The sequence below is a fragment of the Elephas maximus genome, chromosome X (genome assembly GCF_024166365.1).
Source record: "Elephas maximus indicus isolate mEleMax1 chromosome X, mEleMax1 primary haplotype, whole genome shotgun sequence".
NCBI classification, from domain to species: Eukaryota; Metazoa; Chordata; class Mammalia; order Proboscidea; family Elephantidae; genus Elephas; species Elephas maximus.
In genome coordinates, this window is record NC_064846.1 from 111,905,775 (window position 1) to 111,977,863 (window position 72,089).

The window sequence follows — 72,089 nt, forward strand, 5'->3', positions numbered from 1 at the left end:
CCTTCTCTGCACCCTTCCCCCATGGCACTTGCACCAGCCTTCCCATTCCTTGCCTGGGATTGCCTACTGTTCAGTCTGCACCACTCTCCTCAGGCAGCTCTCCCCTGGGGTTCCTGGGATTCCACTGTATGCTACACCTGAGCCCCACTCTTTCCCAGGTCTGCCCAGTCCTAGTGCACGTTCCACCTACCTTGTCACTCTGTTCCAGGGCCAGTCTCTTAATTTCTCCAACTTGGTATGTCTTCTCCATGCTGCCCCCTCCTTGTGCTCTCTGCTTAGAGGTGCCCCTTGTCTCTGTGTCAAGATGGCTGTGATGAGCCGGGCTGCCAAATCAGGTTTGCATGATCTCTCAAACTGTTTTCCCACCATGTGTATTTTACCTTCCTTTTGATTCTTCTTTCCTCTTGTTCTCCAACTCTTCAGTTGCTGTCCGGGGTTCCAAGATCTTTGGTTTCATCACTTCTTAGTTTTCTATTTCTGACATTGCTGCAGAAGTAATGTGTGACCACCTATGCCGGCATCTTTCCTCTTTCTCCATAGGGTTCTTAATGGCTGATTTTTCAGAAGTAGATCTTTCTTACAGGCCTTTCTTCCAAGGTGCTTCTGGTGTATCTGAACCGCCAACCCTTTGATTAGCAGCCAAGAGTATTAACTGTTTGCACCACTCAGGGACTCCATTAATGTCCTTACAATGGCTTAAAGGGCCCTACACAGTCTCCTCTCTCCCTACCCTCAACCATTAACCACCTTAATCTCCTACTCCTTTTACCACTCTTGGCTCCAGTCCAGCCACATTGACTTTGCTGCTGTTCCCTTAATACTTCAAGAACCCTTGCACCTCAGGGACTTTGTACTTTTTATTTTATTTGACTGGAATGCTTTTTCCCCAGATTTATACATGACCCTAGTGGCGTAGTGGTTAAGTGCTATGGCAGTTCGAATCCGCCAGGTGCTCCTTGGAAACTCTATGGGGCAGTTCCACTCCGTCCTATAGGGTCGCTATGAGTCGGAATTGACTCGATGGCAGTGGGTTTGGGTTTTTGGGTTTTTATACATGACTCACACTTTTTATTCAGGTCTTTGTTCACATGTCACCACATCATAGAGGTTAATACAGAAAGAAATCCCTGTATTAGTTTCCTATTGCTGTTGTAACAAATTACCACAAATTTAGTGGCTAAAACAACACAGATTTATTATTTTACAGTTCTGGAGGTCAAAAGCCTGGTATGAGTTTTACTAGGATAAAATCAAGGGATTTGCAGGGCTGTTTCTTTCTAGAGTGGCTGTAGGGGAGAATTCATTTCCTTGCCTTTTTCAGCCTTCTAGTGGCTGCCCACTTAATGCCCTCTTTCTACATCTTCAAAGCCAGCAACAATGAATTGAGTTTTTCTCACATCAAATCACTTTGACACAGACTCTCCTGCCTCCTCCTTCCACATTTAAAAGACCCTTATGATTACATTGGGCTACCTGAATAATCCAGGATAATCTCTTATTAGCAACCTTAATTCCCCCTTGCCATTCAACATAACACATTCACAAGTTCCAGGGATTAGGATGTAAACATCTTTGGGGGGCCCTTATTCTTTCTACTGCAACCACTCGCCCATCACTGTGTTAATTTTCATCACACTTATCTCTCCTCATATAGTATGTATCTATTCAATTGGTTGGAAACCCTGAAGGTGTAGTGCTTAAGAGCAATGGCTGCTAACCAAAAGGTCGGCAGTTCACGTCTACCAGGCACTCCTTGGAAACCCTACGGGGCGGTTCTACTCTGTCCTATAGGGTCACTATGAGTTGGAATCGACTCAACGGCAACGGGGTTTTTTTTTTTTTTGGTATTCAATTGCTTATTTTCTGTTTCCTCTCAATAGAATATAAGACCATGGGAGCTGGGGCTTTATTTTGTTCATTCCTGTATCCTGAGCTTTGAAAACTGTCTGGCACATAACAGATATTTAAAAACATCTTTTGAATAAATCGTGGCCAGAAATTTTGTTAGTGAGGGCTACAGGGAGGCCCTGATCACCTTTCTGCTTCATAAGGAAATACCAGGAATTTATCTAAGTGGGAAATCATAAGCTGCCCTTTGCAAAAAAGCATTGCTGTGGGAGGCCTAGAGAAGTTTATCCCTCCTATTTTTAAAAGGTCCCAGAGAAGTAGAGGACATAACTGATCACAGTAGCCCAATTCCAGGGTGCCAAAATACAGAAAAATTGCTCAGTAAGGGGTCTTTCTCACATTGAATCACTCTGACATTGACTCCTGGCTCCGTCTTCCATATTTAAAGGCTTCCTACTCTGTGTGGCAAATCCTCAGTGATAACACAAGTAAGAAGGGTTCACAAGTGTCTGGTTTACTACTTCCATAGTAGCCAACACCAGGGTAGTCTCACAGCCAGGCACCATGCCTGGGGTACTTCAAACTCTCCCTGGATAGGCCCTTAAATTCACAAAGGCCATATAACTTCAGGGTTAAGCCCACAAGCTCTAGAGTTACACTGCCTGAGTTCCAATTCCAGCTTCACCACTACTACATAACTATGGGCAAGTTTCTTATCCTCTTTGGGCCAAATTTTCCCATCTGAAAAATGGGGATAGTCATAGTATTTACCTTATAGGGTTTCTGTGAAGGTTAAATGAGATGATCTTTATAAAGTACTTAAAACCTAACACTCAACTAAAGGTAGCACCGTTTTCATTTGGCAACCCACCTCCTCTAGCTTTCATGATACCCTGTTAACAGATAAAGCTGATTGAAACCAGAAAAAGCTAGGTCACTATACAAATCATTACCCACACTCTTCTCATGCTAGCAATGGCTTCCATTCAGCAACACATTACTTATGAAATATAAGCTTCCCAGTCATTGCTTTTGTCTAAAATAGTGTTTCTCAAACTTTCAGACTATTTTAAGGATCAGTGCTCTAAAACATATTTATCTTGGTATAATACCTTCAACTTATCCTTGCTAACCTGTGGAACATCCGTTTTCCCACTCCTGCTCCCACATCTACATTTTCTCTTTTCCTTATAGCAGTTGTTTTCAAAGTGTGGCTCCTAGATCAGCAGGATCAGCATCAGTATCACCTAGGAACATGATAAAATGCAAATTCATGGGTCCCACTCAAGACCTACTGAATCTGAAACTCTGGGGTGGGGGGCAACAATCTGTTTTATTGTTCTTGCTTTAATCTGTTTTAACAAGCCCTCTCCACGTGGTTTGATGCAAGCTAAAGTTTGAGAACTACTGCCTCAAAGTATTGTTTGAGAACTGGTTTGTTCAGGTTTGAATCCCTACTGACAACGTACATTTCTAACATAGTCCCAGGTGATGCTAATACTGCTGGTTAGGCACCAATTTTGAAAACCACTAGTATATCTCGATGGCAGTGGGTGTTTTTTTTAGTCTATCTGGGGCAGAAATGCAAATTCTCAGCAGGAGTTCAAACCAGATGGAATGGGATCAAAGCCCTGGTCTATCCTACTGACACAGTTAACAAGGCCTATAAAAGCCATCATTTCATTGTTTGACTAATCCATTAATTTTCACATCTCTGATTTTGATTCCTTCTCTCCACCTGTTTCTGTGTGCATGCCTTCAAATACGTAATTGTCCACCTGTGTTTACTTCAGTTGCTAAGTGGCCCCATATTTGGACACATATCTATCTCAAAAAAAAAAAAATGGTCACCAGCGAAGACTGCCTGGTCATCATCATAAGAAGGATTAGGTCAAATCATAAGCTTACTTTTCTAACCTTTCATACATTCTGTAAGTAGTCCAAGTTATGACTAAAATCTTAGTGAGGGCTGAACCAAGGACAAATAGGGTGGGGGTATAACTTTATGGTTTTTCCATGCTCATCTAATTTTTTTTCATCTAATTTAATGTTTATATCTGTATCTAGATATTCACTTTTTTCCCCCTAAGAAAACCATGGTGCCACCAGGGCGTCTAACTTTCGAGTAAAAGCCCCTTCTAAATGCTATCCCAGACACTGAGGATAATGAGAACATGCCAAATCATGATTCGTATTACATTAGTCACAGAACACACACCTGTTCATTAGCTCTTTTCATTTCCCTAGATGCTGATAGGATAACAAATCTGGAACATCTACTTAAAAACTCTCCTTCTACAGAAGAATTATGGCTGCTAACCAAAAGGTGAGCAGTTCACATCCACCAGGTGCTCCTTCGAAACCCTATGGGGCAGTTCTACTCTGTCCTATAGGGTTACTATGAATTGGAATCAACTCGACAGCAATGGGTTTGATTTTGGTTTTTAGGTTAATGAAATTACTCTTGTGAGGTTAAGACTTGAGATTTTTAATCTACATATATACATTGGGCTACCCAAAATTCATGTTCTTTGCTGCTCAATGAAAACAAACTTTGTTTACGCCTCAACTGGGGATAATAAAATAAGGTAGGGAAAGGTGAGGGACTGGTGGTTTGGATAAAGTTTCTTTATGACATGGAGACGAGCAAAATTAGATGGGTCACTATGAGTCGGAATCAACTTGACAACGGTGGGTTTTTTGTTTTGTTTTGTTTTACTGTGCTGTAGATTCCCTAAATGTTTTTATGTTGTTATCCTATGTATGGAAACTAGAAATGTTAGGGCTTTGAGTAATTCTGGTTAGTGTTGTCAAGCTCCATTTCTTCCAGTTCTTAATGCTTCATCTTTTCCTTAGGGGATGAAGTCAAACACAAGCACCAGATTTAAAAAGGTTTTAATACTGCTTGACTAGCATAATAAAGGCACATCTCATTAGGTGTTATGGAATATATAAAATTAACTGATTACTCCTGGACCTCAAAGAAAGACTTTCTTTTCATAAATCTTACCTATTTTCCTTCCATTTTTTATTCATTCCTTCTCCAGTTGCATCCTGGAATAGGCTTTCAACACACTTCAGGCCTGAATTACTACTAGAGCCTCCCTGACTACCATCACTCAGCCCAGATAGTCTAGCTTGATTTTCTTTCAAAATTGCTTTCATATAACTTCCCTACTCAAAAGCTTACTGTGGTTTCCTATTTCCTGTCATATTACATCTAAATTCAATTTTATTTTGTACTATTTCCCAACCAGCAGGTTTCCTTTACGTAAGTTAACTGTGAAATTTGTTTGCTTTTTCTATGGCAGAGTTGAAACAAGGACAAGAAAACAGACACTGAAATCCCTAACAGCAAAAGTTTATTTACAATTGAAGTTAAGGAATATTTTTAATGCATGCTGAAAAAACATTAATGTTCCAAACTTGTAGGTTATTATCTGATAACAAATACAAGACAATACTGGGAAAGGCTTTGGCATATGTAACTACTGGAATCAGGTTATCGGAACACTTAGACTATTAGAACCTTGCTATCAAAACACTTTATGTTATACCAACTCCATGGACAGCTCACCTAACTCCTCACAGGCTATCTGAGTAAATATCATCAAGGTTAAATGTTAAGACTGGATCTAAGGGAAGAAATACAGAAATGGCAAGTATCACATTTCAGAACCTAAATATATGAAAACAACACTAACATCAATTAAAGAAACAGCATTTCTACTTTTTTTTCTCCTGAAAAAACATTTGGCAATGTTTAGTGCATAAGAAGACACTGCTTTGGTCCATCCACTCTTTCCAGCTTTTCAAAGTGTTTCCTGGCATTTCGGATGTTGATCAGAGTAGCTGCAGAAGCTGAGAGTGGGGATGGGGAAGATATCCAACAGAGTAAGTATGGGTAGCCAAAGGAATATCTGAACAGTAAAAATAAATAAAAAGAGAGCCAAATCTCTGAACATATATCACAGAGAACATGCAGGAATAGGAGGTCCCAAGTTACCAAGGTTTAACTTTTCTGAATAAATAGATTTGCTTATAAGTTTTGATTAAATGTAAAATTTCCAAAATAAAGTGGGACATATTGTTTAGGCTTGGGGCTAATAGTACAAAACCCATTATCTTATGTTGTACTTTAATATTAACCTAAGGTAGGAAAAGCCAGTGGATCAGAGATAATTTAAACTTCTGGGAACATCCTGGAAATACTGCCAGAACCTTTATTTCAGTGGCTGTGATGAGCAAGGCTGCTACGGTATGGAGGTACCAGATGCCTCCTTTCCTGCCCATAAAACAAATATGGGAGTATGGTACTTTATATGCAACAACATATAAAATGGCTCAGCAGTTAATAGGCTACCTCTTAAACTTACTAGTCTTTTAAAAATCTTTACCTTATGGAGCATAAATCATGAATTTAGACTCTTTGTTCTTTAAAATTCCTAGATTTAGTAACTCGCTTTTTGAAGTTTCAATGAAGAAAAACATAGTATTCTAGAAGCTAAAGATAATTGTTTTCAAGCTTCAAAACGTTAAGTCTATTAAAAAAACCTATTTACCACTAGTACTAAAATAGGTTTTAAGTAACTAATAAGATACTACCTGTAGAGCAATTAGTTTAAATAATATGTAGACCTGAACCTACATCAGCTAAGATTAAACTTACGAATGGAGGGATCAGACATCACGACCATCACATAAGTGTTGGATGTAAAGATGTCAATGAAAGCAGCAAAGTTGGAGTTCCTGACTTCCATGCTCTGGAAAGAAGCAGCTAGCTTGCTATAGGAGACAGGAGAAAAGTAGTTAAAGAATGTAAAATCATAACAACAAAAGAAGTTCTTATCTTTTATGTTGAAGATTTTTACAGCATTGTACCTCAACTCACCACTTTGATAAGATGGTTAATCACTAACCCCATTCTGCTTTCCAGGCAAACTCTAATACTGAATTGAAATGCTTTGAAAAGTGACTAGGTCAGAAAGTGGATTAGGACTTGATATTGATTGTGAAATGAAAGTGGGTGTAGACCTAGATCCATGTTAAAAATTTGTAAAAAAGTTGAATTTTCCCTATCATTGACATTAATACCTATAATATGCTTTCAATGTCACACTTAAATTCAAGAAGTGATCCTTTCTCTTTGAAAGGAAACAAGAAAATTATATTTGCTTGTCATTTGCTAGCACAATGTTAGCACAGAAGAAATAGCAAATGACAAATATAATTTTCTTGTTTGTCATTATATTTTGTTTGTGATGTATTTGCCTGTCATTTGCTATTTCTTCTTAAAAACGTTATCACGAAATCAAAATACTTGTAAATTAAAAATACATCCACACTGTCTTTTTTATTTACCTATGTGTAAATTTTTTTTTTATGTGTAGTATAGGGTCGGAAACGCTGGTGGTGTAGTGGTTAAGAGCTACAGCTGCTAACCAAAAAGGTCAGCAGTTCGAATCCACAGGGTACTCCTTAGAAACCCCATAGGGCAGTTTTACTCTGTATGAGTCGGAATGGACTTGAGGGCAACAGCAGGTTTGGTCTGGTTTGGTTTAGTATAGGGTCGCTATGAGTTGGAATCAACTCGATGGCAATGGGTTTGTTTTGTTTTGTTTTTTTATTTTGTTTTGCTATGTGGTTACCATTACATACTCTATTTATTCACATGCATTCAAGTTACCGTCTAGTGTCCTTTTATAGACTCCTTTTAGTATTTCTAAATACCAGCACATCTTCTAGCAAAGAATTCACTCAGTTTTGCTTTGCCCCAACTGTCACCACCACCTTGGGCAGTTTAAATGTTAAACAATTGCTGTTGATTGTTTTCAACAAGTGCTTGGGGCAGGGGGTGGGGAGGGGTAGGGGGAGACTGTTCACAGTGAATGAACAGTCAAATAAAGATAATCCCTCCAAGTGGAGTTTCCAGAGAATTGCCAAATAGGTCAGACAGTGACAGTTCTCTGGGATGGGACTTTTTTTTTTCAAACCCCATTCTGCACCCTCCAGTGGGTGATAGGATGCTAATTTTCATGGTGACCATGATTGTGAGATTCTTGGTTTTCAAGGCTACTGCAGAGCTGGGAAGAAGGGGATAGAAATACAGAAAGTTAAAAAGTTAAAATACCACAAAGCTCACTGTTCTTACCAAAATTCAGCTGTATTTCTTGAATAAACCTCCTCAGATTGTTGAAAACCTCTGATTAATTTCAAGAGTTCTATAAAAATTGATTTTGACAATTTTCGCCAGTGTTTCTCATTGCTTTTATGGAGGAGCAGATTTTTCAAGGTCTTTATCGGCCATTCCCACTGACACTGCCTGCCATCTCTTTTGATCTTACAATAGCCTTATATAGACACAGATAGGCCATAATTACTATCATTATTATTTCCATTCTTTTACAGATGAATAAAGTAGGTATGTTAGTTTTATACTGCTTCCATAAAAAAATTACTGCAAACTTAGTGATTTAACAGAAAAAAGGTGAAGCCGTCTGCACCTGTAAAGATTACAGCCTTGGAAACCCTATGGGGCAGTTTTACTCCATCCTATAGGGTCTCTATGAGTGTGAATCAACTCGACAGCAAGAGATTTTTAGGTCTGTGCTGGTTTAAATAATACAAATTTATTATCTTATAGTTCTACAGGTCAGATGCCTAACATGGGTTTCATCACGCTATAATGTCAAGATGTTGGCAGGGCTGCCTTCCCTTCTGGAGTTTCTAGGAAAGAATCCATCTCCTTGATCATTTAAATTATTGGCAGAACTCACTTCCTTATGGTTGTAGAATGAAGTTCCTGGTGTCCTTGCTGGCTTTCTGCTGAGAGCTATTCCCAGTTTTCTAAAGGTTACCCACATTCTTTGTCTTGTGACCCCTTTTCTCCATCTTGAAAGTCAGCAATGGCAGGTCAAGTCCCTCTCACATCTTAAATTTCCCCGCCTCTTCTTCCATCTTTGAATGCTCTGACCTGCCTTTCTGCCTTCCTCTTCTGCCCATGTGATTAGATTGGACCTACCCAGATAATTCAGATTAATTTCTCTATTTTAAGGTTTGTAACCTTAATGCCACCTGCAAATTTCTTTTTACACGTAACATACCACCGGTTCCAGGGATTAGGGCGTGGACATTAGTCTATCTACCACACTAGAGCTTAGAGAACTTTTGTAGCAAAGTTAGCAAGTGGCGTAGCTGGAGCTAAACTGCAGGTCTTCTGACTCCCTGTTCAGTGCTCATTTCACCACCCTGCTGGTGTATACTATTGAAATTAAGGTGGTATTAATCTGAACTAGATTGTTACGAATTAAGATGATTAATTATGGTCTCCAGGGCAACCACTTGGAAATCCAACCAGCCAAACTGCCTCTATGACCCCCTTGGTGACATTCTGGCCAACCTGCTACTTCTGAGACTAGAATCATAGAATGTTATGACCTGAATGGTCTTCTGAGCCTAGCCCCATCACTTCACAGGTGAGGAAAATAAGGCCCAAGAACGTTATGATCCCACTCTCAGTTCCCAGAAAACCCAGAACCACAACTGAGCCTCTCCTGACTTCCAGCTCATATGATTTTACCATTATACTTTTTTCAGTTAAACATATATCCTCACAAGTTACATCATCTATTGAAAGTAGCCTCATAATACTCATCAACTATTAACAGCTATGAAAAACATGGCCCACAAAACTTATATTATCCCTGTACAATGCCTTTCTAACTTCTCATAAATTAATATGACAAACTTTTTTCTTATAACTACTCTAAGCCTCCGTATGAACACAGATTTTTATATAGATCCCACCCCACAAAAGAATCAAAGAAGAAAAACGTTATATATTTTTTTCTGTGTGCTGATTTTTCTTAAATCTCACCCAGAACAGGGTTTCCCTTTATGATTACTAAAATTGGTATCTCAAGTTATTTATAACCAGCCAGACAGAGAGAGACTGTTCATAGCCCTTCTCCACACCCCACCCAGAGTCAATCCTATAGATTTTGTAGGCTCTGATGATGGAGAGTGGGGAGGGCCACTTAACTGAGGCTACTCTGTTTAGATTTTTCCTGGCCAGAGGATATTAGAGCTATGTTACAGTCTATTCCCAGTAACCTGAAAACACAGAACAGAGGTATATGGAATTTAATTGCCATTTCTACCGGACTTCAAATTTACGTGATTGTTCACACCATATTAACCTTGATGTTGTTATGCTCTAGGCCACTAATAAAATCTGCATTTATACAGCAGGCTGGCACTGGTGGCAGCCTAGTCTCCCATTCCTAACCTGTTCAGTCCCAACCCTGCCCATGCTACCTCTGTCTGTCCCTCAAATATCAGCTGGGGCTCATTTATGATTCGTTATCTTCTATCTCATTACTTGTCAATCGCCTAGCTTATACCTCACAAAAATTGGTCAGACTTTTTACATTCTGCTTACATCCCAGAAGATTCCCCTGAAATCAGGATCTACAAACTTGAGGCCTGATGACTTTCCTATAAGAGACCTCAAAATTTCTCTGTATCTTTGCTCAGTCTCTCCTTTTTTTCTTTAAATCTTCTTCCTGTTTAAGGCTAACACTTCCACATATAGACTCACTTCATTCTATTCCATTTCTCTTTTCCACTAATTGTTCTTTTTTTTCCATTAATCTTTGCCTTGCCCCTGGCCTCTCCCCTTTTGCCCTCAAACCTGTTCAATTCTCCCCAATGAAAAAATAAATAAATGAACAAAGCACTCCCTTCTCTCCTGCCTTCTATAAGATAGTTTCTCAAGGAAAACAAAATTCGTTAGCACAAATATGCCAGAAAGTCTCAAAGTATTCTAACTCATGAAGAGAGTAAATGTATACCTATTGTCTGGGCATCAAAGTTTTACCAAGATAAGAATTTTGATTATTAAATTTTTACAAAATTATGATGCGCAGTCATTTCTTCTTATATTTATAATGCTATGGTTCAAATTTTATTTAACCAAAGCTGAGACAACATAGACTTTTTTCTATACTCTCTATTCTGTACCACAGATTCTGCTGTCTATTCCTGAATCACTAACTCACTATTTTAATTACCGTGGTTTTATATACTAAATTTTGTTATTTGGTAGGACAAATTTTTCTTTTTCAAAACTTTTTGAATACTCTGTTTCTTTCCCTTCAAGCAGTATCAAACAATCTCAAAAGGTTACTCTGCTTTTTTTTAAACACTTCTTCTGTATCAGTTGATTTTGCATTAAAGGGAAAGGACTTGCACCTCAGTCAACTGTAGGCTTCCTTAGAGATTAGTTTTCTTTTTGTTTAAAGGAACTATTCTGAATGTAGAAGTGCAGTCAACTACAGTTACTTGAGCTTCTCAAAAACAACATTTTTTCCAGAGATAAATAGATCACACTTATAAGATCTCTTACCTGCAGCTCAGCTTGAATTGCTTAATAATGTTGCTGATTTTCTCAAATCTGTGGGCATCACGCTGCTCTTTACACTGATAGTGAGAAATCACCTATGAAAAAGGATATCACTCTTTGAATCCATGCAATATAGTTATATCACCCTCTACTCCTACTCATGAACCTTGCTGGATGGAATACACAGGAATTAAAATGGCTACATCTGTGGAAAGAGATGATGGAGAAGCTCAATGTCATTAGTCAGAACAAGTCCAAGGGCCAAAGGCCGAATAGACAATCAACTGCTCCTATGCAAGTTGAAGCTGAAGAAAATTAAACAAGTCAATTAAAAGACAGAAAAGAACGAAAAGATAAGAACGAATGTCAGAAGAGACTCTGAAACTTGCTCCTAAACATACAGTAGCTAAGGGAACTGAAGAAATGATGAAGTAAAAGAGCTGAGTAGAAGATTTCAAAGAGTGGCTAGAGAAGACAAAGTAAAGTATTATAATGAATTGTGCAAAGAAGGGGAGTTAGAAAACCAAAAGGGAAGAATTACACTAGGTGAAATAAGAAAAACTTCAAGCCTCGATTTGCAAATTGGAAGGAATCTATGGGCAAAAACTGAATGACATAGGAAGCATCAAAAGAAGATAGAAGGGATACAGAGTCACTCTACCAAAAAGAATTGGTCGATGTTCAACCATTTCAGGAGGCAGCATATGATCAAGAATCGATGGTACTGAAGGAAGAAGTCCAAGCTGCACTGAAGACATTGGCAAAAAACAAGGCTCCAGGCATTGATGGAACACCAACTGAGATGCTTCAACCAACAGATGCAACCCTGGAAGTGCTCACTCATCTATGCCAAGAAATTTGGGCAACCAACTGGAAGAGATCCATATTCGTGCCTATACCAAAGAAAGGTGTTCCAGTGCAATGTGGAAATTGTTGAACAATATCATTAATATCACAGGAAAGCAAAATTTTGCTGAAGATAATTAAAAAATGATTGCAGCCATACATCAACTGGGAACTGCCAGATATTCAAACCAGATTCAGAAGAGGATGTGGAACAACGGTTATCATTGCTGATGTCAGATGGATCTTGGCTGAAAGCAGAGAATACCAGAAAGATGTTACCTGTGTTTACGCAAATTGACTGTGTGGATCATAACAAATTATGGATAACATTGCAAAGAATAATTGTGGTCATAAGAAACTGTACATAAACCAGCAGTCATTTAAACAGAACAAGAAGACACTGTGTGGTTTAAAATTGGAAAAGGTGCATGCTAGGGTTCTATCCTTTCACGATACCTATACAATCTGTATGCTGAGCAAATAATCCAAGAAGCTGGACTATATGAAGAAGAATGTGGCATCGGATTGGAGGGCAACTCATTAAAAACCTGCGTTATGCAGGAGAAACAATCTTCCTTACCCAAAGTGAAGAGGATTTGAAGCACTTACTGATGAAGATCAAAGACTATAGCCTTCAGTATGAATTACACCTCAACATAAAGAAAACAAAAATCCTCACGACTGGACCAATAAGCAACATCATGATAAACAGAGAAAATATTGAAGTTGTAAACGATTTCGTTTTACTTGGATCCACAATCAATGCCTATGGAAGCAGCAGTCAAGAAATCAAAAAATGTATTGCATTTGGTAAATCTGCCGCATAAGACCTGTTTAAAATCTTAAAAAGCAAAGATGTCACTTTGATGACTAGGTGTGCCTGACCCAAGCCATGGTGTTTTCAATCACCTCATACGCATGCAAAAAGTGGGCAATGAATAAGGAAGACCAAAGAATTGATGTCTTTGAATTATGGTGCTGGCGAAGAATATTGAATACACCAGGGCCTGCTAGAAGAACGAACAAATCTGTCTTGAAAGAAGTACAGCCAGAATGTTTTTAGAAGTGAGGATGGTGAGACTTCATCTTACGTACTTTGGACGTGTTATCAGGAGGGACCAGTGCCTGGAGAAGGACATCATACTTGGTAAAGTAGAAGGTTAGTGAAAAAGAGGAAGAACCTCAATGAGATGGACTGACACAGTGGCTGCTGCAATGGGGTCAAACATAGCGACAATTGTGAGGATGGCACCGGACTGATGTTTTATTCTGTTATACATAGGGTCACTATGAGTCGGAACTAACTCAACGGCACCTAACAACACTCCTCACAGAAGACATCTGTCAGTCTATCACCCTGATTTTCAGTGTAGACTTGGCACCTGGCTTACTATCTCTTCTCCTTTGTCCCATACCCTGCCAACATTTTTGGGGGGTTTCTATACCGCTATGAATGACGCATTCAATACCATTTGATTATAATTTTATTACAACTTTTAAGTATTACCTATTTTGATATACTACTGTTCTTTCTTATTTTAATCACTGTTTATCTTATTTCAGGATTTCTCAAGATGTTCTTTGATAAAAAAGTACAAATCAAAAAGGAAAAATAAATCATTCTTAGTTGTTCTTGAGGTGTACTTAATGTATTTAATTTTAATGAAAGTGATAACTAAGTAGCTTTTGGTATTATCTTTAAAAAGCTGAACAGGGGAACCTAACCCCTGAGAATTTACTGTTGAATGTGTTCATGAACCTGTTGATGATGGACACCCACATCAGCTAAAAATACTTCCCCTAACACTCTCAGATTTTAATAAACCCACTCAAATATTACCTACAAATGGAATATACAGATGTAATGCTTCTAGTAGGAAGTAAAACTGAATCATCAGCCAGAAGAAAATTATAAGTGAAATTCCCTGAAACAATACGAAACTTTGAAAACATAATTCCAATATCAATGACAGAACAGGTACCCCTTGCTTGATTTCATCTCCCTCAGTGAAAATGGTTAGTTACACCTAAACTTGGTCTTCAAGAGAAACAAAGGCAACCTGTTACTGTTAGTGAGGAATTAGGGTTAACCTCTACGACCATGTGTGTGGTGGATATGGCAGGGGAATACTAGTGAAGTAGGATTCTGTCAAGCCATCTACATCAAGACAGACAGAATATTTTATTTGCTTGTTGCTAACCAGACCAGCAGGAAAAACAGGCTCAGGGTAGCGCAATTCCAGGCGAGTGAACCCTGTCAATGGGCTGAGGCAGAGCGACACTCTAGTTAAGACTCCTTGTCTCAGTTGTGTCAGCTAGCAAGAATGATGGCTTGGATGGCACAAGGAAGGGGAAAAAAAAACTACACTCTGGATTCTTTGCACTTTGTTACTATAATAGTGAAAGGAACCAACGTTTAATAGTTTACCAAATATATGCCAAGCCTTGTGCTAGCATATATTTATGCTAGCATAATGTTACTTTGTCCCATTTAAATCTACATACACAAAAAATCCTATGATACAAATACTATTATTTCTTTCTTATAGAAGGGGAAACAAGCTCAAGGAGATTAAGAAATGTGTCTAAAGTTACCAAGTATTGGTAGAGCTCAGATAAAATTACTGTGAGCTGCTCTTACTACATTTACTAAGCTAATTTGGCAATTACTCATACAATGTTTTGTGAAATTTCAAATTAGTTTCTATTACTGTTATTTAAAACTTTTATTTATAAATATAACATCAGCCTTTGTATTCTCCCCTTAGGGCCATGTACACAGTAGGCTCTAATACAGTTGCTAAGTTCAATTTATAAGAAAAATAAAGATACCAATGTGCCTTTTTCCCCTTCCACTTCTCCTTCTGAACTGTTAACTATTGTTACTGAGTTGACCATTATATCTCTTCCATGTTAAAAGTTTTCAACTCAGTCCTTTGGAGAAAAGGGTGGGATGAGTTTCCTCAAATGGAAAATATTCCTCATGTCATAATGAGAGTCAAAAGGAAAGAGGAATCCTTTAACAAAAATGAATAATTATTAGCAGAAATAATATAAACTCCATAATAAGGTATACCTGTAAAAATCGAATTTTTACTAAGTAAAAAAAAAAATTTTTTTTTAACTGAAGAACTACACATCGATGTAAGCACTGTACTTCTTTCAAAGACACAATGTGCTTCTTTCAAAGACACAATGTACTTCTTTCAGGTCACTTGTGAATACTACTTTAAAATAAGGCTGTGCTTGCTAAAGTAATGACAACAGGAATAAAAGTTCTTCTTGAAAGTAGCAGCACACTGTTCTTTGTTGCTGAATAGAAGGTACAGTGTGAAATACATCTGCAGAGCAGACAGTTCTCACCAGAAAAGTAGCTCTCTCAAACAGAAGCACTTCATCAGCCTCGATAATTTCAGCAAAATTCCTTAGGTTCATTTCCAGCTGCTGAACATTGGGAATCAGCTGATAAACAATGCTGGACCAAGCCTAACAGAACAGAAGCACAGAGTAATGTTACTAATAGGTAGCCAGTCCTGGACCTTTGCAAATAAATACACTATAACATACGGACAGCAAAATAGGATGATAATCCAGTCCCAAACAAATACTAAAAGCAACTATGATGTAACACGAACGAAATCAGAAATTGAAGTTAATATTTGATTTTTATTCTTCAGTTGGATTTTTTTTTGAAGTTCAAACACTTCGTAAAACGCTGGAGAAACTGCTTTCCAATGATAATTAAAAGTAAATGAGTAATTTAATTCCATAATGTTGCCATAGGAAAAAAATTGATAAATCTGATCTGTCGTGCTAAAATCCTTCTAATCCAGCCATTCCACAAATACTTAAGTCTAATAGTGTAGAACACTCTAAAGGATCAGGACCTAATAATGCTATATTTAACATATATCCAAGAATCAATTCTGTGAAAATACCAAAGCCACATGTATAAATGCTCCTCTCCTGAATGGGATAATATACCACTTAAAGAGAAATTAGTGGCATTATCATCCCAGAAGTTTTATTGTCAGCTATAAAAATAATTGATTCAATTGAATTAAAAATGTTCCACCATGTGTTTGCCTAAAAGTGACTTCATCTAGAGGACTACGACTAACATAAAGCATTGAAATTAACCACGCCCTCCCTCTATTCTCTTAAGGTTCTTTTATTTGTATTCCATTATGATACTTCCTTCAATCTCACTCCAATTTGTCTGGTTAGGTGTATGTATGCTGTTCTTCTTTCCCCTATTACAGGGCAGGAACCTGGTCTTAGTTATTTGTGTATCCAATAGCATCAAGTAGATATGCAATGAGCGCTTGTTGAATAAAATTTAATATAAAAATTTAAGTCAGATGTATGCAACATTGATGTAAGATATAGTAGTGTCATGTGTCTATGTTCCAATTAGTTTTATCACTTAGGCATGGGGTTCAGGTTCCTAGTTCCCAGGTCGGTGTTAATGTCACTGCTGAATTTACCTTGGAGAAGGCACCAAAGCTAACCACAGCAGAGACATTGTCACTCACAGCAGTGTTGTGATTAGCCAACTGTCTTTGGTCGTGTTATGTATTGCCATCCTTCACACCGCAGTTGGTTCTTATCAGTGCGTCATGTCCATCCTTATTCACGGTTACCTGTTCTATGGGAATAAGGCTTTGAGAGAAATTCGGCCCATATTAATCTAGAAAAGTATTTCCTAGACAGGTATCTCAAAATGATCTGTTATTAAAGAGTGAGGCTGGATCAACATAATATTGGGGGAAAAATGAATTAGATATTAAAAAGTATCAGTAGCTATTTCAATGTCCACTGGGGTTTTTCTTCTTGGCAACTCAAATTTCTATGCTTCTGGTTGTAGATACTTGTCAGGTGCAGTTGATACTGAGGCTGTAGCTACCAGTGACAGATAAGGATGCTTTCCTACCCAGGGTCAGACCTGTCAATGGATACCAGAACCAGTGTGAAGGAGGAACCAAAAGGAGTCAGTGGTAGAAAGGGGGGAAGCCAGAAAAGGAGTCTATGTGCCAATAGGGTAATTTCAGCTTCAGGAATAACACAGCTAATATTGTAACCTCCACAACTACTGAAAACAGTGTGGTATCCATTTCAGAAGTGAGAACAATCCATTTGGTTGAAAGAATACTGGTCTCCAATTTGGCATGGAAGTTGAAGCTACCATATTGTAGATATAATATGCCTCAATCTAAGGATACTATTCTCCAATCTCTCCCTGAGATATTTTTCTTTTATTGTTACCCTTGCTCCAAACTTAGGTAGACTAGCTTATATTCTGTAGAGGTACCTGAATACTGGATACAGCTTCAATAACACTGAGACTGAAATGGGTCAAAAAAGATAACCAGTAAGTGAAACCTCTGCTGTCACAAAGATCAGTATAAAATTAATCATGACCAAACTGGCTAATTCAGTGTGATTTAGCAGCTACGCCTACCTAATCTTAGATAAAAACAGAATCTCTTAACGTTAAGTTTGACAGTCTTCGAACAATTTATTGTGGACTATTTCTCTTGTGGTTCAATAAATCTAGATGGCTTTGAAGTTGTTTAAATTTTTTTAAGTTTTGTTAATATTCTTCTAGCTTTTTATTCATGCTGTTAAAATGAGGGAATGCAGGGAAACATACACACCTTATAGAGAGTTTCATCCCAGATAGATGTTCGGAAACAAGAACATTCCAGTGGACGAGACAAACGTCTGAGGTCTTCTTCTCGTTCTTTAAAAATCTGAATTAAAAAGTCCAACACATACTGATCAGCATATAACAGTTCTCCTCTTTACTTGTAAAATCAAAGATATAATTATTTCAGCAGATTTTAATTGGGATCTTTTGTACCTTCTTAAGAGAAATTCTGAGATGCACATTATTTCACAGACTAGGATGGCAGAAATCATTTCATGTCAAGTCTAAAACTGCAACAGTCTAGCTACTAGAATTCTTCAGGCCTAAGCTGCTTGTGCTGAATATTGAGAAGCACTGTGTTGGAAAATAAAATTTACCATTTAAAGAAGTTTTGATAAAATAAACCTTACACCCCAAACCACCAAATCTAGGTCATTTTTTTCCTTTGCATGCCTTTTTTTAATTGTAAAAATACAGAGGTGGGACCAAGATGGCTGACTAGGCAGGAGCTTCCGCTTATCCCTCTTGCAACAAAGACTTGAAAAAACAAGTGAATTGATTACGTACAGGACAATCTACGAACCCTGACCATCAAACACAGAACTATGGAGTTGACCTGAGTGACAGGGGAGCAAAAAGCCACACGTTGAAGCAGTGATTGGTTCTGGAGCCAGTGTGCCACACCGCAGCCTTGAGCACTCGTGGTTCCCTGGTGCCAGAGGGGTGGGGCTGATTGTGGCTTACTGAGACAGGGCAAACACGGACACAGGCCTAAACCTTGGGACCAACCTTGGAGGGGACCCAGCCAGTGTACACAGGCTGCACACCGACGCAGCTGACAGGCAAATGAAAAACCAAGAGGAAGCGGCAACTGGTTTTGTAGCCTGAAGCGCAACATCCCTGACAGGAAACCTTGGCACTCGGCTTTGGACTAAGCATGGAGGAGCTGATTAATGCTTCCTGAGACAGCGCAAGCACGGGACACAGCCCTAAACATCTGGGGCAGTCTCAGCGGAGAACCAGCCAGTGCACACAAGATACACACCCCTCTGGAATCTCAGAAAAAACAGTCCTCACCAAAAAAGATAAGTAACTTTCTCTATCTTGCCTGCTACCCTCTACTATCAGATCCCTCCACTCCCTGACCCAGCCGACTTCATTAACATTGGAATTCCCTGGGCCAGAGAGTGAGGCGCACTGCTGTTTTTTTTTCTTCTTTCTTTTCTAACCCATTGTCCTGGCTTGAGAAAAGCAACATTTAACAAAGGAAAAATCCTTCCCTGACTTCCCTAAACTGGAATAACAATACAGAACCAGCTCCATCCAGGCATAAGCGACCCACAGTCTTTGGCTTTCATCCCTACAGGGAACCAGGTGGCTATTATAGCGCAGAGGTAATTCTGATAGAGATCTGACTGTAAGTGTTTTAGCTGACCAGTGGAAAGGCAAGTTTTGGAGGTCAGGTACCACTCTACCTATTAAATAGAGCCCTCAGTGAACCCCACCAGGGAACTGAGGGCTAATGCTCCACCCACACCATCTAGCCACCTGCTAAAGGGAACTGAGGATAGTGACGCCTACCATTCTAGAGAGGTACAAGCATTGGGTACCTAAGGTACGGGTGCAGAGTCCACCCACCAGAGCGCTCTACCTCACTGACACTTGGGGGAAGGCTGTCAGCATCCTGCCCTCCTCAGAGTGTGACCCCTGCTACTAGAAACTTGCTCATACAACCATCACCACTACTCCTCTAAGTTAATAGGTGAGAGCCTACACCACACACTAGGTGACCCGCTATCAGGATACCTGAGTTGATTCTATTCAGTAGTGAATGGACTCATAGGCTTATATACCTGGTAACAGCTCAGACCAGCTGGTAACAGGACATAAGTGATTCAAAACCTACAGCAATCAATTTAGCACAATTTAGTAGCCCATCTGGGTGTATTGTAACGAAACAAAACAAGAATATAAGACTCAGTGAGCAAATATAAAAGAAAACATTACAATATCTTATAGATAGCTCCGAGACAGCAGTCAATATCAAATCACATAAAGCAGCAGACCATGATTGCTTCTACAAACTCCCAAATCAAAGAATCAAAATCATTCCCAGGTGTAGATACTTTCCTGGAATTGCCAGATGTAGAGTATAAAAAACTAATATACAGAATGTTTCAACACATCAGGCATGACCTCATAAATGAAATAAGGCGATTTACAGAAAAAGCCAAAGAACACACAGATAAAGCAGTTGAGGAAATCAAAAAGATTATTCAAGAAAATCGTGAAAAAATTAATAAACTGTAAGAATCCATAGGGAGATATCATTCAGAAATCCAAAAGATTAACAATAAAATTACAGAATTAGACAACTCAATACTAAGTCAGAGGAGCAGAATTGAGGAATTAGAATGCAGAGTGGGGGAGCTGCAGGATAAGGCAATTGACACCAAAATAGTTGAAGAAAAATGAGATAAAAGAATTAAAAAAAATGAAGAAACCCTAAGAATCATGTGGGCCTCTATCAAGAAGAATAACTTGCATGTGATTGGAGTTCCAGAACAGGGAAGGATAACAGAAAATACAGAGAGAATAGCTGAAGATCTGTTGGCAGAAAACTTCCTTGGCATCATGAAAGATATCTATCCAAGATGCTCACTGAACCCCATACAAGATAGAGACCAAAAGAAAATCACCAAGATATATTATCATCAAACTTGCCAAAACCAAAGATAAAGAGAAAATTTTAAAAGCAGACAAGGATAAACAAAAAGTCACCTACAAAGGACAATCAATAAGAATAAGTTCGGACTACTCGGCAGAAACCATGCAGGCAAGAAGGCAATGGGATGACATAAACAGAGCACTGAAAGAGAAAAACTGTCAGCCAAGAATCATATATCTAGCAAAACTCTCTCTCAAATATGAAGGTGAAATTAAGACATTTACAGATAAACACAAGCTTAGAGAATTTGCAAAAACAAACCAAAACTGCAAGAATTACTAAAGGAAATTCTTTGGTCAGAAAATCAATAGTATCAGATACCAACACAACACAAGGTCACAGAACAAAACATCCTGATATCAACTCAGATAGGGAAATCACAAAAACAAAATAAGATTTTTTTTTAAATTACTCAAAACAGGGAATAATTGATGTCATTATGTAAAACATTACAATAATCAAAAAAGAGGGACTAAATACAGGAGGCATAGATGTTACATATGGAGAGGAAACCAAGGCGATATAGGGCAAATTAAGTTAGGTTTTTACTTAGTCAAATAGGGATAAATATTAAGGTAACCACAAAGAGGTCTAACAATTCCATACATCAAAATAAAAACTAAGATAAACATAATGACTCAGCAAAAATAAATTCAACTACTATGAAAAGGAGGAACACACATTCTACAAAGAAAAACTTCTCAGCACAAAAAAGTAAGAGGAAAAATGAAATTGTCAACAAAATGCAAAAAAAAAAGGCATCAAAATGACAGCACTAAACTCATAAAACTCATACTTATCTATAATTACGCTGAATCTAAATGGACTAAATTTACCAAAAAAGAGACACACAGTTGCAGACTGAATAAAAAAACATGATCCATCTATATGCTGCCTACAAGAGACACCCCTTAGACTTAGAGACACAAATAAACTAAAACTCAATGGATGGAAAAAAATATATCAAGCAAAAAACAATCAAAAAAGAGCAGGAGTGGCAATATTAATTTCTGACAAAATAAACTTTAAATCCACCACAAAGGATAAAGAAGGACACCACATAATGATTAAAGGGACAATTTACGAGGAAGATATAACCATATTAAATATTTATGCACCCAATCATAGGGCTGCAAGATTCATAAAACAAACTTTAACAGAATTGAAAAGTGAGACAGACACCTCCACAATTATAGTAGAAGACTTCAACACACCACTTTTGGTGAAGGATAGGACATCCAGTAAGAAGCTCAAGAGAGACACGGAAGAAATAATTGCTACAATCAACCAACTTGACCTCATAGACTTATACAGAACACTCCACCCAACAGCTGCAAAGTATACTTTCTTTTCTAGTGCACATGGAACATTCTCTAGAATAGATCACATATTAGGTCATAAAACAAGACTTTGCAGAATCCAAAACATAGAAATATTACAAAGCATCCTCTCAGATCATAAGGCCATAAAAGTAGAAATCAATAACAGAAAAACCAGGGAAAAGAAACCAAATACTTGGAAACTGAATAATACCCTGCACAAAAAAGACTGGGTTATAGAAGACATTAGGAGGGAATAAAGAAATTCATAGAATTCAAAGAGACTGAAAACACTTCCTATCAAAACCTCTGGGACACAGCAAAAGCAGTGCTCAGAGGTCAATTTATATCATTAAGTGCACACATACATAAAGAAGAAAGAGCCAAAATCAAAGAACTGTCCCTACAACTTGAACAAATATAGAGCAACAAAAGAAACTGTCAGGTACCAGAAGAATAATAAAAATTAGAGCAGAATAAAATGAATTAGAGAACAGAAAAACAATTGAAAGAGTTAACAAGGCCAAAAGCTGGTTCTTTGAAAAAATTAACAAAATTGATAAACCATTGGCCAGACTGAAGAAATACAGGAAAAGAAACAAATAACCTGAATTAGAAATCAGATGGGCCACATCACAACAGACTCAACTGAAATTAAAAGAATCATATCAGATTACTATGAAAAATTGTACTCTAAGAAATTGGAAAACCTAGAAGAAATGGATGAATTCCTAGAAACATACTACCTACATAAACTAACACAAACAGAAGTAGAACAACTAAATAGACCCAAAACAAAAAAAAGAGATTGAAAAGGTAATAAAAAAACTCCCAACAAAAAAAGCCCTGGCCCTGACGGCTTCACTGCCGAGTTCTACCAAACTTTCAGAGAAGAGTTAACGCCACTACTATTGAAGGTATTTCAAAGCATAGAAAAGGACGGAATAATACCTAACTCATTCTATGAAGCCAGCATAACCCTGAGAAACCACAAAAAAAGAAAATTACAGAGCTATACCCCTCATGAACATAGATGCAAAAATCCTCAACAAAATTCTAGCCAATAGAATTCAACAACATATCAAAAAAATAATCTACTATGACAAAGTGGGATTTATACCAGGTATGCAAGGATGGTTCAACATTACAAAAACAATGAATGTAATCCAGCACATAAATAAAACAAAAGATAAGAACCACATGATTTTATCAATTGATGCAGAAAAGGCAACTGACAAAGTCCAACACCCATTCATGATAAAAACTCTCAGCAAAATAGGAATAGAAGGAAAATTCCTCAACATAATAAAGGGCATTTATACAAAGCCAACAGCCAACATCATCCTAAATGGACAGAGCCTGAAAGCATTTCCCTTGGGAACCGGAACATGACAATGATGCCCTTTAGCACCGCTCTTATTCAACATTGTGCTGGATGTCCTAACCACAGCAATTAGGCTAGACAAAGAAATAAAGCGCATCCAGATTGGCAAGAAAGAAGTAAAATTACCTCTATTTGCAGGTAACATGATGTTATACACAGAAAACCTTAAGGGATCCTCAAGAAAACTACTGAAACTAATAGAAGTGTTCAGCAGAGTATCAGGTTACAAGATAAACACACAAAAATCAGTTGGATTCCTCTACACCAACAAAAAGGACATCGAAGAGGAAATTGCCAAACCAATACCATTCACAGTGGCCCCCGAGAAGATAAAATACTTAGGAATAAACCTTACCAAAGATATAAAAGACCTATAAAAGGAAAACTACAAGGTACTACTGCAAGAAACCAAAAGGGACCTACATAAGTGGAAAAACATACCTTACTCATGGATAGGAAGACTTTACATTGTAAAAATGTCTATTCTACCAAAAAAAATTTTTTTTTAGCCATCTATATATACAATGTGCTTCTGATCCAAATTCCAACGACTTTTTTTTAATGAGATGGACAAACAAATCACCAACTTAATATGAAATGGAAAGAAGCCCTGGATAAGTAAAGCATTACTTAAAAAGAACAACAAAGTGGGAAGACTCACTGTACCTGATTTTAGAACATATTATACCACCAAAGTAGTCAGAACAGCCTGGTACTGGTACAGCAGACACATAGACCCATGGAACAGAATTGAGAATCCAGATATAAATCCATCCACGTATGAGCAGGTGATATTTGACAAAGCCCAGTGTCAGTTAATTGGGGAAAAGATAATCTTTTAAACAAATGGTGCTGGCATAACTGGATATCCACCTGCAAAAAAATGAAACAGGACCCATACCTCACACCATGCACAAAAACTAACTCCAAGTGGATCAAAGACCTAAACATAAAGACTAAAACGATAAAGATGATGGAAGAAAAAATAGGGACAATGTTAGGAGCCCTAATACATGGCATAAACAGAATATAAAACATTATTAAAAATGATGAAGAGAAACCAGATAACTGGGAGGTCCTAAAAATCAAACACCTATGCTCATCTAAAGACTTCACCAAAAGAGTAAAAAGACCACCTACAGACTGGGAAAAAATTTTCACCTACGACATCTCTGACCAGCGCTGATCTCTAAAATCTACATGATTCTGCTAAAACTCAACCACAAAAAGACACACAACCCAATTAAAAAATGGGCAAAGGATATGAACAGCCACTTCACTAAAGAAGACATTCAGGTGGCTAACAGATACATGAGGAAATGCTCTTGATCATTAGCCATTAGAGAAACGCAAATTAAAAATATGATGAGATTCCATCTCACTCCAACAAGGCTGGCATTAATCCAAAAAACACAAAATAATAAATGTTAGAGAGGCTGTGGAGAGATTGGAACACTTATACACTGCTGGTGGGAATCTAAAATGGTACAACCACTTTGGAAATCGATATGGCACTTCCTTAAAAAGCTAGAAATAGAAGTACCACACAATCCAGCAATCCCACTCCTTGGAATATAGCCTAGAGAAATAAGAGCCTTTACACGAACAGATATACGCACACCCATGTTTATTGCAGCACTGTTTACAAAAGCAAAAACATGGAAGCAACCAAGGTGCCCATCAATGGATGAATGAATAAATTAATTATGGTATGTTCACACAATGGAATACTATGCATCGATAAAGAACAGTGAGGAATCTGTGAAACATTCCACACCATGGAGGAACCTGGAAGGCATTACGCTGAGTGAAATTAGTCGGTTGCAAAAGGACAAATAGTGTATAAGACCACTATTATAAGATCTCGAGAAATAGTTTAATCTGAGAAGAACACACTCTTTTGTGGTTACGAGAAGGGGGAGGGAGAGAGGGTGAGAGGGTGAGAGAGGGGTATTTACTAAATAGATAGTAGACAAGAACTACTTTGGGTGACGGGAAGGTCAACACTCAACACAGTGGAGGTCAGCACAACTGGACTAAACCATAGCAAAGAAGTTTCCTGAATGAACTGAATGCTTCGAAGGTCAGTGAAGCAGGGGCAGGGGCTTGGGGACCATGGTTTCAGGGGACATCTATGTCAACTGGCATAATAAAATCTATTAAGAAAACATTCTGCATCCCACTTTGAAGAGTGGCATCTGGGGTCTTTAATGCTAGCAAGCGGCCATCTAAGATGCATCGATGAGTCTCAACCCACCTGGATCAAAGAGAATGAAGAACACCAAGAGCACAAGATAATAATGAGCCCAAGAGACAGAAAGGGCTACGTGAACCAGAGACTACATCATTCTGAGACCAGAAGAACGAGATGGTGCCCGGCCGCAACCGATGACTTCCCTGACAGGGAACACAACAGAGAACCCCTGAAGGAGTAGGAGAGCAGCAGGATGCAGACCCCAAATTCTCATTAAAAAAAACCAGACTTAATGGTCTGACTGAGACTTGAAGGACCCGGTGATCATGGCCCCTAGACCTTCTGTTGGCGCACTACAGGAACCATTTCCAAAGCCAGCTCGTCTGACGTGGATTGGACTGGACAACGGGTTGGAGAGGGAGGCTGCTGAGGTGTGAGGTACTTGGTTCGGGTGGACACTTGAGAGAATGTTGGCATCTCCTGCCTGGAGGGGAGATGCGAGGGTACAGGGGCTTAGAAGCTGGCAAAATGGTCATGAAAAGAGAGGGTGGAAGGAGGGAGCGGGCTGTCTCATGGGGGGGAAGTAATTGGGAGTATGTAGCAAGTTGTGCAAGGGTTTTTGTGTGAGAGACTGACTTGATTTTTAAACTTTCACTTAAAGCACAATAAAATTGAAAACATATATAACAACATCTGACAATTCAACATTTTTTGTCACGTGTACAATTCAGTGACATCAGTTACATCAATCATGTGTGGAACCATCACCAATATCCACTGCCAAATTTTCCATCACAAATCTGGGTTATTTTAAGATAGCTATACTTGCACCAGAAACCCTGGTGGCGTACTGGTTAAGTACTATGGCTGCTAACCATTAGGTCGGCAGTTCGAATCTGCCAGGTGCTCCTTGGAAACTCGATGGGGCAGCTCTACTCTGTCCTATAGGGTCGCTATGAGTTGGAATTGAATCGATGGCAGTGGGTTTGGTTTTTGGTTTTATACTTGTACTAGAGCCCTGGTGGCACAGTGGTTAAGAGCTCACTGGTAACCAAAATGTTGGCAGTTCAAATCCACTAGCCCGCCCCTTGGAAACCCTATGGGGGCAGTTCTGCTCCATCCTATAGGGTTGCCATGAGCCAGAATCGATTCGACAGCAACAGGTTTATACTCATACAAAAATACTTTAACCTTTGTATATATCTTTCTCTCTTACGTCCATATATATATACTCATATACATATTATTTACGTACATACTATGTTTATCTAGATATATACAAGTAACATACACACAATTATCTATCCGTCTTGGATATGTATCTATCTATATATGCCCAAATACACAGGAGAAATGTCTATTTATGCAAATATGTACACACAGATATTTTTCCATGAGTGTGTCGGTTTGTGGTGCACCTGTGTGCATACATACACATAAACACACACATAATCTGTTGAACCCGTTGCCGTTGAGTCGATTCCAACTCATAGCGACCGTATAGGACAGAGTAGAACTGCCCCATAGAGTTTCCAAGGAGCGCCAAAATACACATAGAGGAAAACATTTATCTTGTTTGAAATTGATAATTTAGAAAAGTACTCTAGCCATGTTTACTTCAAAATTTCCAAGTCTGGATCTTTAATGAAATAAAGAATATGCTTTTCTTAATTAAGCTTAAAATTTCACAAAGAATATTAATATATTTTGGGGGATATTTATATGTGCATTTGAAAAACAATAAGATGATCACTCAAAATAAGAAGTGATTAAAAAACTCATTAGGAGCTCATTTGTTCGAGTGTTCCAGATTTCTCTATTGTGATTTTGTTCAGGAAATAATTTTTTAAGGAAACAAAACAGATCAAATTAGCAACAAAGCCCCCTCAAACTCAAGACCCAAGCTACATACAGGATTTTCTGCCGAATTAAAAGAAGAATTAATAAAGAGAGACACTAGATATTCAAAAGTAATATTTTTGAGCAAATGCAGAACCTTGTCAAATGGTTTTGGAAAGCCCGTAAACTAACATTACGAAGATCGGGAATTCCAGGACACTTGATTGTGCTCATGTAGAACCTGTACATGGGTCAAGAGGCAGTCATTCAAACAGGGCAACAGGATACTGCATGGTTAAATTTGGAAAAGGTGTATGGCAGGGTTGTATCCTTTTACTTATTCAATCTGTACACTGAGCAAACAATCTGAGAAGCTGAAGTATATGAAAAATAATACAGCATCAGGATTGGGAGAGGACCCATAAACAACCTGTGATGTGCAGATAACACAACCTCGTTTGTTGAAAATGAAGACTACTTGAAGCACTTACTGATGAAGGTAAAATCCTTCAGTATGGGTTACATCTGAATATTAAAAAAATCCTCACAACTGGGCCAATAAAGTACATCATGATAAATGGTGAAGAAATCAAAGTTATCAAGGATTTCTTTTACTTGTATCAATAATCAATGCCCATGGAAGCAGCAGTCAAGAAATGAAATAATATAGTGCATTGGGCAAATCTGCTGCTGCTGCTGCTGCAAAAAAAGACCTCTTTAAATCTTAAAAAGCAAAGATATTCAGCTTAGTATAGTTGGCCCTCCGTATACAGTTTCCACATCTGTGTATTCAAACAACTGCGGAACGAAAATACTTGGGGGGAAAAAAAAGTTCCAAAAAGGAAAACTTGAATTTGCCATGCTGAACAATACGCTGAATCTGCATGAATGAACTGATGTGTAGGCATACCCTGCTGTAGCCTCCCACCATTTCACAGATCCTAAGTCTTTCTCCAGCACTCGTTGTTTGAGTGCTATTCAACTCGTGTCTCATTCTTTCACTTCTTGTGCTGTGTGCACCCTGTGTTTCTGTGAAAAATGGCTCCTGAGAAGCAATTACGTGGTCAAAGCAATTCCTCGAAGGGTAGGTGTGAGGGGGTTGAGGAGAGTGAGAAGGAGTTTAAGGCTAGTAAGGGCTGGCTGGCTAGCTATGTAAATTGCTACACCTCAAGAGTTTCAAGATCATGGGAGAATCAGCAACAGCTGATGCCGAGGCAGCATCACTGTTCCCAGAGGAGCTCAATAAACTCAATAAATTTCCTAGGCTACCTTCCAGAGCAAGTCTGAAATTGTGATGAAACAACTATTTGCATAGCATTTACATCATATTAGGTATTACATGTAATCTAGAGATGATTTAAAGTATATGGGAGGATGTGAGTAGGCTATATGCAAATACTACACCATTTTATATAAGGGACTTGAGCATTCATGGATTTTGGTGTCCACAGGGGATGACTGTACTGATCAGCCCATGCACATGAGAAAACTCCCTGATGCCAGAAAATGAACCACAGGAAAGGAGCAGAAGGAATGATCCCTGAGGCCTACATAAAAAAAGGCCAGTAATATTTCCTGTTCTTAAGAACAGATCTTTACCATATATGAAGTGAAAACTTGAAGAACTGAAAGGAGAAACAGAAAAAGTGAACCCATAGCCCCTGAGGGAAGCTCATCTGTCAAAGTGTCTCTACCAACTTTAAGAAGCCAGGGATCACATAATCAGTGATCCTGTAATTCCCTTTCAAGAGAGCAAAGATTATTACTGATGCTCATCAAACACATTCCATTACTAGCCCTGAAAAGTCTGATATTTATTTATTTATTTATGGTAATTACTTATAAATAAGATCAATCCATGCATGAACAATCACCAAACTTTTGAGTAGTAAAAATCTGAAAAATAAAAGGGGTGAGAAAATAAGCCCAAAGGATATAGAACTAACAAGGAAAACAAAACAGAGCTTTAAAAAAAATTAAGGGAGAGCCAGGCCAAGATAGCACAATAGTGAGATGCTTCATGTTGTCCTTCTTCCAACAAAGACCTGGAAAAACAAGTGAATTGGATGTATATGACAATCTAGAAACCCTAATAATCAAAGAAAAAGCTGAAGAATCAGACTGAGCAACAGGTAGAAGAAGAAACAATTCAAAAATAGCGGAAATGGGGAATTACGGGTCACGGAGATCCCTGGTGTCCTGCTGGCTGAATCTGCACAGTGCACACAAGTTGAGACAAGCAGCAACATCCCAAGCCAAAACCCACCCTATCTGGTGCAGCCAAGCAGCAGAGAATCTGCACACACCTCTGAAACCAAATGGGAGCAATGCCAGACTGCAAGCACCATAACCCTTCCCCCAGCCAGAGCTACACAGCCAAGGAGCACTCCCTTAACTTCATCCATCTTCTTCTCCTCTCAGACACCAGTCCTGCAGCATTCAACAGCACCATGCCCCTAAGCCATGTCCCCTAAGCTGGGAACTCACGGCTGGGTCAGGAGGCACCCACTCCTTTACCCAGCCACAGGCATGGGAGGTCCATGGACTTGCAGTGCCTTTCACCCCTGCCTTTTACCTCTGCCCCAATGCCTTGCATGCTGACCCAACACTACACACTCTTATTAGGACAAAATGAGCAGGGCATCAACTTGAAGCCCATTTTCACCAGCAGCAGCCAAATGGGAGCTGCAGACTTGGGACATTTGACACCACCGCGTCCCCTAAGGGGCCTTACCCCTTCACATCATGGGCTTGAGGGCCAGCAATACCACCCACTCCATCTAGCCTCCCATGATAAGCACTTGAGAATTAGTGGTGCCTCCCAACACCTCCAGCCAACAGCACCAGGCAACCAAAGAATGTCACCAATACCCTCCTTACTATGCATTCTAACAGACAGAGGCACTCCATCCATCTGGACAACTGGGAGAAGCCAGCAGCCCCTGGCCTTGGCCCCCACTGTAACCAGAGACCTGTGCCTGCTGTGAACATCACCAGGCAGCCCTGACCACCTGGGACTGTAGGTGAGAGTCCCTGTACCACACACTTGGTGACGGACAACCTGGGCACCTACGCCCCAAGCAACTGGTAAGCTGCGGAGCACACACACAACACCCAACACAACGACCAGGGAGAACACCCCCTGCACCCGCAGCCTGGTGACAAGCAGGATAGATTCATCACCTCATCCAAAAATTCACATACATCTTCAGCACCCCTGCAAGAACAGCGAGCAGATTACCCAGCTCACACACTTAGTAGCTGCTCTGAACACCTAGAGACAGGAGGTGAGAACTTCAATGATGCCGATGACCAGAGTGGCACACATGCCCAGCCTACTTGGACAGATCAAAACAAAACACAGCTTTTCCACACAGGGACCCCAGGTCCAAAGGATGCACTCTGCTCCCAGAGCTGCTTTCTTGGCAGTATGAGGTCCCCATGTCGCTCTTCTCGCTTCTCTCTTTTATATCTGAAAAGAGACTGGCTCAAGACACAATCCAATCTTGTAGATTGAGTCCTGCCTCATTAACGTAACTGCTGCTAATCCCATCTCATCAACATCACAGAGACAGGATTTACAACACACAGGAAAATCACATCAGATGACGAAACGGTTGATGAACACACAATACTGGGAATCATGGCCTAGCCAAAATTGACACACAGATTTTTGGGGGCCACAAGTCAATCTATGACACCAATAGAATTCACTTGCACTTGCATATAAAAAAATAATAAATTATGACCAAGTGGGATTCATACCAGGTATGTGGGGATGGTTCAACACTAGAAAATCAATCAATGTAATCTACCACATAAATAAAAAAAAAGAAGAAAAAATACATGATCAATGCACTAAAGACACTTAACAAGTCCAACACTAACTTCTGATAAAAACTCTCAGCAAAATAGGAACAGAAGGGAAATTCCTTGACATAATAAAGGGCATTTACATAATACCAACAGCCAACATCACTCTAAATGGACAGTGACTGAAAGCATTCCCTTTGAGAATGGGAACCAGACAAGGATGCCCTCTATTACTACTCTTATTCGACATGGTGCTGGAAGTCCTAGCCAGAGCAATAATGCAAGAAAAAGAAAGGGCATCCAAAATTGGTAAGGAAGAGGTAAAACTATACATATTCATAGATGGTATGATCTTATACAAAGAAAACCCCAAAGAATTGACAAGAAAGCTACTAGAACTAAGAGAAGATTTCAGCTATGTAGCAGGACACAAGATTAACATAAAAAATATCAGTTGGATTCCTCTACACCAAGAAAGAGAACTTCGAAAAGGAAATCACCAAATCAATACCATTTACAATGGCCCCCAAGAAGATAAAGTACTTAGGAATAAATCTAACCAGGGATGTAAAAGACCTATACAAAAAAAAAAAAAAAACTACAGAACACTACCACAGGAAACCAAAAGAGGCCTACGTAAGTAGAAAAACATACCATGCTCATGGATAGGAAGACTCCACATAATGAAATCTACAGATACTATGCAATCCCAACCCAAATTCCAACAGCATTTTTTAACGAGGTGGAGAAACAAATCACCAACTTCATATGGAAAGGGAAGAGGCCGTGGGTAAGTAAAGCATTACTGAAGAAGAACAAAGTGGGAGGCCTCACATTACCTGATTTTAGAACCTATTATATAGCAACGGTAGTCAAAATAGCCAGGTAATGGTACAACAACAGACACATAGGCCAATGGAACAGAATTGAGAACCCAGATGTAAATCCATCCACCTATGAGCAGTTGGTATTTGACAAAGAGCCAAAGTTCGTTAAATGCGGGAAATGACGGTCTGTTTAACACGTGGTGCTGGCATAACTGGAAATCCATCTGTAAAAAAATGAAACAAGATCCATATCTCACACCACACACAAAAAATAACTCAAAATGGATCAAATACCTAAATATAAAATCTAAAACAATAAAGATCATGGAAAAAAAATAGGGACAAAGTTAGAGGCCCTAATACATGCCATAAATAGTATACAAACCATAACTAACAAGGCACAAACACCAGAAGAGAAACTAGACAACTGGGAGCTCCTAAAAATTAAAAGCTTATGGTCATCCAAAGACTTCACCAAAAGAGTAGAGAATCTACAGACAGGGAAAAATTTTTGGGCTACAACATATTCGACAAGGGGCTAATCTCTAAAACTACAAAATGCTTTAACACCTCAATAACAAAAAGACAATCCAATTAAAAAATGGGCAAATTATATGAACAGATACTTCACCAAAGAAGACATTCAGGCAGCTAAAAGACACATGAGGAAATGCTCACGATCATTAGCATTAGACCTGTTGCTGTCGGGTTGATTCTAGCTCATAGTGACCCTATAGGACAGAGTAGAACTGACCCATAGGGTTTCAAAGGAATGGCTGGTGGATTCAAACTGCTGACCTTTTTCTTAGTAGCCAAAGATCTTAAACACTGTGCCACCAGTGCTACCGTTAGCCATTAGAGAAATGTAAATGAAAAGTACAATGAGATATCATCTTATCCTGACAATACTGGCACTAATCCAAAAAACACAAAATAACAAATGTTGGAGAGTTTGCAGGGAGATTGGAACCCTTATGTACTGCTGGTGGGAATGTAAAATGCTACAATCACTTTGGAAAACAATATGGCACTTCCTTAAAATGCCAGAAATAGAAATACCATATGATTCAGCAATGCCACACCTAGGAATATATCCTAGAAAAAGAAGAGCCATCACACGAATAGACATATGCAAACCCATGTTAACTGCAGCACTATTCACAATAGCAAAAAGATGAAAACAACCTAAAAGCCCTTCAACAGATGAATGGATAAACAAATTATGGTACATATACACAATAGAATACTATGTGACGATGATCAATGATAAATTCAGGAAACATCTCAGCATGGATGAATTATGGAGGGCATTTTGCTGAGTGAAATAGGTCAGTAACAAAAAGACAAATATTGTATGAGACCACTAATTAAGAACTCAAGAGAAGATTTACACACAGGAAAAAAAATTTCTTCGATGGTTATGAGGGTAGGGAGGGGTTGGAAGAGAAAATCACTAACTAGATAGTAGACAACTGTCAACCTCTGTGAAGGGAAGGACAACACACAAAATAGGGGAAATCAGCACAACTAGACCAAAGCTAAAGCACAGAAGTTTCTTAGACACATACAAACGCTTTGAGGGACTGAGTTGTTAGGGCTGGGGGCTTGGGACCATCGTCTTGGGGGACATCTAGGTCAACTGGCATAACATAGTTCATAAAGAAAATGTTCTTTCTACATCCCACTTTGGTGAGTAACATCCGGAGTCTTAAAAGTTTGCGAGCTGCCATCTATGATACATCTATTGGTCCCATTCGTCTGGAGCAAAGGAGAATTAAAAAAACTAAAGACACAAGGAAAATATCAACCCAAAGGACTAAAGGAGCACATGAACCAGAGACTCCACCAGCCTGAGACCAGAAGAACTAGATGGTGCCCAGCTACCACCAATGACTGCTCTGACACGGATCACAGCAAGAAGTCCCAGACAGAATGGGAGAAAAATGTAAAAGAGAATTCAAATTTGTGAAAAACAAAACAAAACCAGACTTACCTGTCCAACAAAGTAGAGGAACCCACAAGACTATGGCCCCTGGAAACTCTGCTAACCTAGAACTGAAACCATTCTCCAAGCCCGATTTTCTGACAAAGATTATACAGGCGTATAAAACAAAAAGAACACATGTGAAGAATGTCCCCCTTAGTTCAATCAAATATACAAGACCAAATGGGCAACTCCTGTCCAAAAGCAAGATGAGAAGGCAGGAAGGGACAGGAACTGGATGAATGGACACAGGGAACCCAGGATGGAAAGGCGGAGCATGCTGTCACATTGTGGGGATTGCAGCCAATGTCACAAAACAATATGGGTATAAATTATTGAATGAGAAATTAACATGAGCTGTAAACTTTCACCTAAAGCATAATTACATTAAAAAAGAAAAGTTATGGGAAAAGGACAACTTGCACAACTTGAAGAATGTAATTAATGTCACTGAATGATACATGTAGAAATTGTTGAATTGACCATCTGTATTAGTCCAGAAGATCAACATTTAATCAAGGCAAAATAAGAAGATAACAGCGCAGGAAAACTAGAGTACTGGTACGGAACAACCAGAACACAAAGAGAATGTTGACACAATGAGAAAAATGTAACTAATGTCATTCATCAATTTGTGTGGAAACTGTCAAATTGGAACCTAACTTGCTTTGTAAACTTACACCAAAAACACAATAAAATATTTTTAAAAAACTGTTGAAGTGTATATTTTGTTGTGTGTATTTTCAATACGGAAACCCTGGCAGTGTAGTGGTTAAATTTAGTGCTACAGCTGCTAACCAAAGGGTCGGCAGCTCGAATCCACCAGGCGCTCCTTGGAAACTCTATGGGTAGTTCTACTCTGTCCTAGAGGGTCACTATGAGTCGGAATCGACTCAACGGCACTGTTTTTTTTTATATTTTCAGTATGATAAAAAAAAAGTTATTATGTGTCTTAGTCATCCAGTGCTGCTACAACAGAAATATCACAAGTGAATGACTTCAACAAAGAGAAGTTCACCCTCTCATAGTCCAGTAGGCTAGAAGTTTGAATTCAGGACGTCAGCTCTGGAGGAAGGTCCCCGTCATCAGTCTTCCCTTGGTACGGGAGCATCCCAGCGCAGGAACCTCATGGCCAAAGGACATGCTCTGCTTCCAGCCCTGCTTTCTTGGTGGTATGAGGTCCCCAACTCTCTGCTTGCTTCCCTTTCCTTTTCTCTCTTGTAAGATAAAAGATGGTGCAGGCCACACCCCAGGGAAACTCCCTTTACATTGGATCAGAGATGTGGCCTGAGCAAGGGTGTTACATCCCACCCTGATCCTCTTTAACCATAGGCAGAGATTATGATTTATAACACATAGGAAAATCACAAAATGGAGGACAACCACACACGGCCTAACCAGGTTGACACATATTTTGGGGTGACACAATTCAATCCATTACATTGTTTTTAAAAAATAAACAAAAAATTTTTTAAAAAGGCTGCTTGGTGATATCACATGGGCAGCTTCATTATCTAATTCTGAAAATTATTTGCTATATGAATCATATCTTTCCTTTACTGTGGAAAATTTGTTTAAGAGTGTTTTTAAAAACAAATGACAAACAGACCAGAATGGAAATAACTGAGAATGCTCACACATTGTGAAGAATGTAACCAATGAATGTCACTGAACAGTTTGTGTAGAAATTGTTGAATGGGAACCTAGACTGCTGTGTAAACTTTTACTGAAAACACAGTCTTATTAAAACAAAACGAAAGAAATGACAGAACTTTATTTTAAAAGCCTATGCTGAGATTTTTTTTCCTGATAAAGGAATGGTACAAATTTACCTGTACCTCTACAAAAGAAGTTTGCAAAGCACATCAACCATTTGTGCAGCACCCATTTTGTTTCTTACCAAGTCCCGTTGATCCTCCTGTACCAGATCCATTTTGTGCACCAAGCAAAAGATTTTGGCATCTGGAGAGTTCTGCAGAATGGCTTCCAAACATGATTGGTAATAATGCATGTCCTTTTCCAGTTCACGGCTCTCCACATCAAAGACATAAATCAGAACTTCTACATTTCGGAAGATGTTGTCCCGCTGGCTAGTGAAATAATTTTCCATGAAAGTGTCTTGCCTGTAGGAAAAAAAAAATTCTAGATGATAAACAAGTGTTCAATTTAGTCACTCCTGCTTAGGCTGTATTTCCGTTGGCCTAATCAGTACAAAAGATAATCTTAAAGCTTCAATTTAAAGGTCTGGTCTTTAGCTTCAAACCTCTTAAGCCACAATTTCCACCACCCTCCACCCCTCTCACTGTGTTCCAAACACACTGACATTCTGTTAAGTTCCTCAATTGGCTCATGAGGCCTTTACACATGCAGTTCACTCTGTCACAGATGTTTGCCCTGGTGGTGCAGTGGTTAAGAGCTTGGACGTTAACCAAAAGGTCAGTAGTTTGAATCCACCAGCCACTCCCTGGAAACCCTATGGGGGCAGTTCTACTCTGTCCTATAGGGTCACTGTGAGTTGGAACTGTACTCAACAGCAATGCTTTTTTTGGGCGGGGGGGGGGTTTCATCTAATCAGGAGCCCTGGTGGTGCATTCGTTAAGAGCTTGGCTGCTAACCAGAAGATCAGCAGTTTGAATCCATCAGCCACTCCTTGGAAACCCTATGGGGCACTTCTACTCTGTCCTATAGGGACACTATGAGTCGGAATTGACTCGAAGGCAACAGGTTTGGTTTTTTTGTTTCATCTAATTAACTCCTAGCTGTTCCTTTAGATTACAATTCAATCCATACTTCCTCATCCCTGACCTCCTTGACTTGGTTCAATCTATTCACCATAGGCCCTATAACAATATATTCCTCTTCTTTTTAACACTACAAATGTAATATTACATGTGGTTGTGTGAATTTTTAATTAATATCAATCACTCCCTAGATGGCAAGTTCCATGAGGGCAAGGACTGCTACTGTTCCCATTGTTTTCCAGCTTCAAGCACAGAACCTGCCACAGAGCAGGGGCTCAATGAATATTTGTTCAATGAATAACTAAAAAGCCAAATACTCTAAGCTGTATGAAAATGACTCCAATGATAATTTTTCAGGAGAATGTTACTCTTTGCTCCTTAAGCTGTATTCTGTTTCTCAAATTCTCAATTACCAGCTGGCTAGCAGAAAACAGTAGCATTTTGCAGTGAAAAAAAATCTTAAACCTAGGTTTTCCTGCACTTTGCTATTAATTAGCTGTATGACTTGGGAGAGTCATGATCTCACTGGACCTCAGCTGTCTTACCTGTAGAATAGGAGATAACATCTTATTGCCGAAAAACAAGGAACTTGGACCACAGGGTCTCTTGACAGGGATCACAGAATTGGAAGCAATGATAATGACAAAGGGTTAGTATGGAGCGAGTTAACAGGGTGGGTGTTAAGTGATCCATCTATTGACAGTAATGAAGTCACTTTCTTACAGAGCAGTTGGCTATTTAGCTATTCTTTTAACAAATATTCAATGAATATCTACTCTATGGCTGGCTCTATACTAAAAAAACCAAACCCAGTGCCATCGAGTCGATTCCAACTCATAGCAACCCTATAGGACACAGTAGGAACTACCCCCATAAAGTTTCCAAGGAGCGCCTGGCAGATTCGAACTGCCAACCCTTTGGTTAGTAGCCATAGCACTTAACCACTACGCCACCAGGGTTTCCGGCTCTATACTAGGAGCTGGGAAACATTAAGCTAACAATAACATCTACCTATTTTTTAAGGTACTTTGCTACACACTTTTGTACATAAAATAATTCTATGAGTTGGTACTATTATTATCCATTATCCCTATTGTACAGAAGAATAATTGACGCCTTTGAATTGTGGTGTTGGTGAAGAATATTGAAATATACCATGGACTACCAAAAGAATGAACACATCTGTTTTGGAAGAAGTACAACTAAAATGCTCCTTAGAATTAAGGATGGCGAGACTACGTCTTACATACTTTGGACATGTTGTCAGGAGGGATAAGTCCCTGAGAAGGACATCGTGCTTGGTAAAGCACAGCATCAAGGAAAAAGAAGAGAGCCTCAACGAGACGGACCGACACAGTGGCTGCAACAACGGGCTCAAGCATAACGATTGTGGGCATGGCACAGGATCGGGCAGTGTTTCGATCTGTTGTACATAGGGTCCCTATGAGTCTGAGCTGACTTGACAGCGCTTAACAACAATTGCACAGATGAAGAAACTGGGGATCAGAGAGTTTAAGTGACCTATATAGGGTCGCTATGAGTCGGAATCGACGGCAGTGGGTTTGGTTTTTCGTTTGGTTATTCACGAGAACACAGTTAATAGAACTGGGATACAAACCCAAGTGTAACTCCAGCATTTAGGCTCCTAACCACTGTGCACCCCATACCGCTGCCTTAGCATAGAGATGTAAATGATCACAGGCTATGGTGCAACATCAGAGTGCAAGGGATAGTGAGTGTGCATTTGTGATGGGAAAGTCAGTGAGTAATTTGGTCATGAGAGAAGAGCTGTCTCCTACTCTTCCAACAGTAGGCAACTCATCTGGAGAATATGTGTTCAGGGTCTGATCTACAGTGCTAGACCTCCTGAAGATAATTAGTGAAATAATTAAGAACAGGGTAGTACGGTGTGATGGTTAAGAGCTCAGAACTGATGTGACGCTGCCTGAGATAGAAACCTAATTTCTTCACCTGCAAAAGACAGATAAGCTACCCCATACTAAAGATGCCTACATGGAGCTTGTGGTAGTGCTACTTAACCATGTCACACATACAGAGGACATTTTCATAATTACATAAAAGGTCAGATGTTTATTTAATCAAGTGTCAAATTTAAAGTAATTTCAATCTAATGTGTCTATTGTAGAGGATAGTTATTATAGCTGTATTTTCCACGATTATTATACTAGATACCATGATTACTGCCACTGGCTTTACAAACTAAGTAGATGATACTTACCCACCACAGTCCCATAGGTTCAATACCAGGTTTCCCAAAAATCGAACATGAGAATGTTCAACATCAACTGGAAAATAAATATGATAAGACTAGTAACTGTACCTTGTGAGGTAAAATTCAAAATAAGCAAAGCACAAACCCATGGAATTTAGAAGGGCCAAAGTGGAGTGAAATGCTCAAAGCCACAACAAGACGGTGATTTTCAGCTTAGTAGTGTGGTTTAGTGGCAAGATGGGCACTTAAACTACCCTGAGCTACAGAACTGGCTCTCATGTAAGTCATTTTACTTTTTAGTAGTTTAGTACCTAGAGCAGGAACAACCTCCAATCTCCAATCAATTTTACTAATATTAAAATTTAACACGTAAGACAGACATTCACAATTTAATAGATTTTCCTGTCCCACTTGCCCCCACTCACCTCACCCACAAAAAAATCAAACAACAAAAAACAAACACAAAACAACATGAAACATAATGAAACTGTCTCCCTCTACTGATTTCCTTATTTTAGTTAATGACTATACCATTTTCTCATTTTTTTGTCGTTTCTAGCTCCTCTGTCCACATTAAATTAATTGCTAAACTCAGCTGACAATTCCTTTGTAATATCTCTAAATTCTATTCAGTCCTTATTTTACAACCCATCACTAACATTAAGGCCCTCGTGCCTACATTACTAAGCTCCACAACAGACCTCCCCACCAGAAGGCCTTACCTACTTTACCTCAACCTCTAGGCTACTGCCAGATTCATCTCCTTAACACTACTTTGAACATGTCACTCCCCATTCCACAAACTTTCAGTGGCTTCTCCATGCGTATAAGGGGCATTTAAGGTGCTTCACAATTTGGCTTTCAATCTATCTTTATATTCTCCAATGATTCACTTTAATAAAGCCTTTCACTCCAGCCCAGTTTGGTTTATTCATAGTCCTCCCAAACCCTGTTACCTCCCCAATCCCCAACATACCTTATATCAGTGGTCGCAAACCTGCTAATAGGTGCCAGGCCAGTAAATGTTATGAGCAAAATTAGTCATGTATGGAGAGTAAACATTCACCCAAGGGGATGGTGGGGCAGGTAGCAGTTACTCAGCTCTAGGTTATTTGCCATGCAGGAATATGGGCCCAGAGTTACCAGATTTTTAAAAATTTCAAAAGTAGTGGGAAATCCATATTTTTATGAAAAGTTTTAAATATTGACAACCAATTCAAAATTTTCTAAGACATTTCATGAGTCAAACAAAACACATCTACAGGCCTCATTCAGCGTGCAGGCTGCCTGTTTGCGACCTCTGCCTTATACTTCCCTCCCCCCTATACTTTGCCTACTATGTCCATTTGCCTAGAAAGCCCTCCCCGTCTTTCTTTTAAAGTTATATTCATCTTTCAAGACCCAGCTTAAATCCCACCTCCTCTAAAAGCCCTGCGTGGCCACCCCCCACTTACCATCATCTCTCCCTCTAAATTCATTCAAACATTTATTAAGCATCTACTGTCTGCCAGGCACTAAATCAAAAAAGAATAATGAAAATTCTTGTTCTGGAAATTTCTCAAAGTCTAGAAATTATTAACTATACAATTTATGTGATAATCAATCACACATTGGTGCTTCTTCTATGACTATCTTGAAGCTATTGCTTAAATTGACTAACTTCTCTTTTGTATAATTTTGTACATAACTCTTCTCATAAACTAGATAAGTAACAATGCATACTTTAAAAAAAAGCACGGCTTTGGAGTCAGAGACCTCAGCTCTACTTCTCTATGTGACCTTGGGCAAGTCATTTAACCTCTGAGTATTTCCTCTTCTATCAAAAAGGGCGGGGGGGCATACTACTGATCCCACAGTATTGCTGTGAGGATTAAATGAGTTATACATAAAGTGCCTGGCACATAGTAGATGCTCAAACTACTTCCCTTCTCCCCTTTACTTCCCCTCCTTGGAAAAGGAATCATATCTTACATGTCTTTGTATTTCCAAGAGAGTCTACGAGAGAGTAGGTGCTCAAACTGCTATTAATTTGAAGACTATGTAAACGGTCTAGTACTAAAAAAAAAAAAAAATGGAAAGAAGTACTACTGAGAAAGGGAAAGACAATAACAAAAGAAGTGACAGGATTCAGTGACTGTTTAGATATGGGGTACATGGATAGAAATCCAGTTCTCATCAAGTGACCAATGGCCCCATTATCAAATCCAGTAGACTTTTCAGTCCTTGTCTTACTTTCTCCAACATGACACTGTTGACTACTCTCTTTTTCTCAAAAAATTCTCTTGGCCTCTGATATCATACCTATGATTTTTCAGGCTGATCTCCTTCATAGGCTTCTATTCTTCTTTCTGTCCCTTAAATGTTGGAGTTCTTGAGGATTCTATCCTTAGCCACCTTTTCTTCTATGTATTCTTCGTCTGGGTAAGCTAATTTATTCATATTACTTTATTTACCATTTGGATATTGATAATTCACAAATATGTATCTCTAGTACAGATTTCTCTTCTACCTTCTGGCTCATATATTGGTTATCTCCACTTAGATGAACCACAGGTATCTCAAACTCAGTATACCCAAACATAACTATCATTTCCCCATTCTTCCCACTAAATCTATTCCTTTTTCAGCCTTCTCCATTACAGTGAATTTAACCAGTGGCCTAAGCCAAAATCTTAGTTTCATCCTTGAGTCTACTCTTTCCCTCACCATTCCCCACCCCCAAATTTATCACCAAGTCCTGTTGACTCTACCTCTAAAATATATCCCAAATCCATTTCCTTTTCAGCATATCTACCACCACCACTGTAACCTAAGCCAAGCCCCTGTCATCTCTTACCTGGTCTGCTAAAACAGTCTCCCTAATTGGTTAACCTGTTTCTACCCTTGCCTCCTTCCAATCTATCCTCCATATTAGAGATATAGAGCTATCCCCAAAATGCCTATTTTTATTCCATTCTTGTTTAAAAAGAAAAAAAACATGTGTCTCTGTATATGAATGATTATATACTCCCCCCCAAAATGCCAGAAGGATAGCCACAAAACTACCAATGGTGTTTGTCCCTAGGATGTAGGCCTGAGAGTGAGGGTGGGAATAGACTTTTTACACTTCTGTAATACTTGCATTTTCACAAGTATTACTTTTGCAATTGAAATTTAAAATAATAAAATATAAATCTCCATATTTTTAAAATACTCCTCTGTTTAAAATCCTCAAGGGGCTGCCTTCTACCTTCAGTTCGAACTCCTTGACTTGGTTTATAAGGCACTTTATGATATAACCTCTTAATCCTACTTTCCCCTTTAGTCTCATGTCTCCTACATGGCCTCTGGCTCTCTTACTCTTCCTGCCTTGTTGTCATAAGGGCAACTGAAGAGAACCAAGACTAGAACCTTGGGGAATCACATACACTTATGGGGCAGAAAGAAGAAAATACTCTGGTAAAGTTTTTTTTTTCAAAGGAGAGAGATGATCAAAAATGAAGGAAAAAAAACCAGAGTAATAAAGCATTAAATAAAAGCTGAGGGGACAGAGAATTTTGAGAAGGTAGGATATCTTAGAGACGTCAACAGTGTTTGAAACTAAAATACTTCATAATCATATTTTTATTGACAAGTTTACTATTCCAATAAATGCATTTTAACAGTCCACAATAAATTAATAACACCACCACTCAGTATCCTTATGTAAAAGTTCAAAACATAGGAAGCTCTAAGTTTAACAAAATAAAACTAGACTTTTTTCAGCAGTGACACAATAGAAAAACATTAAAACATTAAAGTCAGTGTAATATTTTAAAAGAAGTACCCTTTTACTACTTTTATAGAAAAATCAGCAACTGCATATAAAAGAATATGAAGAAAAATCAGTGCACTATACATATTTTGAGCTAGTCTATAAGTTTAGCAATATAACCCAGACCTTTCTTCAGCAATGACAAATTAGCTAATGATATACTAAAGCATCAAAGCCAGCGTAAGGTTTATAAGTATATACTTCTACTACCTTTAAGGAGATACAGTATTTGCTAATTAAGTATCAGTAAAGGTCCTGCTTGAGATATCCTCAAGGGGATTCCCTGTCCCATTCGCAATGCCTGGGACACAATACTTCAACAGCTCGCTTTAACGTACATGAGTCATATAATTTGCAACATTCTGTTCAGACTTTAATAATACTGCTAGACTATTTCAAAACTATTTCAAGCAAGTTGAATAGTTATAAAATTTTGGTTACAGAACTATTCACTAGTCTCAGGGTAATAATTCTGCTAAATCAGCTAAAAAACAGAAATATCAATTGGACTAGGAAACAGGTGCTTCGACAAACTGTAAAAAATTTAAAACACAAAGAGAAAGAAGTCTATAAGGAATTATTAGAATATGGTAAGGTATATAGGCTGTAGCAAAATGAATAGAGCATGAGCATAGATTTATATTCCAGCACCAACATTTACTAGTTAAGTGAGCTTAATTTCTAAGCCATACTTTCTTCAATGATTAAAATGAAGTTAATATGAGGAATAAAGTCAATGAAACAGCATTATTCAAAAGCCTGGCAAATGGCAGTTATTTAATACACATTAGCTTCCTCTATCTACTGAAATCATATGGTTACTTGGCTCAGATACTTAACTTGGAAGAAGACAAAAGTTTTTAAATCTAGAAAATCAAGACAGGGAGAAGTTTGGATAGGTAGACTTTCCAGAGGCCAGAGCCACAGATATCACATAGAAGGAAGTCTCTAGAGACACAACAAGCCATTGGACCCTGTTCTGACCAAATTTTTTTTATCGGTGTCTTAGTGAAAAGTAGATGAGATACTTATCAAATGTACAAAGTACAAGAAGCTAGGAAGGACAGCTAATATGTCAGAGGTGAAAATAAGTAGCTGAACTGAAATTAGGATGATAAAATGCTAGCACTGAGAGGGATCTAACCTGTCTTTACAGATAAGGAAACTGAGGCCCAGAGAGATAAAATAACTTGTCCTGTATTTCAGAGTTAACAAATGCAGGGCATAGAAACACATCATGGAATAAAACAAATAAAATTGAATAATTTAATATAGATAAAAATTTATTCTTAGGCTTAAAATATTAACTGCACAAGAACCAGGAGTGTATGTGTTTAATAACAGTATATGTGAAAAGGAATTGAGGTTTTTTTAAATATAACTCAGTATAATGAAGGCCGCTACAAAAAAAGGAGGAGCAAAGGGACTAACTTCCCTAACAGTAATAACCTGAACAAGAGATACAGTAGTACCACTCTGCCCTGATTAGACCACATTTGCCTTTAAGTCTTAGCACTTTAGTTTAAGAAAAATGCATACAAGTTAAAACGAGCCCTTAAAAATGCTTCAAAATCGTGTCACATGAGGAATAGTTGGAGGAACTGAGGATATTTAATTTCAGAAAGACAAGATTTGGGAGGCAAGGGATAGATTAAGACACTAACCATCCTCAAAAATCTGTAGAGGCTCAAGAGAACAGAAAAAGAACCAGCTAAAAGAAATAAAAGGAAAACGATTTGGGGCTCTAAGAAATAGCTTTCTAGTAATTAAAGCTGCCCCAATTATGAGAGTCAACAATACACTCCAAGTGCTTTGGGAATAGAGATTAAGTTTTTTTCTAATTTGTATCCTAGGGTCTGGAAAATAATGTATTTATAAAATGTATTTGTAAAATATAACTTGCAACATTCTGTTCAAAGTTTAATAATGCTGCTAGATTATTTCAAAACTATTTTAAGTTGAATAGTTATGAAATGTTGGTTGCAGGACTATTCACTGGATATAATACCCAGAACAAGAGAAACAATAGTCCCATTATTGTTCTTGAAACCAGAGTGAGATGCCTCATGAAGTAGTGGGTGACTCATCCCTAAAAGCATTCAAGATGGTAGAAATCCATGTCAGGAATCTTTGGAGGCCAGGTAGGGCAATGCCTTCCTCACCTAGAGGCCAGGAACAAAGGCAGTATTCAGAAATGCTTGGATGCTGCAGAATGAAATGGCATGACCCAGAGACACAGGGGTTCTCTCAGGACTGTACTAACAGCCATGGCAGCCCAATTAGTTAGTGTAGACTAAGAAAGAAACCAGATTTAACTCTCAAACCATGATGGGCAATAACACATTTGCCAAGATAGAACTGGAACTCCAAAGAGAACATCTAAGTGTATCCAAGAAGAGAAGAAACAGAGTACAGATTAGGTTAACCACCACCACCATCATCTCCACTTGTTTTCCTTTTAATGAAGACTAGGATTAAACACTGCTTTTAAAAAATCTTAACAAATTTTACTGTTATGCTTGTTAATACTTACCAATTCCCCTTTATATAATAACAGTTAAAAACACACACCATCTCCCCAAAACAAACAAAAGGGTTCTTATGCTTGTTTAAGATATAGCAGAACAGAGCGGAAGTGAGGCAATAGCATACCACTTCATAAGCAGCCTAGAACCTCCCCAAGAGTGTGAGTGGTAGTAACCAGAATTAGGACACACCCCTCTCTGCAAAAAGGGGAAACATGCTCCAAAACAAATTCCTCAATGCTCACAGTCCCCAAGCTACTGCAACCAAGTGGGTTATGCAAATTATTAATAGTTAAGATCACCTGAATTTGCAATAAGATAAAACATCTTACTTGTTGCACCCAGGCGACGTGTGTCTCTGGCAATATAATTTGCAAAGATAATAGACCTCATGCTGGTCTTACCAGACCCACTTTTACCCATCAACAGCACCTAAGGACAAAGTAGAGAAAAAGAAAGAGAACCAGTTTGCAATTTAGAGCAAATCAAATCTAAAGGGACCTATTTCTCTCCTGTATTTGATTTTTTACTGAAGTACTGACAACCTGATGCAGATATTTGTAACTAACTAAACTGTTCCCCAACAGTACAGAGATACCTAGAATTCCAGTGGCTAGGCATTTATCTCTCATGGTCACACATCCTCTTGAGGGCAGGATGACAGTAAATTTGTTATGTTATTAATATGTACCACTACTATATTCTATATTCAGAACTAGGTTAGAGAACTATAACCGTGAGAGGCATATGAACCCTGATCTCTCATAATATGTTTTATGCACTCAATTACCTAGCACAGGGTTTCAATATAACTGAAAGTTCTTCCTCCTCCTGCTTAAAGTCAAGCTTTCCACCTCTGCCCTTGATCTCATCTCTTATCTCCATAATCTTGCTCCATTAATTACTCTCTTTCTTTTTTATTTTCAGAAACTACCCGTGGTATTTTTAGAGTCCAGCCACATTGAACTGAACTGCTGATAGCTCCTTTGATTATTCTCAGCTCTCTGGGCCCAAGCCTTTTCTTGGCTCTATGCTTTTGTTTCATGTTGTACTCTCTGCCAGTAACTTTTCATTCTTTAGTTTTCCTTCAACTAAGTCCTACTCATCTTTCAAGATTTGATTCAATGATCATCTCCTCAAGAAGCTTCTCTTAGCCCATTGCTGGCTTAAGTGTCCCACCTCTGTCCTCCCATGGCACTCTATGCATACTTGTGTCATTGCAAAGACCGTAATGCATTGTAGTTACCTTCCCCCCACCCCCCCCCCGCACCTGTCTCTCACAAGACTGTGAGTTTCTTGAGAGTAGGGAGAGTCCCCTTTTGTATCTCCAATGCCTAACATATAACAGATGCTCAAAATATGTTTATCAAAAGAATGAGCAAGCTGCTGAAACAATGATACAAAACGAGAGTTTTTAACAATGAGAATTGTCCAATGAAAAGGGTGGGCTTACGACAATGGCAGCATTTAACAAAGACAGGAAAACATCTGTCAAAGATGCTGTAGATTCTTACACTAGGACAGACATGGGTAAGTTGATTTTTAAGAAACAATTTCAAATTTGGAACTTATATAGTTCTAATTACCTTGCTTTTTAAATCAAGTACACGTACTACCTTCAATCCCAATAGATTTATAAAAATTTTTTATAAAAAATGTAGGGAGTATTAATGAAAATACACTGCACTCAAGCTCAATTTAAGCTAGGAATTCAGCTATATAACTTTATCTCACTAAGGAAATGTTACTAACAAACCAGTTGAAGGTTGCTACAGAAAAAGTTTTCCTTTTGTTCTTGATCATATAGAAATTTCTGGTATTTTTAGGTATTCTTGTTGATAGCAACTTTACACAGGCTCATCAGGAATATTTCCTTAGTTAAACGAGTTACGTAACTGAATTACTAGATGAGTTTAAGATTAAATACAGTGCATTTCTTTTGTTTTTTAATTAAAAAAAACTTATCTCAATTGCTTATGAAAGACTTACCCAGTATAACTGTGTCAGGGACTGATGTAAGCACTCTACATGAATCTACTCATTTAAACTTTACAACAACCCTATGAGACAGCTTTTACGAATGAAGAAGCTGACACCCCAAGAGGTTAAGAAATGTTAAGAAATTTATTCCAGCACTGCACTCTTAGCAATTATGCCTAAACCCCAAGGTGGGGCACAGTACCATAAAAGCACAAAGGAAGAAGTACTCAATTCCATCTGGAGAACTCATGTAAGGCCTTATAGTGGTAACATTTGACTTAGGTTCAAAATAATGTGCAGGCAGATGCCTGTGCAGTATGTGTGCTGTGTGTGTGTGTCCTGTATAAAGGGCAAGTTAATTTGTAAATTTGGGAAGAATAAATTCTTTATGGCTATGAGAGGGTGCATAGGTGTAGCAGATGGTTTAGTGAGGAAAAGATTTTTAAAGGGCATCGTAGGCCATGCAAAGCCATTTGGATTTACATTCTATTGGCTGGGAGAATTTATGAAAAGTTCTTAAGTATGAAGTATATGAATAACTCAGTCAGATTTATATATTAGAAAAATTAAATCTGAGAGCAAAAAAGAGATTAGCATCAGGGAGACCACATAAAAGACACGGTATATGTTCCTCACAAACATATTGCCTGAATAGCATCTTCTTACATTTACCTTCATGGTTTTGATGTATCTAAAACAAGACTTACCTTTTTCTTCATGGCTGTATTTGGCAGCACCCACCTATAGAATATAAACCAAAAGACAGTTTCCATGATTCAATTACTTAGAAATTGGAATTAACGAAACGCAAATAAATGTTGAAATACAAAAGAGCATGTTTAGCGCAAAAGCCAATAGAGCAGTAAGTGGGACCTCAGTTAAGTAGTCTCTCATTTTCCCAAATTATAAAACTGAGTTTATGCTCCCTAGTCCCTAATTACCTGCTCAGGAGATAGCTTTCAGGAAGATTTATTTAGATTATAAATAAACCATTAAAATTCAAGATTCAATTTTTTGTTTTAAAAAATAAGTAAATCAAAGGATTTATTTTTATATTTGAATATCCCTTTAAGTCAGACTATTTTTAAAATCTGGAAATATTTTTAGTTCCTCAACCATCCTTTCAAGCTATATTTCACTCATCACAGGCATAAAGTACATACAAGTCTCAAATTCACATTGGCACAGAAAGCGCTCTCAAGCCACTGGTCCCTGCCCAGGAAGCACCTCCTCTTCCTAGACTTCCTAGCCCCAAAATGGTGATGTCAAATTTCTTTACTGACAATTCAAAGCAACTCAGAACTGCCTCCTCAATTAGAACACCCCCACCCTCCACAATGATACCACCTCTTTCCTGAGGGCTATTTTCTGCCTTTTTTTTTTTTTTTTAGCACCAGTGCCCTTTACAGTTTATTCTGTTGTAAAGATCATGACACCAATCAACGAACGTTACTGGTAAACAGAAGCAATTTATGATTGGGGTCTAATCCACAATACTCTGCTCAGTTAAAACACCTCCTTCCTCGGATTTAGTATAATAGCCTTCACCCACCCAAGCGATCCCTCCGGTTCCCCCATTGGAGGATCCATTCTTGGCCCCAGATTCTCTTTCTCCATCTTTTTCTCGGAGTCAGAGTCTTCCATCGTGCAACAAGTCCTTTTCAGTTCCTTCTGTATCCGCAGTACTTTTTTTTTCCTTATTCACCCCCCCGCTCAGATGCTAATTCTCATCGCCTGCGGCCCTTAGGCCTGCTCTATTCTTGCCTCCGCCTTTGTCCACTGGGGGGCCGCTCTCCCCACGGTTACCTTTACCGCTCCGAACTTGGCCTCAAAGCACCGCCAAGCTGGCCAAACGTTTCGGTGGTGCAAGGGTAAGAGATGGAGGATGAGAGGCAAAGAGGAAGGCTCGTCCCGAGTTCGAGCTTCAAGCCCCAAGGTCTCGAAACCCAAAGGTGACTTCACCCGTGAACGGGTGAGGACCGCGAAGGCGGAGGTCGTAGAAAGAGCAGACCCGCGCCGGTGGCACCAAGCGGTGAACGCTTCAGCTGGCTTGTTGCTCTTGAACCTGGCAGCGCCGGAGGGTTACCGGAGGCAGCGGTTACGACTTAACTGCCTGCCCATCAGGAACCCAGGTACCTTACGGCAGCCACCCGACTGCAGGCCAGGATCACGTGGGCACCTGCCGTAAGCCCCGAGCCTGTCACGTGACTACCGTTACCCAAGGGGCGGTGGGCTGGGGTGAACACCATAGAGACTGCTCGGGGAAAGCCAGAGTGCCGCCTGTCGTCATCATGTGGCTTTGGCTCTCACTCAGCGCCTCTGTCCGGATTATGGCGGTAAGCCTGAAGGTCTTTTTAACAGTGAGTAGACCAGGCCCCACCCATCCCTCACGGAGTATTAAAGGAGACGGTTGCATTTCAGTGCCTGGAAGCTAGACTTTTTACCGCTATTCATGCTTAACGGAAACCCTGGTGGCATAGTGGCTAGGTGCTGGCTATTAACCGTAAGGGCTGGCATTTCGCATCCGCCAGGCGCTTCTTGGAAACTCTATGGGGCAGTTGTGCTCTGCCCTATAGGGTCGCTATGAGTCTGGCTTATGCTTAACTGTTTTGGGTGAGGAAGGCAAAACATTGTCATTGTTTTCCTGCTTTATTGTTATGTTAGTGCCTGTAACTCAAGCTTGTAAATGAGTCAGTACGTCCAAAGTTATTACAACTGTGTTGTCCCCACAGTAAACGCTCAATAAAATCATTATTGCTGAAACCTGGGATTCATGGGAGATTTTCCCACAAACATCCATCTCCCCACTCCTTCCTATTAATTAAAACTGGAAAGAGGGGGCGTGGAGTAAGGAAATTAAATTCTCATATACTGCATAGTAAAAAGTCAATAAAGTCTGGATACTAGTAGGTATCACACTGTATTGAAATGTGGAGACTACTAGAAGAAATGGCTGAAAGAGTTCAAAGCAATTGTTTATGGAGAGAGGGACTGGGGATAAGAAGGGATGGGTCAGGGGACAGTTCTTTTTCATTTTAAGCCCTTCTGTGTTACATAAATGGAATAGTACATTATGTGTTTACTATTGGCCTTTTTCATACAGCATAATATTCTGGAGATTTATCCAGGTTGTTGCATGCACCAATAGTTTGTACCTTTTTATAGTTGATAGGAGCCCTGGTGGGGCAGTGGTTAAGCCCTCAGCTGGTAACTGAAAGGTCTGTGGTTAGAGCCCACCCAATAGGTGGCTCCAAAGGAGAAAGATGTGGCAGACTGCTTACCTAAAGATTACAGACTTTGAAACCCTATGGAGCATTTCTACTCTGTCCTATAGGGTCTCTATGAGCCAGAATGGGCTGGAGCGTACACAAGAGCAAGTATTTCCATGGTACACAGTTTGTTTAACCATTAAGCCATTGATGGATACCTGGGTAGTTTCCAGGTTTGGGTTATTACGAATAAAAGTGCTATAAACATTCATGTACAGGCTTTTGAGTGAACCAGTGAACGGAAGTCTTCATTTCTCTGGGATAAATACACAGCAGTGCAATTGTTGGATTGTATAGTAAACCCATTGCCATCTAGTTGCTTCTGACTCATCGGAACCCTATGGGACAGAGTAGAACTGCTGCATAGGATTGTATGGTATTTGCATGTATATTTATTTTTTAATTTATTTTTGTTGTTGAAAATATACACAGCAAAACCTACACCAATTCAACAACTTCTACATGTAAAATTCAGTGACATTAATTACATTCTTAAAGTTGTACAACCATTCTCACCCTCCTTTTTTGAATTGTTCCTCCCCCGTTAACATAAACTCACTGCCCCCGAAGTTTCTTATCTTTCCAGTTTCCAAGGTCAATTTAATTCCGTATAAATAGTTCTTAAAAGAGCACAATGCTCAAGGCAGACATTCTTTATTAGTTAAGCTAAATTATTGTTTGATTTTAAGAAGACTTCAAGGGATATTTTTGGTTTAAGGCTTAGAAATTATCTCAAGGGCACAGCTGGAGAAAAATGTAGAACAAAATTCTAACTCAAAAAGGAAGACCAGACCTGTTGGCCTGACAGAGACTAGAGAAACCCTGAGAGTATGGCCCCTGGACACCCTTTCAGTTTAGTAATGAGGTCACTCCTGAGGTTTACCTTCAGCCAAAGATTGAACAGGCCCATGGAACAAAACAAGATTAAAGGGGCGTACAAGCCCTGGGGCAGGGACTGCAAGACAGGAGGGAACAGGACAGCTGGTAATAGGGAACCCAGGGTTGAGAAGGGAGAGTGTTGACGTGTCGTGGGGTTGTTAACTAATGTCATAAAACAATATGTGTACTAACTGTTTAATGAGAAACTAGTTTGTTCTGTAAACCTTTATCCAAAGTACAATAATAAAAAAAAAATAAAATTATCTCAAGGGCAATAGTTTCAGGCAGTATGCGACAAACAGAACAGAAGCACTGAGGATGATATTAGGCCAATTAACTGGGACGTCCCATGAAACCATGACCCTAAACCTCCAAACCAAGGAACCAGATCCCATGAGGTGTTTGATTGTACATAAGCAGTCTCAGCAGCTGTTCTTTGTTGTTATTGTTTTGGTTGTAAATATGTATTTCATACAATTTTTGCCAATTCAACTTTTTACTGGTGGACAACTAATTGACAGAAATTACATTAATTTGCTGTGAAACCCTACCCTTAATCAAAGTGATTTTTCCATCATTGTTAACCAAAACTCAGTGCTCCATAAACAATAACTCCTTTCTCCCTCCCTCCCATTCCTAATAACCACTAATAAACTTTTATCTCTATACATTTGCCTGATATATTGAGGTCATACAATATTTGCCCATTTGTGATTGACTTATTTCACTCAGCGTAATGTCTTCAAGCTCTGTCCATGTTGTAGCATGTATCATGACATTACTTCTCCTTCTGGCTGAGTAGTATCCCATTATATGTATGTACTACATTTTGTTTATCCTTTTATCCGTTGATGTGCTTCATGTTTGTTTTATAAGAAACTGACAAAATGTTTTCCAGAGTGTCTGTACCATTTTACATTCTGATCAACAATGCATGAGTATGATCCAGTTTCTCTGCATCAGCACCAGCATTTGGTGTTTGCCATTATTTTAACTTTAGCCATTGTAATAGTTGTACAGTGATGTCTTGTGTTTTTAAAAATATTAGTAGACTTTATTTTTAGAGCAGTCGTAGGTTTACAGGAAAATTGAGCAGAAAGTACAGAGAGTTCCCATGTACTCCCTCCCACCTCCCAGTTTCCCCTATTATTAACGTCTTGTATCGGTGTGGTATATTTGTTACAACTGATAAATCAATATCAATACATTATTATTAACTAAAGGCTATCGTTTACATAAGGAGCCCTGGTAGCGAAGTGGTTAAGCTCTTGGCTGCTAAGTGAAAGGCCGGCAGTTTGAACACATCCAGCAGGTCTGCAGGAGAAAAGACCTGGCAATCTGTTCCTGTGAAGATTACGGCCTTCTAAACCCTATGGGGCTTGTCTACTCTGTCATATAGGGTCTCTATGAATCAGAATTGACTCAACAGCGTACAACAAAAACAACGACATCATTTATGTTAGAGTTCACTCTGTGTTGTATAGTTCTATGGGTTTTGATAAATGAATAATGGACTGAGTCCACAAGTATGGTATCGTACAGAATAGTTTCACTGCCCTAAAATCCTGTGTACTTCACCTAATCGTCCCTCACCCTGGCATCCGCTGATCTTATTGTCTCCATAATTTTATGTTTTCCATAATATCGTAGACAGTCATGCATCACTTAATGTCCATGGTATGTTCTGTGAATAGGACGTTATGTGATTTGAATGTTGTACAAACATATTATGGATGAAGCTCCTTTCAGCCATTTGCTTCCAGAATAAGGTTTTGTCCATATTAAAAATTTGCCTGGGCAAACCTCCCTCAACAATTAGCTTATTTAAGATTTCAACAAATTCTTCAGCTGCCTTTGCATCAGCCTGGCAGACTAACCACTCACCGTTTTTTTTTTTAAATTGTATTTTAGATTGTGGTGTGATTGATTACTGATTGACTATTTTTGTGTAGCCTTTCTATCCATGGTCTCGTAACTCCCACCCAGGTGGAGGGACTGTGTGATAGGATGATCCAAGGGGATTGGTCAGTTTTGCCTTAAAAGAGAGCCAATTCAGATCGGAGGGGAAAAGCCCATCACCACCAAGAAAGGAGAGACCTGGCAGCAGGAGATGGCTTCCCAGTCCACGGAGAGAAAAAGCTGAGTGTCTTTGGGCAGAAACGAGGGCCGGGGAGAGGCATGCCTGTGAGCACAGCTGGAGAGAGGCTATCCTGATGGAAGAACTGTGTCGTGAGTGTTCTTGAGCCTGAACGGTAACTGATATTTCCCTAATAAACCCCAGATTTGTGAATATGGTCTGTGAGCTCTCTGTAGTCATTGCAGTGAACTACTGAACCCAGTAGAGAGTGCTGCGGGACAGACCTTTGGTGTAAGAGTTGGTAAAGATGGCAGTAAAGAGGCTTGTTTGATTGCTGCCTCATAGGAATCAGCTGTGGGCTGTTGATCTTGATTCTCCTTCCCCCTGAAAAGACAGGAAGTTGGACAATGCCCCAGGCTGTTTTTACATGGATTAAGGTTTACAGATCAAACTAGTTTCTCATTAAACAATACACATATTGTTTTGTGACATTGGTTGCCACCCTCAGGACATGTCAACGCTCTCCCCTTCTCTACCTTGGGTTCCCTGTTACTATCTTTCCTGCTCCCTCCTGCCTTCCCGTCCTTGCCCTTGGGCTGATGTGCCCATTTAGTCTTGTTTTGTTTTATAGGCCTGTCTAATCTTTGGCTGGAAACCCTGGTGCTGTAGTGGTTAAGAGCTTTGGTTGCTAACCAAAATGTCGGCAGTTCAGATTCACCAGGTGCCTCTTGGAAACCCTAATGGGCAGTTCTACTGTGTCCTATAAGGTCTCTATGAGTTGGAATCAACTCAACGGCAGTGGGTTTTTTTTTTTTTTTTAATCTCTGGCTGAAGGGTGAACATCAGGAGTGACTTCAGCATGGAGTTAAAAGGGAGTCCAAGGGCCATACTCTCAGGTTTTCTCCGGTCTCTGTCAGACCTGTAAGTTTGGCCTTTTTTGTGTGTGAGTTAGAATTTTGTTCTACATTTTCTTCCAGCTCTGTACGGGCCTTTGTCAAAGATCAGGTGACCATAGGTGGGTGGATTTACATCTGGGTTCTCATTCATTCCGTTGGTCAATGTGTCTGTCTTTGTACCAGTACCAGGCTGTTTTGACTACTGCAGCTGAATAGTATGTTCAGAGGTCAGATGGTGTGAGTCCTACTTTATTCTTCTTCAATAGTGCTTTACTAGAGAAAAACGTAGAACAAAATTCTAACTCACAAAAAATCACCAGATTTACTGGCCTGACTGAGACTGGAGAAACCATGAAAATATGGTCCCCAAACACACTTTTAGCTGATTAATGAAGTTACTCCTGAGGTTCAGCGTTCATCCAAAGATTAGACACACCCATAAAACAAAACAAGACTGCAGGGACACACCAGCCCAGGGGCAAGGAATAGGAGGCAGGAAGGTTCAGGAAAGCTGAATCCAATGTCGAGAGAGGAGAGTGTTGACATGTTGTGGAGTTGTTAAGCAATGTCATAAAACAATATGATTACTCACTGTTTGATGAGAAGCTAGTTTGTTCTGTAAACCTTCAAAAAAAAAAGAGCTTTACTTATCAGGGACCTCTCTCCTTCCCATGTAAAGTTAATAATTGGTTTTTCCATCTATTTTAAGAATGCCATTGGTATTTGGATTGGGATTGCATTGTATTTGTAGATTGCTTTTCATAGAGTTGGCATTTTTACATTATTGAGTCCACCTATCCATGAGCATGGTGTGTTTTTCCATTTATGTAGGTTTCTTTTGGTTTCTTGCAGCAGTGTTTTGTAGATTTCTTTATACAGGTCTTTTACATCCCTGGTTAGATTTATTACTAAGTATTTTATTTTTCATTATTTATTGTGTTTTAAGTGAAAGTTTACAAATCAAGTCTGTCTCTCATAGAAAAACTCATATACACCTTGCTATGTACTACTAGCTGCTCTCCCCGTAATGAGACAGCACACCCCTCCTCTCCACCCTGTTTTTCCCCTGTGCATTCAACCAGCTCCTGTCCCTTTTCTTCTTTCCTCCAGACAGGAGCTGCCCACATAGTCTCATGTATACCATCTAATTGGTGAATATTCCTATACCTCCCTCCCTACCCTCGTAACCACTGAAAAATATTTTCTTCAGCGTTTAAACTATTTCTTAAGTTCTTATAATAGTGGTCTCATACAATATTTGTCTTTTTGCAACTGACTAATTTCACTCAGCAAAATGCCCTCCAGATTCTTCCATGTTGTGAGATGTTTCACGGATTCATCATTTTCTTAATCATTGCATAGTATTTCATTATGTGAATAATACCTTAATGTATTTATCCATTCATCTGTTGATGGGCACCTTGGTTGTTTCCATCTTTTTGCTATTGTAAACAGTGCTGCAATAAATATGGGTATGCATATATCTGTTTGTGTGAAGGCTCTTATTTCTCTAGGATATATTCCAAGGAGTGGGATTGCTAGATTGTATGGTAGTTCCATTTCTAGCTTTTTAAGGAAGCGCCAAATTGATTTCTAAAGTGGTTGTACCATTTTAGATTCCCACCAGCAGTGTATAAGTGTTCCAGTGTCTTCACAACCTCTCCAACATTTATTATTTTGTGTTTTTTGGATTAATGCCAGCCTTGTTGGGGTGAGATGGAATCTCATTGTAATTTTGATTTGCATTTCTCTAATGGCTAAGGGTTGTGAGCATTTCATCAGGTATCTGTTAGCAGCCTGAATGTATTCTTTGGTGAAGTACCTGTTCATATCCTTTGCCCTGTTTTAACTGGATTATTTGTCTTTTTGTGGTTGAGTTTTTACAGTATTATGTAGATTTTAGAGATCAGGCACTGATGAGATTTGTTGTAGCCAAAAACTTTTCCCAGAGTGTAGGTAATCTTTTTACTCTTTTGGTGAAGTCTTTGAATGAGCATAAGTTTGATTTTTAGGAGCTCCCAGTAATCTAGTTTCTCTTCTGGTGTTTGTACATTTTTAGTAATGTTTTATATACCGTTTATGCCATGTATTAGGGCTCATAGCATTGTTCCTATTTCTTCTTCCATGATCTTTATCGTTTTAGATTTTATGTTTAGGTCTTTGATCCATATTGAGTTTGTTTTTGTGCATGTTGTGAGGTATGGGTCTTGTTTCTTTTTTTGCAGATGGATATACATTACGCCAGCAACAGTTGGTAAGGACACCTTCGTTTCCATATTTAATGGACTTTGGGCCTGTGTCAAATATCACCTTGCTCGTACGTGGGTGGATTTATGCCTGGATTCTCAGTACTGCACCATTGTTCTATGTATCTGTTGTTGTACCAGTACCAGGGTGTTTTGACTACTGTGGTGGTATAATATGATCTAAAATCAGGTAGTGTGAGGCCTGCCACTTTGTTCTTTTTTACTAATGCTTTACTTATCCGGGACCACTTTCCCTTCCATGTGAAGCTGATGATTTATTTCTCCATTTCATTAAAAATGTCATTGGAACTTGGATAAGGATTTCATTGTAGCTATAGATCACCTTGGGTACAATAAACATTTTTACAATGTCGGGTCTTCCTATTCATAAGCACGGTATGTTTTTCAACTTATGTAGGTGTCTTGATTTCTTGCAGTAGTGTCTTCTAGTTTTATTTGTATATGTCTTGTACATCTCTGGTTATATTTATTCCTAAATATTTTATCTTCTTAGGGGCTATTGTAAATGGTATTGCTTTTGTGATTTCCTCTTAGACGTTCTCTTTGTTGGTGTGGAGGAATCCAACTGATTTTTGTATATTTATGTTGTATCTTGATACTCTGCTGAACTCTTCTATTTCAGTAGTTTTCTTGAGGACTCTTACTAGGGTTTTCTGTGTATAAGATCATGTCATCTGCAAACAGATAGTTTTCCTTCTTCCTTACCAATTTGGATGTCCTTTATTTCTTTATCTAGCCTAATTGCTCTGACTAGGACCTCCAGTGCAATGTTGAATAAGAGTGATGGTAAAGGGGACCTCTTTTCTGGTTCCTGTTCTCAAGGGGAATGTTTTCCGACTCTCCGGTTAGGACGATGTTGGCTGTTGGCTTTGTATGAATGCCCTTTACAAAGTTGAGGAATTTTCCTTCTATTCCTATTTGCTGAGAGTTTTTATTATGAATGGGTGTTGGACTATGTCAGATGAGTTTTCTGCATCAGTTGATAAGATTATATAGTTGTCTTTTGTTTTGCTAGTGTTGACCCATCCCTGCATACCTGGTATAAATCCTGCTTGGTCATGGTAAATTATTTTTTTTTAGAACACAAACCCAGTGGTTTATTAACATTCCATTGTTTTATTTATTTATTTTTTAAAATAATTTTTATTGTGCTTTAAGTGAAAGTTTACAAATCAAGTCAGTCTCTCACACAAAAACCCATATACACCTTGCTACACACTCCCAATTACTCTCCCCCTAAAGAGACAGTCTGCTCTTTCCCTCCACTCTCTGTTTTCATGTCCTTTTCACCAGCTTCTAACCCCCTCCACCCTCTCATCTCCCCTGTATGCAGGAGATGCCAACATAGTCTCAAGTGTCCACCTGATCCAAGAAGTTCACTCCTCACCAGCCTCCCTCTCCAACCCATTGTCCAGTCCAATCCATGTCTGAAGAGTTGGCTTTGGGAATGGTTCCTGTCCTGGGCCCACAGAAGGTCTGGGGGCCATGACTACCAGGGTCCTTCCAGTCTCAGTCAGATCATTAAGTCTGGTTTTACGAGAATTTGGGGTCTGCATCCCACTGTCTCCTGCTCCCTCAGGGATTCTCTGTTGTGTTCCCTGTCAGGGCAGTCATCGGTTGTAGCCGGGCATGATCTAGTTCTTCTGGTCTCAGGATGATTTAGTCGTTGGTTCATGTGGCTCTTTCTGTCTCTTGGGCTTGTAATCGCCTTGTGTCCTTGGTGTTCTTCGTTCTCCTTTGATCCAGGTGGGTTGAGACCAATTGATGAATCTTAGATGGCTGCTTGCTAGCGTTTAAGACTCCAGAAGCCACTCTTCAAAGTGGGATGTAGAATGTTTTCTTAATAGATTTTATTATGCCAGTTGACTTAGATGTCCCCTGAAACCGTGGTCCCCAAACCCCTGCCCCTGCTACGCTTGCCTTCGAAGCATTCAGTTTATTCAGGAAACTTCTTTGCTTTTGGTTTAGTCCAATTGTGCTGACCTCCCCTGTATTGTGTGCTGCCTTTCTCTTCACCTACAGTAGTTCTTATCTACTATCTAATTAGTGACTGCCCCTGTCCCACCCTCCCTCACTCCCCCCTCTCATAAGCACAAAAGAGTGTTTTCTTCTCAGTTTAAACTATTTCTCAAGTTCTTATAATAGTGGTCTTATATAATATTTGTCCTTTTACAACTGACTAATTTCACTCAGCATAATGCCTTCCAGGTTCCTCCATGTTATGAAATGTTTCACAGATTCCTCACTGTTCTTTATTGATGCGTAGTATTCCATTGTGTGAATATACCATAATTTATTTATCCATTCATCCATTGACGGGCACCTTGGTTGCTTCCGTGTTTTTGCTTTTGTAAACAGTGCTGCAATAAACATGGGTGTGCATATATCTGTTTGTGTAAAGGCTCTTATTTCTCTAGGCTATGTTTCAAGGAGTGGGATTGCTGGATCTCATGGTAGTTCTATTTCTAGCTTTTTATGGAAGTGCCAAATCGATTTCTGAAGTGGTTGTACCATTTGACATTCCCACCAGCAGTGTAGAAGTGTTCCAATCTCTCCGCAGCCTCTCCAACATTTATTATTTTGTATTTTTTGGATTAATGCCAGCCTTGTTGGAGTGAGATGAAATCTCATTGTAGTTTCGATCTGCATTTCTCTAATGGCTAATGATCCTGAACATTTCCTCATATATCTGTTAGCTACCTGAATGTCTTCTTTAGTGAAGTGTCTATTCATATATTTTGCCCATTTTTTAATTGGGTTATTTGTCTTTTTGCAGTTGAGTTTTTGCAGTATCACGTGTATTTTAGAGATCAGGTGCTGATCAGAAACGTCATAGCTAAAAACTTTTTCCCAGTCTGTAGGGAGTCTTTTTACTTCTTTGCTGAAGTCTTTGGATGAGCATAAGTGTTTGATTTTTTTTTCTCAGTTATCTAGTTTTTTTTCGGCGTTCTTTGTCATGTTTTCTATACTGCTTATGCCATGTATTAGGGCTCCTAGCATTGACCCTATTTTTTCTTCCATGATCTTTATCGTTTTAGATTTTATATTTAGGTCTTTGATCCATTTTGAGTTAGCTTTTGTGCTTGGAGTGAGGTATGGGTCTTGTTTCATTTTTTTGCAGATGGATATCAAGTTATGTCACCACCATTTGTTAAAAAGACTGTGTTTTTCCCCATTTAACTGTTTTGGGGCCTTTGTCAAATATCAACTGCTCACATGTGGATGGATTTATGCCTGGATTCTCAATTCTGTTCCATTGGTCCATGTATCTGTTGTTGTACCGTACAAGGCTGTTTTAACTACTGTGGCGGTATAAAAAAAAGGTTCTAAAATCAGGTAAAGCAAGGCCTCCCACTTCGTTCTTCTTTTTCAGTAACGCCTTATTTATTCGGAGCCTCTTTCCCTTCCATATGAAATTGGTGATTTGTTTCTCCATCTCATTAAAGAATGTCCTTGGGATTTGGATTGGAATTGCATTAAATATATAGATCGCTTTGGGTAGAATAGACTTTTTTATAATTTTAAGTCTTCCTATCCATGAGCAAGGTATGTTGTTCCACTTATGTAAGTCTCTTTTGGTTTCTTGCAGAAGCGTACTGTAGTTTTCTTTGTATAAGTCTTTGACATGTCTGGTAAGATTTATTCCTATGTATTTTATCTTCTTGGGGGCTACCGTAAATGTCGTTGATTTGGTGATTTCCTCTTCAATGTTCTTTTTGTTGGTGTAGAGGAATCCAACTGATTTTTGTACGTTTATCTCGTATCCCGATTCTCTGTGGAACTCTTCTATTAGTTTCTGTAGTTTTTTGGAGGATTCCTTAGGGTTTTCTATGTATAAGATCATGTCATCTGCAAATAGAGATACTTTGACTTCTTCCTTGCCAATCTGGATCCCCTTTATTTCTTTATCTAGCCTAATTGCTCTGGCTAGGACTTCCAGCACAATGTTGAATCAGAGTGGTGATAAAGGGCATCCTTGTCTGGTTCCTGATCTCAATGGGAATGTTTTCAGGCTCTCTCCATTCAGGGTGATGTTGGGTGTTGGCTTTGTAGAAATGCCCTTTATTATGTTGAGAAATTTTCCTTCTATTCCTATTTTGCTGAGTTTTTATCATGAATGAGTGTTGAACTTTGTCAAAAGCCTTTTCTGCATCAACTGATAAAATCATGTGGTTCTTCTCTTTTGTTTTATTTATGTGGTGGATTACATTAATTGTTTTTCTAAGGTTGAACCATCCCTGTATACCTGGTTTGAATCCCACTTGGTCATAGTGAATTATTTTTTTGATATGTTGTTGAATTCTATTGGCTAGAATTTTGTTGAGGATTTTTGCATCTACATTTATGGGGGATATAGGTCTTTAATTTTCTTTTCTTGTGGTGTCTTTACCTGGTTTTGGTATCAGGGATATGGTGGCTTCATAGAATGAGTTTGGTAGTATTCCATCCTTTTCCATGCTCTGAAATACCTTTAGTAGTAGTGGTGTTAACTCTTCTCTGAAAGTTTGGTAGAACTCTGCAGTGAAGTGGTCTGGACCAGGGCTTTTTTTTTGTTGGGAATTTTTTGATTATCTTTTCAATCTCTTCGTTTATATGGGTCTATTTAGTTGTTCTACCTCTGTTTGTGTTAGTTTAGGTAGGTAGTGTGTTTCTAGGAATTCATCCTTTTCGTTAGGTTTTCAAATTTGTTTCAGTTTAGTTTTTCATAGTACTCTGATATGATTCTTTTAATTTCAGTTGGGCCTGTTGTGATATCGCCCATCTCATTTCTTAATTGGGGTATTTGCTTCCTCTCCTGTTTTTCTTTTGTCAGTTTGGGCAATGGTGTATCAATTTTGTTAAGTTTTTTAAAAACCCAGCTTTTGGTCTTGTTAATTCTTTCAATTGTTTTTCTGTTTTCTATTTCATTTAGTTCAGCTCTAATTTTTATTATTTTCTTCTGGTTCCTGTGGGTTTCTTTTGTTGCTCTCTTTCTATTCTTTTTGTAGGGATAGTTCTTTGATTTTGGCCCTTTCTTCTTTTTGGATGTGTGCATTTATTGATATAAATTGGCCTCTGAGCACCGCTTTTGCTGTGTCCCAAATGTTCTGATAGGAAGTGTTTTCGTTGTCGTTGGATTCTATGAATTTCTTTATTCTATCCTTAATGTCTTCTATAATCCAGTTTTTTTTTTTTTTGAGCAGTGTATTGTTCAGTTTCCAAGTGTTTGATTTCTTTTCCCTGCTTTTTCTGATTTCTACTTTTATGGCCTTATGGTCAGAGAAGATGGTTTGTAATATTTGAATGTTTCGGATGCCGCTAAGGCTTGCTTTATGACCTAATATGTGGTCTATTCTAGAGAATGTTCTGTGTGCACTTGAAAAGAAAGTATACTTGGTTGCTGTTGGGTGGAGTGTTCTGTATATGCCTACGAGGTCAAGTTGGTTGATTGTGGCATTTAGATCTTCCGTGTCTTTATTGAGCTTCTTTCTGGATGTCCTGTCCTTCACCGAAAGTGGTGTGTTAAAGTCTCCTACTATTATTGTGGAGCTGTGTATCTCAGTTTTCAATGCTGATGGAGTTTGTTTTATGTATCTTGTAGCCCCGTCATTGGGTGCATAAATATTTAATATGGTTATATCTTCTTGGTTTATTGTACCTTTCATCATTATATAGTGTCTTTCCTTATCCTTTCTGATGGATTTAACTTTCAAGTCTATTTTGTCAGAAATTAATATTGCCACTCCTGCTCTTTTTTGATTGTTGTTTGCTTGATATATTTTTTCTATGCTTTGAGTTTTAGTTTGTTTGTGTCTCTAAGTCTAAGGTGTGTCTCTTGTAGGCAGTATATAGACGGATCTTGTTTTTTAATCCATTCTGCCACTCTCTGTCTCTTTGTTAGTGCATTTAGTCCATTTACATTCAGGGTATATATGGATAGGTACGAATTTAGTGCTATCATTTTGATGTCTTTTTTTGTGTGTTGATAGTTTCTTTTTCCCACTTGATTTTATGTGCTGAGTAGATTTTCTTTATATATTGTCCTTTCCTCATATTTGTTCTTGTTGATTTTGTTTTTGCTGAGTCTGTATTTTTCCCTTGTATTTTATTTTGATGAGTAGTATAGTTTGTGTCCTTTGTGGTTACCTTATTATTTACTCCTATTTTTCTGAATTTATAACTAAGTTTTATTTCTTCGTATCGCTATATCTTCCTCTCCATATGGAAGGCGTATGGTTACGTTTCTTAGTCCCTCTTTATTATTTTAATGTTTTCTTGTTTTATATAAAAACATCGACATTACCCTGTATTGGGATTTTTTTTTTAATGTTGCTTTTTTTTTTTGGATTTCCCTGTCTGGGTTGGCTTCTGGTTGCTCTGCCCAGTGTTCTAGTCTTGCGTTGATACCTGACCTTATTGATTTTCTAACCAAAGAACTCCCTTTAGTATTTCTTGTAGTTTTGGTTTGGTTTTTATGAATTCCCTCAACTTATGTTTATCTGGAAATGTCTTAATTTCACCTTCATATTTAAGAGACAGTTTTGCTGGATATATGATTCTTGGCAGGCAATTTTTTTCCTTCAGTTTTTAAATATGTCATCCCATTGCCTTATTGCCTGCATAGTTTCTGCCGAGTAGTCCGAGCTTATTCTTATTGGCTCTTTCTTGTGCGTGATTTTTCTTTTATCCCTCGCTGCTCTTATAATTGTCTCCTTATCTTTGGTTTTGGCAAGCTTGATTATAATATGTCTTGGTGACTTTCTTTTAACATCTACCTTATGTGGAGTTCGATGAGCATCTTGGATAGATATCTTCTCATCTTTCACAATATCAGGGAGGTTTTCTGCCAACAAATCCTCAACAATTTTCTCTGTATTTTCTGTTATCCCTCCTTGTTCTGGTACTCCAATCACTCGTAGGTTATTTCTCTTGATAGAGTCCCACATGATTCTTAAGATTTTTGCATTTTTTTAAATTCTTTTATCTGATTTTTCTTCAAATATATTAGTGCCAAGTGATTTATCTTCGAGTTCAAAAATTCTAGCTTCTGCTCGCTCAATTCTGCTCCTCTGACTTTTTGTTGAGTTATCTAATTCTGTAATTTTATTGTTAATCTTCTGAATTTCTGATTACTGTCTGTCCATGGATTTTTCCAGCTTATTAAACTTTTCATTATGTTTATGAATAATCTTTCTGATTTCTTCAGTTGCTTCATCTGTGTGTTTCTTGGATTGTTCTACGTATTGCCTCATTAACTTTCCGATGTCTTGAAGGGTTCTGTATATTAAACTTTTATATTCTGCATCTGGTAATTCCAGGAATGCACTTTCATCTAGAAGATCCCTGGATTCTTTGTTTTGAGAGCCTGTTTAGGTGATCATGGCCTGTTTCTTTATGTAACTTGATATTGACTCTTGTCTCCGAGCCATCTATAAGTTATTGTATTAGTTTATGCTTGCTTACTGTGTCATAGCTGCTTGCTTTGTTTTGTTTTGGTATTCCACTATGGGTTGCTTGAGTGAGCTAGCTTGATTATTTTTGCCTTTGGAGGTCTGGTGTCCTGTCCCCAGCTGCCTAGAGCTGTTATCAGGTATATCAGTCTAGGAGTCCATTCAGTTTTCTTGTATGAATTCAGCTCAGGTTTCCAGGTAGCTGATATCAAGTGTGTGGTACAGGCTCTGCCCTACAGTTTTAGAGGGGCAGGCGTGATTGGCGTATATACCCGTATCTGATTGTAGCAGGGGGTCATGCTCTGAACAAGGCAGGGGGCTGAGAACCGACCCCCACGTTTCTCTGAGGAAAACGCATCTCTGTTCCCTAGAGCGTGCTGGTGGGTAGGCTCTGCAAAGGGACCATGGGCACTCAAATTTTTTGTTGTAAGGACTGGGATGTACCAGTTATCCCTGGACTCCTGTCGCAGGTGGCTGGGCGATCGAAGCGGAGCCAGCAGTCCTTAGGTCCCTGTTTTGGGTAGGTGAGGACCTTTTTAATAGGCCAAGCAACGTCAAACATCAAACATCCACCTCTCTACCGCACCGCTGAAATGGTTGGAGGTTGCCAACAAGGGCCTGTTCTACCGAAATAGGCCCACACAGGTCCATGCAGAAGGGAAAGGTGCTCAAGGTCCACGGATGGTTTATGTCTGTACAGGTGCCGCTTCTGTCCTGCGCTCCCCCAGTTAATGGAGCTAGCAAATTATCTTTTCCCCCCAGTTGCAAATTTTTTCCTTCCCCAAGGCCGGGAGGAAGGCTCCAGGTGCTCACCAGGGTCTATCTCAGGCCTAGGGATTCAGCTGCTGAAGCTGGCTTGGGGGTGGGGAGGGTGCGGTAAAATATACGCTTTGTCTTAGCTTTTGCTCAGAGTGTCTGTCTCCTCACGTTCCAGAGGTGTGAGTGGGCTGTGTGGCTGGCTTCTTCTCCCTGAGGAAACTGTAGGCAAATGCTAGGAACAGTCCCCCGCCGCTGCTGCCACCGCAGCCGGGAATGGTGCCTGAGGGCTCCCCGCGATTCAGGTCTGGCAACTCCTCTCTGCTTCTGAATGGTTTCTTCCTTCCCCTGCCCCTAAGTTCGTTGTCTTTGCGTGCCTTTGATGCTCAGGGTTCCCAGCTTGTCACAAATATACTTGTTTCACTTGGTTTTTCGGGTCTTTGTTGTAAAGAGGGCTCGACAGAAGTGTCTGTCTATTCCACCATCTTGGCTCCGCCTCACTTTTTCTTCCATTTGATGTTGGTGATTTGTTTCTCCATCTCATTAGAAACTGTCGTTGGAATTTGGATCAGAATTGCATTGTATCTACAGTTGGCTTTTGGTAAAATAGAGATTTTTACAATGTGAAGTCTTCCTATCCATGAGCAAAGTATGTTTTTCCACTTTTGTAGGTCTCTTTTGGTTTCTTGTAGCAGTGTCTTGTAGTTTTCTTTTTATACGTCTTTTACATCTCTGGTAAGATTTATTCCTAAGTATTTTGTCTTCTTGGGGCTACTGTAAATAGAATTGATTTGGTGATTTCCTCTTCGATGTTCTTTTTGTTGGTGTTTAGGAATCCAACTCGTTTTTGTTCGTTTATCTTGTGTCATAATGTGATGAACTCTTCTATTAGTTTCAGTATATTCTTGAGGATTCTTTCGGGTTTTCTGTGTATAGTATCATGTCATCTGCAAATAGAGATACTTTGACTTCTTCCTTACCAACCTGGGTGCACTTTATCTAGCATAAAGTATAATTGCTCTGGTAGGACCTTCAGCAGAATGTTGAATAAGAATGGTGATAAAGGGCATCCTTGTCTGGTTCCCGATCTCAAGGGGAATGCTTTCAGAATCTCTCCATTAGGGTGATGTTGGCGGTTGGCTTTGTATAAATGCCCTTTATTATGTTGAGAAATTTTCCTTCTATTCCTATTTTGCTGAGAGTTTTATCATGAACAGTGTTGAACTTTGTCAAATGCCTTTTCTGCATCAATTGATAAAATCATGTGATTCCTGTCTTTTGTTTCATTTATATGATAGATTACATTAATTGTTTTTGTAATGTTGAACCATCCATGGGTACCCGGTATGAATCCTACTTGGTCATGGTGAATTATTTTTTTGATATGTTGTTGAATTCGATTGGCTAGAATTTTGTTGAGGATTTTTACATCTAAGTTCATGAGGGATTTTCTTTTTCTGTCTTGTCTTTACTGGGATTTTGGTATCAGGGATATGGTGGCTTTATAGAACGAGTTTGGGAGTATTCCATCCTTTTCAATGCTTTGAAATACCTTTAGTGGTAGTGGTGTTAACTCTTCTCTGAAAGTTTGGTAGAAGTCTGCAGTGAAGCCATCCTGGCCAGGGCTTCTTTTTGTTGGGAGGTTTTTGATTTCCTTTTCAATCTCTTCTTTTGTTATGGGTCTGTTTACTTGTTCTACCTCTGTTTGTGTTAGTTATGTAGGTAGTGTGTTTCTAGGAATTCATCCATTTCTTCTAGGTTTTCAAATATGTTAAAGTACAATTTTTCTTAGTAATATATGATTCTTTTAATTTTGGTTGGGTCTGTGGTAATATCGCCGATGTCATTTCTCATTCGGGTTATTTGCTTCCTCTTCTGTTTTTCTTTTGTCAGTTTGGCCAGTGGTTTATCAATTCTCTAAATTTTTTCAAAGATCCAGCTTTTTTGGTCTTGTTAATTCTTTCATTTTTTTTTCTGTTTTCTATTTCATTTAATTCTGACCTAATTTTTATTATTTGCATTCTTCTGGCGCCTGAGGGTTTCTTCTGTTGCTCTCTTTCTGTTTTTTCAGTTTGTACAGATAATTCATTCATTTTGCCCCTTTTATTCGTATGTGTACATTTATTGATATAGATTGACCTCTGAGCACTGCTCTTGCAAAGGTTCTGATAGGAAGTGTTTTCGTTCTCATTGGAGTCTATGAATTTCTTTATTCCATCCTTAAAGCCTTGTATAACCCAGTCTTTTTTGAGCAGGGTATTGTTTAGTTTCCAAGTGTTTGATTTCTTTTCTTTGCTTTTTCTGTTTTTGAATTAGAACTTTATGGCCTTCTAGTCAGAAAAGATGGTTTGTAATATTTCGATGTTTTGGATTCTGACCTTGCTTTATGACCTAGTATGTTGTCTCGTCTAGAGAGTGTTCCATGTGCACTGGAAAAGAAAGTATACTTGGCTGCTGTTGGTTGGAGTATTTTGTATATGTCCACGAGGTCAATTTGGTTGATTGTGGCATTTAGATCTTCCATGTCTTTATTGAGCTTCTTTCTAAAGTCCTGTCTTTCACTGAAAGTGGTGTGTTGAAGTCTCCTACTATAATTGTTGAGCTGTCTATCTTATTTTTCTATGCTGTTTGAGGTTTTTTTTTATGTGTTTTGCAGCCCTGTCATTGGGTGCAGAAATATTTAATACGGTTATATCCTCCTGGTATATTGTCCCTTTAATCGTTATATAGTGTCCTTCCTTATCCTTTATGATGGATTTAAATTTAAAGTCTATTTTGGCAGAAATTAATATTGCCACTCCTGCTCTTTTTTGATTGTTGTTTGCTTGATATATTTTTTCCATTGTTCAAGTTTTGGTTTGTGTCTCCATGTCTAAGGGTGTGTCTCTTTTAGGCAGCATATAGATGGATCATGTTATTTTATCCATTCTGCCACTTTCTGTCTATTGGTTCCTTCAATCCATTTACATTCAGTGTGATTATTGATAGGTTTATGAGTTTAGTACAGTCATTTTGGTGTCTTTTTTTGTGTGTTGTTGACAGTTTGTTTTTCCCACTTAATTTTTCGTGCTGAGTACTTTATGTATTGTCTTTTCCTTTTATTTGCTTTTGTTGATTTTGTTTCTGCTGAGTCTTTCTTTTTTCTTGTGTTTTATTTTGATGACTAGGATAGTCAGTGGCCACTGTGGTTACCTTAATATTTACCTGTATTTATCTATGTTTAAACATAGCTTTTATGTCTTTATATCGCCTTGTCTTCCTCTCCATTTGAAAGATCTATGACTACATTTCTTAGTCCCTCTTTCTTGTTTTAATGTTATCTTCTTTTATGTAATAGCATTGGTGTTTTCCAGTTTTGAGCATTTTTTATCTTGATTCATTTTTGTGATTTCCGTATCTGGGTTGATCTCTGATTGCTCTGTCCAGTGTTCTAGTCTTGCATTGATATTATTGATTTTCTAACCAGAGAACTGCCTTCAGTGTTTCTTGTAGTTTTGTTTTGGTTTTCATGAATTCTCTGAGCTTCTTTTTTTCTGGAAGTGTCCTAATTTCACCTTCATATTTGAGAGATAGTGTTGCTGGATATATGATTCTTGGCTGTCAATTTTTTCCTCCCGTGCATTATATAGATCATCCCATTGCCTTCTTGCCTGCATGGTTTCTGCCGAGTAGTCCGAGCTCATTTGTACTGACTGTCCTTTGTAGGTGACTTTTCGTTTATCTCCAGCTGCCCTTAAAATTCTCTGTTTATCTTTGGTTTTGGGAAGTTTGATTATAATATGTCTTGGTGACTTTCTTTTAAAATCTACCTTATGTGGAGTTCAATGGGCATCTTGGATAGATATCTTCTTATCTTTCACGATATCAGGGAAGTTTTCTGCCAACAACTCTTTAACAATCCTCTCTGTATTTTGTTATCCCTCCCTGTTCTGGTACTCCCATCACTTGTAGGTTATTTCTCTTGATAGAGTCCCACATGATTCTTAGGTTTCTTCATTTTAAAAAATTCTTTTATCTGATTTTTCTTTAAGTATATTGGAACCAAGTGCTTTATCTTCAGGCTTACCAATTCTGCCTTCTAGTTGCTCAGTTCTGCTCATCTGACTTTTTATTGAGTTGTCTAATTCTGTAATTTTCTTGTTAGTCCTCTGAATTTCTGATTTCTTTGTCTCTATGGAATCTTGCATTTTATTAAATTTTTCATCGTCTTCTTGAATAACCTTTTTAATTTCTTCAACTGCTTTATCTGTGTGTTCCTTGGTTTGTTCTGTGTATTGCCTGATATCCTTCCTGATGTCTTGAAGGGTTCTGTATATTGATATAATGTATTCTGCATCTGGTAATTCCAGTAAGGTACTTTCCTCTAGAAGATCCCTCGATTCTTTGTTTTGAGAGCTTGTTGAAGTGATCATGGTCTGTTTCTTTATGTGATTTAGTATTGACTGTTGTCTCTGAATCATCTTATTGTATTAGTTTATGTTTTTTCATTGTATCCTAGCTTCTTATTTTGTTTTATTTTGATATGCCCAAATGGGTAACTTGAGTGAGCTAGCTTGATTATTTTCACCTTTGAATCTCTGACTTCTGGTCACCAAATGGTTAGCAGCCTAGGAATTCATTCACTTTTCTTGTATGGATTTAGCTCAAGTGTCCAGGAAGATGGTCATTAAGGGTATGGTACGGGCTCTGTCCTACAGTCTTAGAGTGGCAGGGGTGATTGCTGTAAGTACCGGTACCCGATTCCAGCAGTGGGTCGTGCTCTGAACAAGGCAGGGGGCTGGGATTCGTCCCCCATGTGACTCTGAGGAAAGCGTGTCCCTCTTACCTAGAGCATACAGGTGGCTGGGTTCTACAGACAGACCATGGGCACTCAATGTTTTTGGTCGTAAGGACTGGAGGTACCAGTTATCCTTGGACACTTGTTGCAAGTTGCTGGATGACCTGAGTAGAGCAACCAGTCCTCAGGCCCCTGATGTGGGTAGGTGAGCACCCTGTTTAATAGACAAAGTGGTGTCAATCATCAAACACCCACCTGTCCACTGCATAGCTGAAACAGTTGCAGTCTGACAACAAGGGCCTATTCTCATGAAATAGGCCCACACAGGTCCATGCAGAGGGGGAAGTGATTCAGAGTCCACAGACCGTTTATGCCTGGGCAGAAGCCACTTCTGTCTGGAGGTCCCCAGGTTAGTGGAGGTGGCAAATTATATTTTCCCCCATCTGAGAATTTATTTCTTCTCCGAGGCTGGGAGGATGGGTCCAGGTGCTCATCAGGGCCTATATCAGGACTGGGGAAATCTGAAGTCGGCTTGTGGACGGGGGGCACCATAAAATATACACAAGTATTTAGCTTTTGCCGAGAGCGCCATTCTTCTCTGGTGCAGGAGGTGTAAGTTGTGCGGCTGGCCACTTCTCCCTGAGGAAACTGTGGCCGAATGCTACCACCAGCCCGCCACAGCCGCTCCCGGGAATGGTGCCTGAGGGACCCTGGCGATTCAGTTCTGGCAACTCCTCTCCACTTGTGAACCGACTCTCCCACCCGCTTCCGTGCAATTCGTTTTCTAATTTTGCCTTTGACGTTCAGGTCTCCTAGCTTGTTATAAATGTAATTATTTCACTTGTTTTCTGGGGTCTTTTTTGTGAGAGGGATCGCCGGAAGCATCTGGCCATTTCAGCATCTTGGCCCCGCCTCCCTATTGCCTAGAATTTTGTTGAGAATTTTTGAATCTATATTCATTAGAGATATTGGTCTATAATTTTCTTTTTTCTGTGGAATCTTTGCCTGGTTTTGGTATTAGGGTTATGCTGGTTCATTGAATGAATTCCAAAGTATCACTTCCTCCTCTGAAATAGTTTGATTAGTACTGGTGGAAGCTCTTCTCTGAATGTTTGGTAGAATTCTCCAGTGAAGCCATCTGGGTCAGGGCTTTTTTTTGTTGTTGGGAGTTTTTTTTTTATTATTATCTTTTTGATCTTTTCTCTTGTTATAAGTCTGTTCAGATTTTCAACAACATTTTGTGTTAGATTGGTAGGTAGTGTGTTTCTAGAAATTTATCCATTTCCCCTAGGTTTTCAAATGTGTTGGAGTATACTTTTTCATAATACTCTGTTATAACCCTTTTTATTTCAGTTGGGTGTTTTGTAATGTCCCACATTTCATTTCTTAAATGGGTTATTTATATCCTCTCCTGTTTTAACTTTTTTCAGTTTGGCCAGTGGTTTGTTGATTTTGTTGATCCTTCAAAGAATCAACTTTTGTTTTTGTTGATTCTATTTTTCTATTTCGTGTTTCATTTATTTCTGCTCTGATCCTTATTATTTCCTTTTTTTCTGGTGGCTGTGGGCTTCTTTTGCTGTTCTGTATTTGTTGCAATTGTGTTTCTAATGTTTAGATTTTGTCCCTTTCTTTTTCGATGTGTGCATCTATTGCTATAAATTGGCCTCTGAGCACTGCCTTTGCTGTTTCCCAAAGGTTTTGGTACGGTGTGCTTTCATTCTCATTTGATTCTGGGAATTTTTTCTTTCCATTTCCGATTTCTTCTATTACCCAGTGGTTTTTAAGCTGGGTGTTAATTCAGTTTCTACATAATCGTTTTTTTTTTCCTTGCTCTTTCTGTTGTTAATTTCCACATTGATGGCGTCGTCATCAGAGAAGATACTTTGTATCATCTCAATGCTTTGGATTTTGTTGAGGGTTGCTTTGTGGCCTAAGATGTGGCCTATCCTGGAGAACATTCCATGTGTGTTTGAAAAGAATGTGCACTTTGCAGCTGTTGGGTGGAGTGTTCTATATATGTCTATGAAGTCAAGTTGGTTGGTTTGTGGCCCTTAGATCTTCTGTATCTTTATTGAGTTTCTTTCTAGATGTTCTGTCCTTTACTGAGAGTAGTGTGTTGAAGTCTCCTACTATTATAGTGGAACTGTCAGTTTCTCTTTTCAGTGCTGTTAGAGTTTATGTATTTTGAAGCCCTTTCATTGAATGCATATATATTTATTATGGTTATGTCTTCATAATGGATCATCCCTTTAATCATTACATAGTGCCCTTCTTTGTCTTTTATGGCGGACTTTGTTTTAAAGTCCATTTTATCTGAGGTTAGTATTGCCACTACTGCTCTTTTTTGGTAGCTGTTTTCTTGATATATTTTTTCCATCCTTTGATTTTTAATAAATTTATGTCTTTGTTTCTAAGGTGAGTCTCTTGTAGACAGCATATTGATGGATCCTGTTTTTTTTTTTTTTTATCCATTCTATCATTCTGTCTCTTTATGGATGCATTTAGGCCTTTTACGTCCAGTGTAATTATTGATAGGTGTGAGTTTGGTGCTGTCATTTTGTAGTGCTTTTTTTTTTGTGTGGTGTACACGTTTACTTTGTTCCTCTTACTCTACAGTGTTGAATTCCTTTT

General features: G+C 38.8%; 1 protein-coding gene across 2 annotated transcripts; it reads right to left on the reverse strand.

Moving 5' to 3' along the window:
* Nucleotides 1–5,237: 5,237 nt before the first annotated feature.
* RRAGB (Ras related GTP binding B) lies at nucleotides 5,238–49,278 on the reverse strand. Of its 2 annotated transcripts, XM_049872616.1 has the most exons (11): nucleotides 48,660–49,278; nucleotides 47,815–47,848; nucleotides 45,460–45,559; nucleotides 40,781–40,864; nucleotides 38,816–38,882; nucleotides 35,736–35,958; nucleotides 17,755–17,850; nucleotides 15,461–15,583; nucleotides 11,255–11,346; nucleotides 6,518–6,633; nucleotides 5,238–5,709 (listed from the first exon to the last, which is right to left on the reverse strand). In XM_049872616.1, exons 1-11 carry the CDS (start codon nucleotides 48,749–48,751, stop codon nucleotides 5,612–5,614), a joined length of 1,125 nt encoding a protein of 374 aa, XP_049728573.1. In that variant the 5' UTR covers nucleotides 48,752–49,278; the 3' UTR covers nucleotides 5,238–5,611. The 2 variants fall into 2 exon arrangements, with proteins under 2 accessions (XP_049728573.1, XP_049728574.1); XM_049872617.1 differs by lacking the exon at nucleotides 40,781–40,864 and having other exon boundaries at nucleotides 48,660–49,276.
* Nucleotides 49,279–72,089: the final 22,811 nt, after the last annotated feature.

Bases quoted from the DNA above. Each gene is read 5' to 3' on its own strand.
- RRAGB (XM_049872616.1), bottom strand. From the start codon at position 48,751: ATGGAAGACTCTGACTCCGAGAAAAAGATGGAGAAAGAGAATCTGGGG. The intron at 40,865-45,459 runs GTAAGATGTTTT...TTTTTTTTTTAG, and splicing joins ACGTCGCCTGGGTGCAACAA to TACTAGACCGTTTACATAGT. The intron at 5,710-6,517 runs GTAAGTTTAATC...CCCCACTCTCAG, and splicing joins GATGTCTGATCCCTCCATTC to CTTCTGCAGCTACTCTGATC.